At 45.2% G+C, this 71,502-nt stretch overlaps 2 protein-coding genes and 2 pseudogenes across 3 annotated transcripts in view; 2 read left to right on the top strand and 2 right to left on the bottom strand.

Moving 5' to 3' along the window:
- Positions 1-18,052: 18,052 nt before the first annotated feature.
- Positions 18,053-47,771, top strand: MRPS5 (mitochondrial ribosomal protein S5). Of its 2 annotated transcripts, XM_055122015.1 has the most exons (12): positions 18,053-18,203; positions 20,967-21,047; positions 24,824-24,961; positions 29,628-29,753; positions 32,119-32,352; positions 33,593-33,627; positions 35,274-35,364; positions 37,190-37,236; positions 37,689-37,746; positions 38,020-38,082; positions 41,599-41,735; positions 43,763-47,771. In XM_055122015.1, the coding sequence occupies exons 1-12, from the start codon at positions 18,146-18,148 to the stop codon at positions 43,985-43,987; spliced, it is 1,293 nt and encodes a 430-aa protein (XP_054977990.1). In that variant the 5' UTR covers positions 18,053-18,145; the 3' UTR covers positions 43,988-47,771. The 2 variants fall into 2 exon arrangements, with proteins under 2 accessions (XP_054977990.1, XP_054977991.1); XM_055122016.1 differs by lacking the exons at positions 18,053-18,203; positions 20,967-21,047; positions 24,824-24,961; positions 29,628-29,753 and having other exon boundaries at positions 32,135-32,273.
- On the top strand, positions 40,510-40,677 carry LOC129400286 (U2 spliceosomal RNA; annotated as a pseudogene).
- Positions 47,350-49,803, bottom strand: LOC129399992 (ribosomal biogenesis factor-like; annotated as a pseudogene).
- Positions 49,804-68,044: 18,241 nt separating this feature from the next.
- The window catches only part of MAL (mal, T cell differentiation protein), a 19,594-nt gene continuing 16,136 nt past the window's right edge, over positions 68,045-71,502 (bottom strand). Inside the window, exon 4 of the mRNA XM_004609241.2 lies at positions 68,045-69,207. Within this exon, the coding sequence (XP_004609298.1) occupies positions 69,133-69,207 (75 nt within the window). The 3' untranslated portion in view covers positions 68,045-69,132. The remainder of the gene's footprint in view (positions 69,208-71,502) is intronic.

The raw sequence follows: 71,502 nt of genomic DNA, 5'->3' as shown, positions 1-71,502 counted from the left end.
CTTTGGCCAGTCTTTTTTTGGCAATGATCGTTACATCTGCACCAGTGTCAATCAGACCCGAAAGCACCTTCCCGTTGATTTCTAAAGTCATCATGCCCTTGTCCGGGGGCAGGGATTCGGGTTTCGGAGGGGAAGGATTAGAAGCAACAGTAGGAAGGTCCGAGAGGGATTGGGAGCGAGAGGCGGCGCGGGAACAGTCCCTGGAGACCACCTCTAAGCGCTCTTGGGCCGTGTTAATAATCTGGGCCGAACGGGGGTTGTCGTGGACACTAGTGATAATGGATTTGAGGAGCAACCAGTATTGGAGCATAAATCTTTTGTCAGCCTCCGACCCTTTAGAAGCAAAAAAGGAAGTGAGCTCGAGCCTACCCGCTCCCAAGAAACACAATTGATAGTGGGACAAGTAACAACAAACCAGGAACAAATCTTGTGAACAAAAAGGAGGAACTTTAAAATAACCCTATTCCTAACCTCGAGATGTCTATCACGCAATTCTTCTGAATGCCTTTAATAAATCTAGCCTCCTGGCTAACACGGGGCCCCATCTTTAAGAGGGGTGGATGGGACGGCGGTGGAAAGGTACCTTATTAGACTAACCCAGCTCTGCGTCGCCCTAGAGGGAGTACCTGACGTCTTAGGAGTGGCTCCGGACTCGTCGCTCTGCCGTCAGATCGGTGACCTTTCTCACGAATCCACGCTGGGCGCCAGTTGCGCGTTCCCCTGGAGATCTCTCCGGCCCGCGGAGAGACAGCAGTGGAAAGCGCTCCTAATTAGGTGGATTCTGTGAGGGTCCCGATCTGAAATAAGACTAGTGAGGTTAGTAAACAGGGGGCCCAAGACGACACATGCCGATCAAGGGCAACTTTATTAACTGCCACGCTGGTTTTATACTTTTCTTAGCAGGGGGTTGGTACATAAGTTGTCAATCATCAGGGAAGTGTCTTCTCAGACCAAATAAGGAAAGGTTCGGGGTGTATTAGGTGGGCTTACAACATTCTTCAAGAGTAGATTGAGAAATAGTGGGGAGAGGAAGGCAAGGGTTTATCTGGCAGGAGCATCTGGCAGGAGGAATGCACAAGGTAGAGGAAGGTATTCTACTTAATGGGGGGCTTAATGGCGTCTCTTAGTTAACTGCCCTGGGCTACTTTTACCTCTTGAGTTTGGCTATTTCCTTTGTCACAAGGGCACCTGTGCCTCAGGTCAAGCAAAGCTGGTAATGGAATTTTCCGGTTTGTCCAGGGTAAAGGTTTCGGGGTCCTCTTTTGTTCAGGGTCCTGAGCAGTCCCCAACACACTGTGACCTTCCCTCCACTTTTGTCCCCAGTTCCCTGACCATGCCTCAAGCCTGCCTGTTTGTGGGGGCTACTTTTTGGTGGGTTTTCAGCTGTATGGTGCAAAATTTTATACGAGGTGACTCTTGCTATGTGGCAGAGACCTAAAGTGGGTAGCAACAGGAGAGCAATGTCTTAGAAAGAGCTGGCATCTGAGCTGCGTTCAGCAGAATCACGTGCTGTGGGCTTGGTTTGCTATTATTAAACTGTCTTAGGCCTACAGGTTAGGTTTAAAGTCCTCGAAGGCCTTCCATGCTTATATTTTCAGAAATTTACCTATTGTTTTTTTTCTTTTTTTACTTTTTGGGTCACACCCAGTGATGCTCAGGGGTTATTTCTGGCTCTGCACTCAGGAATTACTCCTGGCGGTGCTCGGGGGACCATATGGGATGTTGGGAATTGAACCTGGGTCGGCTGCGTGCAAGGCAAATACCCTACCTGCTGTGCTATTGCTCCAGCCCCAGAAACTTACCTATTGGAAGCCCAGAGAGTAATTATCCAGTGAAGTGGCCTTTTGACCACTTCAGCTCCCTGCATTCTGCTGTGACATGGACGATAGAGGTGTGGGGCAGGGCACGCGTCCTCTGGTGCAAGCAGGCTGGCTGTGACCCCCAGCAGCCTTTGATCCAACACCGACCCTGATTCATGGAGGTGCAACTCAGAGCTGTGGAGGAATCTCCCACTTGGAGAACTGGGGTGGGAAGTGTAACCTCCATAAGGGGTGTCCTTCCTGACCACTCCTTCCACCTTCCTAGTTCTGCCGTGCCTGAGTCCTGCTCTTCCTCCAGAGAGAGACCCAGGAGGGCAGGGAAGCACCTGCTTCTTCCTGAAGGCCAGGCCCCAGGTGAGTTGTGATGTGCTGGGTTTTCTACAAGTGGATGAACTGTGGATATCTTTGCCTCTTCATCTCCGAAGTCTGTCTTATTGTCGGGGGGTTTTGCCCTTCTCTTCCTGTTTGGCAGGAAGTAGAATGCATCACAGTAGAGGCTGGATTGCTGTGCCTTTCCTAGGACATCTGTCTGCTCAGCTTTTGGTTTATTTGTCTACTGGGATGTCCCAAGTCAAGTGAAAAAGCCCTGGCCTTGGAGGAGTGTCACACTCGCAGAGGGGAGGGTCTCTGTGAGCTGGTCACAGCAAAGCTAGGCAAGGTCATAGCCAGTGTGGGAGAATTGTTGGGGTTTGTGGTCTATTCCTCACTCCATGGAGAGAGATGGAGGCAAGGTGAAGAATGTTAGAGGGCAGGCAACAGGCAGAACCTCAAGGTGTTGGGTGAGGGGTCTTAGTGACTTTTCTAGGTTTCTCCAGGAGAGGGGAAGCTTGGCTCCTAGCAGCAGAAAGTAGCCATCGGCTCTGTTGTTGGATACCCTTTGGGGTACAGTGTGCCATGCAGGCTGTCTCCTAGCACAGGAAACCATGGACAGGGTGCAAAGTTGCCTGGGTCCTTGTGGTTGCCCCCTTCTCAGTCCTTGCTTACCCTCCACTTGTCCCTGCTCTCAGATGATGGCAGATGGAGCCACACAGATAACTTTTTGTGTGGAGAGTTGAAAAATGGAGAATCAGCCTCTTCAGGAGAGTTTGATTAAGACTGATGGACAAAGTGAAAGAGATTCAGATGGTATGGACAGGTGATGAAAGCCCTTGTGGCTAGGTATCTTTAAGATGTTCCCTTTCTAGGGGCTGGAGAGATAGTTCAGTGGGTAGGGTGTTTGTCCTGGATGTGGCCAATCCTTGTTCAATTCCTAGCATCCCATATGGTCCCCCAAGTACCTCCAGGAATAATTCCTGAGTGCAGAGTAAGCCCTGAGCACCGCTGGGCATATCCCCAAAACCAAAACCAAACAAAAGACACTAAAAAAAACACCAAACCCCCAAATAAATCAAACAAAACCCCCAGATGTTCCCTTTCTGGACTAGTGATGAGACAGACTTTTCTACTTCCCGTTGTGTGCCTGGGTTTAGTCACTTAAGCAATATAAATAAGCTTTGGTTTTGCCAGTTGTAAAATGTTGTTCATAATCATGTTAGTAATAATAATTGAAATTACTATGATTTATTTGAAATCAAATATGTATCCTGAATTTTCCTACAGGATTTCTATATACAAACTCATATGTCTCTAAAACATTTTTTGTTTTGAAGAAGGACAACAGATGCACAGATACGTAAACACCCGGGAAAGTGAGGCACAGAGAAATAAAGCATGCTCTGCCTTGCTAGTAAGGAAGAGTGTCTGCTGTCAATGAGAGGTGTCCAGCTCGAGAATTTTAACCACTCAGTAATTCAGCAGCCTCCTGTGGGTTTGGGAGTCCTCTGACAAGTGGTCATTGCTTAGTTCCTGTTTGTTTTGGTTGTGGTCAAATGATGGGAATAATGGATATTCAGTAAATTTCAGTTTGGCATGGCAGCCTGGATGTGTAAGGAGAACCACCTCAAGGGCACTGTTAGCCAGCCTGCTTAGTATTCTAGTATCCAAGATGGTGTATTATTGGAATTCTAGCTTGATGATAAACACTTAATTTTCTAGTCAGTGAGGGAACCCTCATCAATAGGAATTCTCTATAGCTTAGTAGAGTAATAGTTAAACTTCTTTGCCCTGATGTACACCACTTAGAGGTATATCAGAGTGCTTAGTTTATTTCTGCTGTGGCAATAACAGTCCCCAGATACCGATTATCACAGGAACAAAGATGTATTACTTCTGCGTGTTATGTTACATGTCAAACCCTATGCTCGAAGATTCAGACTAAAGGATCAATTTTGATCTGTTGGGATATGCTATTATTGTAATAGGTGCAAAGTTCATTGTCAGAACCAGGACATGCTTGCCAAGCTTTTACTCATTATTTGTCAGAAGTGGCCTATGTGGCTGAGTCTAATGTCAGCGAGGTGGGATGTACAAGGCTCATGTAATAAGTGGCTCAAAGGGAGCAGCAGTATTATGAAAAAAATAGTCTACCACTCTCTTCTTACTCAAGATATGATCTTCACTTAATCCTGCAAATAAAATCTCTCCCCAGGAGAGAAGCATACCAAAAGCACAATCCAATCAGAGTATCAGGATCAGCATCCTATGTGGTGTGACAGTCCACTGTTTAGATCTGGATATTGTCCTTTGCATCAGGAGAATGACCTGTTAACTAAAGGGAAGAATTTCATGAACACATATATCCAACATGCAGTGAAACAATAAGGATGCTATGATTGCAGTGAACTCTTCTGCAGAAAAGAGAAGCCTGGGAGAAACCCAGAAACTCTGGGTCCATTGTAGTTTTGGAATTACTCTGGGCAGACTCAGTAAGGACCATTGAGCTTGAGAATGGAGTCAGATTCCTGATTCTGCTCCCTGGATAGAACTCCCCTGAAAGGACAATACAAACTGTCACTCATGGTTTAGAACTATAGTAGTGTGTTTTACTCATTTTATTGTTTGGATTGCCTTGTTTTAACATAATTAGTGCTCTGATTAATTTAATGGAATCATTAGTGCATAAATGGATTTGAATTTTGAACAGTTTTCAAGGGGTGGGGTGGGAAACAAGACTATATTGATGACACTTCTCTGATTCATAGTTCACAGAAAATGGGTTATTTACTGTACAATATAAGTCAAAATGGGAGGTATTCTAACTGTTAGTATGGGGGGGACTAAATAAATCTGGGTGGGATCTGCAGCATAGTATTACCTTGTGGTGACCTATATCCCCTGGATATAGTATCTCATTCTTAGATTTCCTTGAAAACTAATTAGGCTTTAGCTTTTAAAAGACTTGTTGATGCACTATATCAACAACTGATTACAGTTGATTAATACATTATTTACATATAAGCAATTTATTACATTCACTGTCCTGTTTGCTGGCAGGCAGATATGGGAGATATTTTTTTTACCCAGCTTTAGTTAAAATTGAAAGCACATGTCACAAATTAAAAAATATTTTATTAGAATGCTATTTGAGAATGCAAAGCATATTCGTTGGTTACTTCTTATGTGATCTAACTAAATGCAACTAAATTAAGAGTAAAACCTCTTAATAATGGAGAAAATTATTATATTTTAATCCCCTATTTAATAGAATGCCTTTGTGGGTGTGATTCTCATCATACTATATTTCTAAGCATCTTCATGTTGACATAACTAAGCACTGGGTAGGGTAGGATACCAAGTAGTTAGGAGCACCTTTTAAGTTATTTGTTACAACACAGCCCATCGGTGGCATTGTGATAGCCAGGAAAATGAGGAATCCCTTCATTCACACCCCAAGGATCTAGCAAGACATCTTTCTACAAGTCTTCCCAGGGATATGAGTGTTTTCATTCAGATGCAGGAGTCTCTTACGTGTGTTTCAGGATCTGATGACATTCAAGGATGTGGCTTTGGAATTCACATGGTGGGAGTGGGGGCAGCTGGGCCCTCCTCAGAAGGACCTGTATAGGGAAGTCATGCTGGAGAACTTCAAGAACCTGGCCTCTTTCGGTAAGCTCATTTTCAAAGCCCGTAAACTGCCTATCAGACCGCCTATTTCCCCTGCTGTTTAAAATCTGGGGGTGTCTATGCTCCTTGGCTGAGTGTTTTTTTCCCCTGAGGTTTTGAAGTAAGACACTTAATCTCTTTGTGACCCATTGATATTTATTTCCTTGTTCCTAGAAAAACTTCTGTGCCAGATAAAATTATCCTGCTCCTAATATTTCAAATTGACAGCATTATTTGGAAGCTGTCCATGCTTATTTTATTTCTCTAGCCTCAAGTCGAGGGCCAAAGCCTTCACCCTTAGGTACAGAGTTATGATGCTCCTCTTTCTCTGTCATCAGGGCTTTCAGTGTCGAAACCATATGTGATCAGCCACTTGGAGGAAGGGAAAGAGCCTTACATGATGGACAAAGATATCTCAACTGGTACCAACACAGGTGAAGCCACAGTATTAGACATAAGAATTAACTGTGGGTGGGAAGTAGCCCTTGGTCATTGTGACTTCCCTATGACTGTATCAGGCTTGACATTTCTCAGCTCCATTATTGTTATTCATAGGCTTTTATAAATATATTGAATATTTTAGGAAAGAACTGTCCATTTGGGGGGACAGAGAGGTAATATAGGAGGTAAAGCTCTTGCCTTGCATGCAGCCGATTTTAGTTGAATTTCTGACAGTACATATGGCCTTCCAAGCACCTTCAGTGTCTCTCCTATCACAGAGCCTACAATTGTCCCTGAAGACCACAAGGCATGCACCCCCTAAAAACTGTACTTTTTTGGAGATCTAGAATTCCTTTTCCTGGTGCCCATTTATGTTCACTTCTTCTGGGTTCTTTATTCCACTGTATGGTCACCAAAGTCCTGGTTGTTTTGGAATCCTATGTCATCTAGTTAGAGGGTTAGGAAGGGATCAACCACCACAGTTGAGTAGCCAGAAACTAAATGGTTGCATATGAGGACATACATGGTGTTAGAAAGAGGAAGGTGAGACTACTTCAAGGTTGACGAATTAAATATCAAGAGACGTGATTCCAGGAACAAGGATTGTACCTTTCCAGCTGTTGATGATTTGGGGGCATTATTTATTTCTAGATGATTTGAGAATAACTAGTTCAACCTACCTCTTAGATTGGAATTCTGGACCAAGAGCTCTGTGGAAGGGCATGTGTAGCCCAGTCATAGTAGAGGCTAATGAATCTGTCCATCACTGAGGCAGAATCATAACCATAGGCCAGAACTAAAAATTAGAAAGCAGTGTCCAAATGCTGACAGTTGGACCTCATTATAGGAACCTATTATAGAGGACAAAAAGGAAATATGTGATCTCTGTAATAGTTCTTTCTTGATATTTTCCCTCCCAGAAAAAGAGTGATAGTTTGATGTCTGGGTCAGTCTTATAATCAAGTTCTGTCTATAGAAGAATCCAAACATGGCGGTATTTCAGAATCTCTGAGGGTGCTTGTTAAATATTCACATACCCAGGAATCACACAAGACCTATTGACTTAGAATCCACCTTCTGGGAGTAATAGAGATAGCAGTAGTCATCTCCCTCTTGAGAAGTTATATTATTGTATTAGTGCTCTATTGTTGATGAGAAAAATTTTTCATTTTGTTTTGGTTTTGGGGCCTTGCAAGGCTGTAGTCTGGGCTAACTTATGACTCATCATTAGGGATCACTCTTGGTGGGGCCCAGGGTACCATATGGAATGCCAGGATCTAACCTGGGTCGGCCCCATGCTAAGCAAGTGCTCTGCCTATTGTACTTTTGCTCTAACTCCCTTAAGGAGACAGTGGTTGCACACTCACTGGCTTTATGTCTTACAAAATTATTACCTCAGTTCATAGATTAAAAATCATAAATGAGTCCATAGTCAAGATGGCATCAGAATTTAATTCCTTTTAAAAGTTCCTGGAGAACTTTTGCCTGTTCATTTAAGACCCAATTCCTTGCAGTATAACAGCAGGCTCCTTTTGTGTGTCTGATTGTGTGTATGTGTGTCTACTTCTATGGGTCTCCTCAGTGATATGAGGATCATTAGGGCTACTCCTGACAATGCTCAGGGTGACACATGGTACTAGGGATGCAACTCAGGGCCTCAAGCGTGGAAAACATGCACTCTGACACCTTTTGACTCTATCTCTGGCCCAACATTAAGATCATTACATCCTTGTTCCCTGCAAACTAGCACACGCTCCTTGCTTCTTGAGACTGCCACATTCCTGGGATCCAGGTGTCCTCCTTCCTTTTAAAATTGGAATTGGTTAAGTATTTTTCACACCACGTCTCTCAATTTGGCAAAAAAATGTACTATGATTTGAAGGGCTCATGTGATTATATCTGAACAATTTAGGATAATTACACTTTCAGGTCTGTGGTCTTAATTACATATAAAGACAAATATAGGTTCTTGCCATTTTTTTTCTATGATGACTTTTTGGGAGAATTACTTTGCTTGGTTGAGGAAGATAGTTCAGACATGTGGGGCACATGCTTTGCATGCTTAAGGCCTCAAATTCATTCCTTGGCACTGTATGTCCCACTTCCTGAGCACTTGGCATAGTCCTTGTGGTGCCTGGACATTGCTGTGGAGACCTCTATTAGAAAATGTATGGAGTTATTCTTTCAATCATAATCAGATATAGTACTTTAACATATATTGTATGTATATAATAGAGATTAGTATAATAAAGATTTTGTAGAGGTCATCTTTCTCTTCTCTCTCCTTTAAAACTTTGTCTTGGCGACTCTCAAAAAATTAGATATTGAATTCCCATTTGACCCAGCAATACCACTGCTGGGAATATATCCCAGAGAATCAAAAAAGTACAATCGAAACAACATCTGCACATGTATGTTCATCGCAGCACTGTTTACAATAGCCAGAATCTGGAAAAAACCCGAATGCCCCAGAATGGATGACTGGTTGAGGAAACTTTGGTACATCTATACAATGGAATACTATGCAGCTGTTAGAAAAAAGGAGGTCAAGAATTTTGTAGTTAAGTGGATGGGCATGAAAAGTTTCATGCTGAGTGAAATGAGTCAGAAAGAGAGAGACAGACATAGAAAGATTGCACTCATCTATGGTATATAGAATAACAGAGTGGGAGACTAACACCCAAGAACTGTAGAAATAAGTACCAGGAGGTTGACTCCATGGCTTCGAGGCTGGCCTCACGTTCCGGGGAAAGGTCAACTCAGAGAAGCGATCACCAACTACATTGCAGTCGAAGGCCATGTGGGGGAAGGGAGTTGCGGGCTGAATGAGGGCTAGAGACTGAGCACAGCGGCCACTCAACACCTTTGTTGCAAACCACAACAGCTAATTAGAGAGAGAAAGCAGAAGGGAATGCCTTGCCACAGTGGCAGGGTGGGGTGGGGGGGAGATGGGATTGGGGAGGGTGGGAGGGACACTGGGCTTACGGGTGGTGGAGAATGGGCACTGGTGAAGGGATGGGTTCCCAAACTTTGTATGAGGGAAGTGTGAGCACAGAAGTGTATAAATCTGTAACTGTACCCTCACGGTGATTCTCTAATTAAAAATAAAAAAAAAATAAAAAAAAAATAAAACTTTGTCTTGGGTCCTGGAATGCAAATACAGTTCTCTAAGGTTATACCAATTTCCAGTTACCTTCTATTTCTTTTTTTTTTTACTTTTTTTTTGGGGGGGTCACACCTGGGGATGCACAGGGGCCACGCCTGACTCTGCACTAAGGAATTAGCCCTGGCGGTGCTCAGGGGACTATATGGGATGCTGGGAATTGAACCCAGACTGGCTGCGTGCTAGGCAAACGCCCTACCCGCTGTGCTATCTCTCCAGCCCCTTCTTTTTCTTTTTTTTTATCTCCAAAACATCCTAAGACAAATACCTACTTAAAGGAAACCGTACACTTATTTTAGATATCATTTTCTCTTAAATTAGTTATCTAATATTTATAAGATAATTAAATATACTTTCTCTTAGCACCGAAAACAGTTTATACTGGAATATATTTTATTTTTTCCAGACCATGAAACAATGCCTAGAGCCAAGAGCTTACAGATAAGTCAGGGACTTTCTAAGGAAGAATTCTAGATAACATCAGTGGAAAAAAACACATTATAGATGAAACTACTTGTAGTTGTGATGGGCAGGTAGAGATTCAGTTGAAAAAAATTGAAAATACCCCTGAAAGAAATGTCAAATGACCACACAAATCTTGTCACCCTTAGGAGAGGTCACGAGAGAACTAAGTTTAGGACAAGTTTATATTTACTAACCAGCTCTTTATTTCCACAGGAGAAGGATCCTATACAAGTGACATAGAGATCACTCAGACCACAGGGAGAAATACCTCTCAGAGAAACCATCCAGGGAAGAAATCTTATCAGTGTAACAAATGTGGGAAGTTCTTACATTTGCAGTTAGAACTTAGGCACCATCATAGACATCACAGTAGAGAAAAGCCTTATGAATGTAGTAAATGTGGAAGAGCCTTTGGTGATATTTCGTCCCTCATTAAACATTGGAGAACTCATACTGGAGAAAATCCCTATGAATGCAGTGAGTGTGGCAGAGCCTTCAGCCAGAACTCATCTCTTGTTCTCCATTATCGATTTCATATGGGAGAGAAGACTTATAAATGTAATGAGTGCGGGAGAGCCTTTGGTCATACTTCCTCGCTTATCAAACATCAGAGGACTCATACTGGAGAAAAACCCTATGAATGCAAGGAATGTGGAAGAGCCTTTGGCCAGATTTCCTCACTTATTAAACATCAGCGAATTCATACTGGAGAAAAACCCTATGAATGCAGTGAGTGTGGGAGGACTTTCAGCCAGCGCTCATCTCTTGTTCTCCATTATCGGTTTCATACGGGAGAGAAGCCTTACAAATGTAACGGTTGTGGGAGAGCCTTTAGTCACACTTCCTCCCTTATCAAACACCAGAGGACTCATACTGGAGAAAAACCTTGCAAGTGCAAGGAGTGTGGGAGAGCCTTCAGCCAGAGCTCATCTCTCAATGTACATTACAGATTTCACACTGGGGAGAAACCCTACCTGTGTAATAAATGTGGGAGAGCCTTCAGCCAGAGCTCATTACTCACTCAACATTATTGATTTCATACTGGAGAGAAACCCTACGAATGTAATGAATGTGGGAAAGGCTTTGCTTATACTGCATCTTTTTTTAAACATCAAAAAAGTCATGCTGGAAAAAAATCATTATGAATACATAAAATATAAGAGGACTTTTTTGTTTGGAATATCGCTGTCATTGTTATCACTGTCATCCTGTTGCTCATCGATCTGCTTGAGCGGGTAACAGTAATGTCTCCATTGTAATACTTGTTACTGTTTTTGGTATATTGAATACACCACGGGGAGCTTGCTAGGCTCTACCATGTGGGCGAGATACTCTCAGTAGCTTTCCGGGCTCTCGGAGAGGAGTGGAGGAATCGAACCTGGGTCAGCTGCATGTGAGGCAAATACCCTGCCCGCTTGAAATTATTAGAGCATAAATAAGACCTCTAAGGTCATAAGTAATGGTCTGTAAAATGAGGCCACACCTTGTTGAACAGCTGGTGGTGTATAGTAAAGAGAAGTGCTTCAGTGTGAAGGAGGGTGACTTTCACTAACGCTTCCGTTTTCAAATACCATGAATTTATCTTAGTGAGAAACATGGGAATGTAATGAATTTGGAAAGGATTTAATTAGAACCACAAATAATTAATCATCAGACACAGCTTCTAGTCACGTTTGTTCTGAAAAATATCACGTGAATCACAGTGGAGAGAAATTTCAACTATGACATCAGGTTTCAGTAAAATTTCCCTTATTAAATATTAAGAATATATACTAAAGAGAAACACTAAGTGACCTGTGCATATGGGAAGTCCTTTAGTCACAACTGTGCCCTAATTGCTAGTTGGAGAATTCATCCTTGAGGAAAATCCTGTGGGTAAAGAAAAATGAGGGTCCTGCCAAATTTCTTTCCTTTATAAAAATTAGCAAACTAACCCTCCTAGTTAGAAACCTAGTAGAAATGTAATGCATGTTGGAATGTTATTAGTGGAAACTACTCCCTTTTTGCACATCAGAATTTGAGCTGAAATCACATGGGATTTAGTGAAGTTGAGAAAAGTCAGTGGTAAAGTTCAAGCCTCAGCATACAGCAATACAGTAATGACCCATGCAGTAATACAGTAATACCTCATAAGAATAATAAATATAGTTGGAGAGATAGAGTGGGTAAAATGCTTGCCTTACACATGAATGACTAGTATTTGTTCCCTCGAATCCCATATGGTCTCCTGAGCACCAATAGGAGTGATCCCCAGTGCAGAGCCAGGAGTAACCGCTGAGCAAATAGCAAATTGCCAGGTTTGACCCAGAAAAAAATAGGATGTGGGCAAGTTCTTTTCAGACTTGAGGTTTTTAAATCTAGAATTGAGATCTAGATCGAGAACTTAACTTCACACATATATTGATTTTCTGCTTGGTGAGGGCTATCTTTTCTAACAGCACTCTTTCTCTGTCTTTCCAAGGATATGTTGGGTTTGATTGTGTGGATGAAGAGGAGAGAGACTTGAGACTGAGAGCCTCATTTGAATCAGACTATCCCAGTTTTAGAGCTAAAGCAACATATTCAGAATGTGACATGTTTCAAGCATATAAGGTTCCAACACCAATCCCATCAGCAGTGTCAACTTCCCTCCACCCCCGCCTGCTTCCTTCATAGGAGCATTTTTAACTTTGGTTGTTATAGTTTGGAACCAGTGTTTTCAGTTTTTTTGGTTCTGTGGCTCAGATATATAGATACAGCACACCTACTTACTGATGTGTCCATGCCCCCTGCTTACTGCTCATGTTACCTCCTGCCTGCCTCATCTTCTGCCCACTCTCCTTAGTTTCTTTCCTCCCTGTCTTTGGCTTCTGAAGATCAGTTGCCTATACAGATTATCTTAGAGAATCTTCAGTTTGAACTGCCTTTTCATAGTAAACTTCCAATAGTGTCCATTCTTAATTTCTTCTCTAATTGTGAAATGCATGCTGAGGATTAGTTTTCTAGAGTTTCTTTGCTGTATTTGTTATTAACTACTTTATAAATTCCTATAAAATAAGGTTCAAGAATAGTTTGTTTTTCTGATGTTTTTTCTGATTTCAAAACCTCATGGAAAAGATGATAATGAGGGTATAAGAAGATGTAGGGAGGTGGTCTTAAACTGTTGGTGATAGGGTTCATGAGTTCCTTGCAGTATTTTGCCTTAGGAGGGTAATTATCTCTAAGTAAACCATATCATGAGGAATTCTATGTGTACCTTTTCTAGAGTGCTAAAGGGTTTCTCAAGTTTTTATTATTTATTAGTTCTTTCTTGTTGCTACTCTTTTTGGCATATCCAATATGCCATGGGTAGCTTGCCAGGCTCTGTTGTGCGGGCTGGATATCTTGGTAGCTTGCCAGACTCACCGAGAGGGATGGAGGAATCGAACCTGGGTTGACCTCGTGCAAGGCAAACACCCTATCTGCTGTGCTATCTCTTCATACTGTGGTTATAATAAAAACAAAAAATAATGAAATCTGGATAAATCATCAATTTTACACATTTTTTCTCCAGTGTGTGTGGGGGGTGTGGCCTTCAGACAATATACCAGTTCAATGCAAGGGCCACAATGGAGATGTTACTGGTGCCCACTCGAGCGAATTGATGAACAACGAGACGACAGTGATACAGTGCTACAGTTCTTTCACCCTTTCCAGAATATTGTGGCTGGCAGGAGCAACGTGACTTTTGAGTAAGGGCTAATTCCTGTTTTAGTTCTAAGGATTCTTGTAAAGTGCTTGTCTTGGCCATTTCATGTATAAGTTGAGATGTCTCAGTTTGGGAAAACCAAATCAACGATTTTAGTGTGTCAGGTTTTGAGTATGGAAACACTTTCACGCATCCTGAACAAACATGAAAATCAAAACATACATATCTCCCGAAGTGTGGAAGCTAAAAAAATCCATATGCAGGTGTCCCAAGAACCCTGAGAGTTTGGCTATGTCTCACTTTTTTAATTTTTCAAAGACTATGCTTACTTTTGATGCGTGGTCTAAAAAATCACTATTTTAGTATGTCTTTAAAAATACTATTTGCCAATTTTAGGATGATATGTCAATTGCTATCATAGTTGCATGGAAGAGTTAGCTTATATTCCTTTGAATTCATCTGATGCCCCCAAGTGGCTCCCTGGGGGGCAACCTAGATTACCTGAGTGAAGTGTACAACATTTTTATGTTTACAATTTTTTTCCATGTACAGTTTTTTTTTAATGCGTACAACTTTTTTTACATTCAAGGAAAAAATGTTGCTATATTACTATGGCCTCTTTGGATTTCTTCAGAGACTTTTCCCTTGAAGTTTTGCTGGCTGAGATTGCCTGTTTGAGAACAACCGGAAAATCTGCACAATGATCACAGCATAATTTCTTTTCACATTCACGGTCTCTTTTGTACGATTCTCAGCTCTTGTAAAGGAAGGAGGAGTGGATCCATACATTCTAAATTTACTATGTAGTCAAATTTTTGTGGAGATAAAATTAGTACTCTTCTTTAAAAAAATTTCACATTCTTACCCTGGTACCCAGGACATTGTGCTTTCTGACACATCTTTATTTTCTAGGCTTTTTGGACAAACTTAGAGTTGTAAGGGAAGTAAAATGACAATCACTGCATCACTGCATCACTGTCATCCCGTTGTTCATCGATTTACTCGAGCGGACACCAGTAACATCTCCATTCGTCCCAGCCCTGTGATTTTAGCAGCCTCTCCTTACTTATTTTTCCCAATGATTGGAGGCTATTTCAGGGTCAGGAGAATGAGACCTGCTATTGTTACTGCATTTGGCATATTGAATATGCCATGGGGAGCTTGCCAGGCTCTGCTGTGCGGGTGGGATACTCTCAGTAGCTTGCCAGGCTCTCTGAGAGGTGTATATACATACATATATATATATACACACACACACACATATATATGTATATATACATACATATATACGCATGATGATGTGTGTGTGTGATTTATGATGATGTGTCATGAGGCCATAATGCAGCCATGTGGTCAAGGAATATGTTCACTCATGCGTGAGGCTCGGCCCAAGCATGTGGAAAGCGGCCTGGAGCATGGTGTTGGTGGGGTAGTGGAGATCAGCTGACAGAACTGGGTCCCTTGGGGCGGGGAGAGCTCTCACTCACCGCCCCCCCGCTTTGTGGCACTTCTGGTGCGGAGTCCAGTGGCATGGTTATGGGGGCCTCATTTTATGCTCCCTTTTGAGAGAAGCAGCCGTGAGTTCTGGTGGGGTCCGATGAGATTATCTAGCACCAGCAAAAGATGGCTTATGGGTGTGACCCTTGGGTCGCCAGAGATTGGGGGAAGGAGGCAGAGGATCTCTGCTTCTTGGTCCTGTTGAGTCCAAAGTCCAAGATCACAAAGTTCCGCATTACCTGGGTTCTGTGGGACTTTGTTCATGTGTGAGGCTCAGCCTGAAGTGAGGGTGATCTGGCTACAACACCTGTAACCCCATTGATCATTTGATTCGGCTGATCGGGCTGGCTAGGCAGGTGTCCCCTTTCTCCCTCACCACTCATGGGCATTCCTCCCGAATTTGCGCTCTCGGTTGAAGAGGAAGGCCTTCCCCGAATAGAGACAGACCAGTCTTCAGTTGAGGGTGTATGAGTAGCTGCGCTTCCCTGCTAGAACCTCCAAACAAGCTCTCAAAAATGACTAAGGATGGTATATGACCAATGTGATTGACAGTTGTTTACTCATCACAGCTAGGAAAGGGTATTCATACCATACTGGCAACATGGAGTTTGCATTTAAAAACAGTGAACAGCATAGACTGTGGAAGGCAGGCTCTGTCAAGTCAAGAGTGTTATGTGACTCCAGTCCTCCAGAAGGATGTGACTGACTTATTTGAATATTTTGTGAGCAGGTCAGGAACTGAAAATAAAATTCTAAGCTCTCTTTGTCAGTGTTTCTTGACTAGAACAATGTTTCTCCACCATTTCCCCCTGCCTGTGTGGCAGACAATTTCCACAATACTCTCTCTCCACTTTGTTTACATTCAATATTTTGACACCAGTCCCACCATTATTATTTGGAATCTTCCTGCCACCATTCAAACCTGCCAAAAAGGCAGTGCTTTATTTTGTATTGCATATTCATTTTATGAATAGCATAAAATGTCACGCAGCTGTGTACTCCTGGGATTCTAAAATTTTAAATAATTAGGGTCTGGAGAGATCTCTGCAGTGAACTGCTTGGTTCCGAGATTCTTATGTGTGTCTCTGGATCATGGCCATTAAAGAGCTTAAATAGTATCCGGAGGCAGTTCATGGGACTCATCTCAGGGTCCCATCGGGGCGGAGGGATGAGAGGGACCATTCCATCCCCTATCCTGTGAGGACTGGCGCTTGCTGTTACTGCTCCCATCTACCTGGGCCTCTCATTGAGTTATGGAAGATGGCGTTCGCTGAGATTCCTAGGGGGCAAGTGGAGGGACAGCAGCTGCTCCCGTCTGGACTAGCCCAGTGAAATCGACCTATTGCAAAGTCCAGAGGCATCTCTGCAGTGAGCTGCTCCGTTATGAAATTCTTTTGTGTGTCTCTCCATTGTTAATTTCTACCCTTCTGGCATTGTGGTCTGACATAGTACTTGTTATGATTTTTATTAGTGACTTTCTGGACACACATGTGACCTGTCCTGGACTCTGGTCTATGTACATTGGAGACTGTAGTTGGCTTTCTGGAACCAGAGGATCCTGTACATGTCTATTGTTCCAGTTTTTTTTTAAATTCCTTATTTAAAGCTGTTATCACTTTACTAATGATGTTCGGTGTACTTGAGCTGTCCAATAAGGAGAGTGGGGTATTAAAGTGAGAATCTTAATTTTCCTTCAGTCTTCACCCTCACCTCATTCTTTGAGTTATGTAATATTTATTGAATTCTGTTCAAGCTAACTGGTACTCTCTTTTGCTTTTATGAATCTGATAATTTTTCATCACATTCTGTCGATACCACTTTCAGTGATAAGGTCTGCTCACCTTCCATGAAAGAGAAACGATGTGCAGATACAGGTAAAGAAGGAATGTTGGGGGATTGTCCTTGCAGGGAACCTGACAGACATGAATTATTAGTAGGCAGCAATGCTCCCTAACCAACCACTACTTGAGTGCCTCTTAACCAGCTCCCCGGGAGTTCAGGCGATTTGGATTTGTTAGCCAATTTGATATGCAAAAGTTAATTGAGCTACTGGAGATAATATAATTATAGAGCACTTGCCTTACACGTGGTCAACCTGAACAGCCCCCCCTCCCCCCCATCTGTAGGTCCCTGGACAGCAATGCATACAGGGGTTACTCCTGGCTCATGCACTCAGGAATTACTCCTGGCAGTGCTCGGGGGACCATATGGGATGCTGGGAATTGAACCCTGTTCAGCTGCGTGCAAGGCAAACGCCCTACCCGCTGTGCTATTGCTCCAGCCCAGAATATATAATGCATTTTAAAAGTGTAAAATTTTCAAACTGAAATAGGCGTGAATCAACATAGTAAACGGAATAGATAAGGCGACGGTGGTATCAATCTTGATAATCTTTGACTCTAGCCTTTCACTTTCCCCCACTCCGTGTTTGCACATTTTAATACTAAATTTGGATACCAGAGGTCTGTCTGAGCAAGATCCTAGCTTCTCTGAAGCTTGTTTCCTCCTAGTACCTGGATCATTTAGGTAGGCCCAGAAAATGGTAAAATCCATGCCGTGAGGAATTAAAAAAAAAAAAAAGCCAAGTGTGGCTTCCGCAGGCAAAAACCTAAAAGGCAATTGTGAACCGGGACGTGAGTGGGTGGCAGAGCGCTAGAGTCGGAATAAAGACCTGAGTTTCCTATCCCTAGGAAGATCAAAGAAACCGTCGTGCTGAAATAAAATCAACGGGTTGAGAGGGGTTGGATGTGAACATGTTGACTCTCATTCAGTACATCTCACTCAGTTCTCGGTTCTTCGCGGAGCCTCCGGTGACGCTCCTCCGCGCCAGCACTTCTAGCCAGGGGGTGCGGAGGAGCGGCTGTAAATAATAGGTCGGAATCAGCGATCCGAGGGCAGAGGCCGCCAACAGGATTCAAGCCCGGCAAGCCCCGCCCTCGGGTCCTCACGCGAGGACCCCGCGGGGCTGTCCGCCGCTATGCCGGCCTCACTCCGGCCTCTTTCCGGTCCGGCAGTCCCGCCTCCCAGCCTGCACCTCGGCGCGACGGCGGGCGTTGGCCTGTCAGGCGGCGCGGCGGGCTGCCCGGACGGTGGCTTTCTCGCGGCCCCAGCATGGCGGCAGCCGTGCGCGCGGCGAGCTGCTTCTCCGCGCTGTGCGGCGCGCGAGCCGGTGAGAGTCGGGTCCTGGTCTCTGGGGCTCTGAGCGTGGTGGGCGTGGGGAGCTCGTCCCGGGTCTGCAGACGCCCGGTGCAGTCCGGGCTTTTCTGTGTGACCTTGCGCGCCACCGTGCACTCTGGAGCACGGGGCTGGCCCGGCTTGTGACGGTGCAGTGGGCTCTCTCCAAGGTCGTTCTCGGACCTTGGAGACACCTCCAGGTCTTTCGTGGTGTCCGGCCCAGAAGGGGCACGGTTTGGTGGGGGGACCCGGGGTAGAGGGGAGCCGCCCCTGGGGAGGGAGCGGCAGCCTCGCACCGCCGGCGTGCGTGATTGTCGTCAGGGGGGTGCTCAGCGCCTTCGTGAGGGGCGCGCATGTAATCTTGGTGCTCTGGGTGCGTTGTGTCCTCTTTCTACCCCAAAACCGTCTCCCAGGGCAGAGGACTGGTAAAAGCCCACTGAAAGTTTACTTCGAGGCACCGTTTCTTTGCCTCCTCTCCAAACTGTTCTTACAGTCCAAGCATTTGCAGTTCCCGAATCCTAAGATCTCTGGAACCTCAGGAGGTTTTATGCGGGTGTGTGTATGAGGTCTGAACTTTCTTGTTTTAAACTTTTAATTGTGAGTGTGGCCACCGCCTTCTTTCTGAATGCTATGTTCAGATAGCACCTGCTTTTTGAGCCTGTCTTCGGTGCGATCTTATTGATAGGAAGAATGATCTTTCTTTATCTTTATGTTGGAGGTATTCTTTATATAACCCTGATACAAGTCCATTGTCAGCTATTGATTTACAAACATTTTATTCCTTGCAGTGTATTTACAAATTTCTTTTTATTTTAGTAAATCACTGTGAGATACATTTACAGACTTAAAACTTTCATGATTGCGTTTCAATCAAAACAATGTTCAAGCACCCATCCATTCTCCACCACCAATGTTCCCAGTATCCCTCCCCACACCCCCACCCCTTCCCACCCCGTGCCTCTATGACAGGCATGTTCCCTCCTACTCTCTGTCTTTTTGGTTGTTATGGTTTGCAATACAGGTATCAAGTGGCCATCATGTTTGGTTTTTAGTCTGCTTTTAGCACACATCTACTATCCCGAGCGATCCCTCCAATCATCATTTACTTAGTGCTCCTCCATCCCCTCCTCTCTCCATCCCAGCCACCTTCCCCGCCAGCGCATGAGATTGGCTTCCAAGCCCAGTGGCAGGCCTCCTGACCCTTATTTCAACCGTCCTTAGGTGTTAGTCTCCTATTGTTATTTTATATTCCACAAATTAGTGCAGTCCTATGTTTGTCCCTCTCCTTCTGACTTATTTCACTTATACTCTTCATGTTGATCCACTTATATGCAAATTTCTTGATTTCTTTTTTTTCTAACAGCTGCATAGTATTCCATTGTGTAGATATGCCAGAACTTCTTTAACCAGTCATCTGTTCTCGGGCACTTTTATTTTTTCCAGATTCTGGCTATTGTAAATAGTTTCCATGCAGTGTATTATCCTTCCACTCTTGTCCGCTTTCCGGACAAAAGCTTTAAAATTTATTTTTATTTATTTTATTTTTTTTTGCTTTTTGGGTCACACCTGGCGATGCACAGGGGTTACTCTTGGCTCTGCACTCAGGAATTACTCCTGGCGGTGCTCAGGGGACCATATGGGATGCTGGGAATCGAACCTGGGTCGGCCGCGTGCAAGGCAAACACCCTACCTGCTGTGCTATTGCTCCAGCCCCAAAAGTTTTAAAATTTAATGAAGTACAATTTATCTGTTTTTGTTATTGCTGTTATCACTTATATTTTCAGGGTCATATCTAAGAAGCCGAAGCCAGATTCAAGGTCATGATGATTGACCTTGATGTTTTTTTTCTACGAATTTTGCATTTATACCACCACCTGAGTTTTCTCTTTCTGGTGTATAAGTATTTATACAGTGTCTGTGCAGATTTTTATGTTTGCTCTGATTTGCATTCCATTTTTATGTAAGATATGATGTAGGCTCCAGTCCCTTCCTTGGAATGTGGCTCTTCAGTTGACCATTTTATGGAAAAAGTAATTTTTTCCTCATTGGTTGGTCTTGGCCCGTTTTCAAACATCACCTGCTAGTGGATGTTGTCAGCTTGTTCTGAAACTCCAGTTTTCGAGGTGGTGTTTGGTATGGTTACATCTGGGTGCTGCAGGGCCTCCAGAAAGACCAGGCTAGTAGTGCTCACCAAGGGACACATTTCATACCAGCCAGGAGGTGTCAGAGATACAAGGATGTAAGAACAGAACGTGTTCAAGCCTAGCGTGTGACAGACAGCTGCAGAGTGGAGGGGAAGATGGTGGGAGATGAGGCTGTTGCCCAAGGCCTTGTAGGATGTGTTGAGCTTGTTTCGCAGGCATTTGGGAGCCAAGGCATGGTGGTGAGGGCTGGGACCTGACCAGATCTTTAGGTGGTCGATGTGACAGCAGAAAATCTGGAAGCCAGGTGTGCCCCCAAGAGGGTCTGAGGCATGAGAAGACAACCCAGCAGAGAAGCGATAGTGGAAGTGCAGAAGAAGATGCAGCTCTCAGAGGATTGAGGGTTGAGGAGAATTCCCTGGGCTTGGAAATGGTTGAGTGTATGGGTGAAGGAGAAGTTACATGCTGTCGCCTACTTGGGCAGTGAAAATGGACCTTGGAATTGACTCATTTTTCATTTGTTTTGGATCTTTTTTCCTATATGTATTACTATTCCCTTGATGTTAAAAATGTTACTTTCCATGAAGAAATTATGTTGATTCCATTTTATTTTGCAGGCCATCTCCGAGCCCGACATCTTGCCCTAAACACCTCTTCAGCACCTTCCATTTTGACATTGAAGCCTGTTCTCAGCAATGGTGAGATTCTTACTACACTTACCTAACTGCTTTTTTTTTTTTTTTTTTTTTTGGTTTTTGGTTTTTGGGTCACACCCGGCGATGCACAGGGGTTACTCCTGGCTCATGCACTCAGGAATTACTCCTGGCTGTGCTCAGGGGACCATATGGGATGCTGGGAATCGAACCTGGGTCTGCCGCGTGCAAGGCAAACGCCCTACCCGCTGTGCTATTGCTCCAGCCCCCCTAACTACTTCTTCTGATGTGATCGGATGTTCTTCAAAGTGTAAGCTGCCGAAACATGTGCTTTCTCATGGGAGTACAGTGCAGCATATTTGCAATGTTTTTTTTATAGGTAGATAGAAGGGGTAGCTTCTTTTTTCCCCTTTAGTGTTAGGGATCAGAGGCAAAGCCTCATACATGTGAGACATGCGATCTGTACTGAGCTACATCCCTCCTCATTTTCAAGTTTTCAGTGTTGACAGTGATCACAGTTCAAGGTTCTAAAAGGTAATAGACCCAAACTGATTTTGCTAAGATGTGATATATAAAGGCTTACATCTGTATAGTCTTATATACATCATTAGTCATAGGATGAACAGACATGAAATGTACATATATTATAAACTAATGTTACTTTTAAAAGTCCTTTATCCGTTATAAACATAATAGCTGTGATCATTGAGTAATTACTTTGCATCAGGCTTGTCATATGTCATCCAGATTCATCTGCATACCTACTGTTTGGAAGCTGCCACTCCCATTGTCCCATCATGAAGTGTAATGATGAAGGAAGTCTCACTTAAGTGTGTCTCCACAGGCAAAGTGACTCATGAGACCACATAGCCAGTAGGTGCAGGACCGAGTTCTGAGCACTCTGGATAGGTACAGTGATACCTTCCACTAACACAGGATATTTGTAGAAGGGTTTTACTTCATCAGACGTAGTACAAGGCAGGCTCTCTGGAAGGAAGGTAGCAAGGAAGGCTGGCAGGCAGGCTGGCTGACTAGCTCTGCTTGGAGCAGAATGGAAATGCTGGCGGGTCCTTGTTTTTCAGCAGCTCAGTGTGCCGAGTTTTACTCTGTCTCAGTTCCTGCATCTTACTGACTCCCCACCTGCTGTAGCCTTTTTTACCTGGCTTGAGTGGTCCCCCAGAGGAGTCTGGTGGGCTTCTTCCACCTATTTGCTCATTTGTTGGTTGAGTGAGACTCATATGTCCTGAACTTAGACTAAGCGCTCGTCCCACCCCATGGTGAAGTAGAACCCAGAGACAGAGAAGCACCCTTGGCTGAGGGCTTGATCCCACAGAAGGGCTTGGTAGCAGGTAGGAGCCAGCTGGAGAGATGGTGGCACCATGAATAGTTTTTACTAGCTGGGAGATTGCTGTGCTTATTGTGTACATCTGGGTCAAGGAGATGTTCAGGTAGGAGAGTACATGCCTTGCACGGGCAAGACCCTGAGTTTGATCCTTGGCACCATGAGGCCCTCTGAGCAGCACTGGGTTTAGCCTCGGTGACCCCAGAGCAGTGCTGGGTCATACCACTAAAAAACGTATTTCCAAGCAGGGGGCTCAAAGATTTGTATCTTTTTTTTTTTTTTTTTTTTTGCTTTTTGGGTCACACCCAGCGATGCTCAGGGGTTACTCCTGGCTTTGCACTCAGGAATTACTCCTGGCAGTGCTTGGAAGACCATATGGGATGCCGAGGATTGAACCCGGGTCGGCCGTGTGCAAGGCAAACGCCCTACCCGCTGTGCTATCGCTCCGGCCCCTCAAAGATTTGTATCTTAAAACCAATTCTTTCCCCTACCTCTTCCCATTCTCATCAGCACTTTGAATTCTTATAGCCTCTGCATGTATTTCTGAATCAATGCATAGATTTCTATGTTCTATGTTGACTATGTTATGCTAATTAAATATTTATTTTATACCTCATTCTCCTTTTCTCCTCAATTACAGTTGAAAATCAGATTTGGTCAAATCTCTGGGAAGTGTTTATTATAGTTTTTATTGTGTTTTATTATTCACAGCTACGCAAGGATGTATACTGTCATTACATCTGTTGTCTACATTTCCTTTTTTTTGGATTTAATAAATAACATTTTTTTTGGGGGGTGAAGGGCCTCCTAAGCAATGGAGCTCTGGGGCCCTGTGGTCATCCTTCCCAGCACTGTGGGGGGCCCTCGGGGCATCTGACTGTGCTGGGGGTGGGGGTGGGGGGACGGCTGTATGGTGCCAGGAGTCAAACTCAGGTTTGGTGTGTGCCAGGCATGTACCCTTGTACCCTGATCACTATCTCATGTTCCCCCCTCTTTTTTTTTTATAAGTTGCTTAGTTTTCTTGGTATCAGTTGCCATATTTTTTAAAAATCTACGACAGATTAGTTAGAAACATGGCAATACTTTCCCAGAAATCTCCCAAACACTTTCCTAATTATCTGATACAAGAGACCTATTACATAGAAAGTTGGGTGTTTTGGAGATTAGTCATGAAGCAGCAGAGCTGGACTGTTGGCCTGGTGGCAGCTGTGAACCATGAGTGTGGCTGCTTGGCTTTAGCAGGGTGGGGACCATGAAGCATTTTTAAAAAGTGATCTTGCATATGATTAAAATATTTCAAAATGTATAAAGTAAAATCTTTACATAATCAGTATAATCTTTATACTGATGCCTTACCTAAATGCGTCAGTTTTCATTCTTAGATGCAATCACTGTTAGTGTGTGTGTGTGTGTGTGTCGGGGGGATTTGGGGGATACTCTCTGGAGTTAGCCTCTAAGGGTCTCCTGGTCTGGTTTGCAGTCCTGGAGGGTTGGATGCTCTGCCCAGCAGGGGTCGCCATTTTCCCAGAATTGACAGGTAGGAGTGTTTGGGGACACATGTGCTTCTGTCTTTAGACAACTCCATCCAGGAGCTGAGTTGATAGTTCAGCAGGCAGGGTGCTTGCCTTGCACATGGCTGACCAGGATTTAATGTGGTCCCCTAAGCACTCTATGAGGTTCCCTGAGCACCACCAGGAGTGATCGCTGATCACAGAGCTGGGAGTAATCCTGGAGCACCTCTAGTTGAGGCCCAAAGGCAGAAGAAAGGTTTTTTTCCATACACATTCATGCAGTGTGTGGACAAACTAACTCTTCTAACTAGAACTGACATTAGGCATTAGGTTATCAGCCCCGAGTTTTGTTTTTTTCAGGGAAGACTATTCTTGGGAGCATAGAGATGGTCCAGGGATTTAGGCACATACCTGGTCAACCTTGGTTCAGTTCCCCATACATACTATTGCTGGGTACAACCCTGGAAGGCCCCAAACACCACTGGGAGGCCTGGGCAATCCCTGGCACTGCAGGGCCAAGCAGCACTGCACTCTCGGCCTCACATGGAGTTGCTGGCTTCCTTGGCAGAGAAACCCCTTGACCAGAAAGGGGTCCTAGGCCTCCTGAATACCACGCTGGACACCGCTGCTGTCCCATCTCCCACAAATATCTAACCCCCTCCAAAAAAAGTGCCAAAAGATGGTCCTCAAAATGATTCATAAAACTTCAGCATTTCAGGGCCAGAGCTATAGTCCAGCAGGTAGGGCACTTGCTATATGTAAGTCCCATCTGGTCCCCTGAGCCCCACCAGGAGTAATTTCTGAGTGCCAAGCCACGAGTAGCCCCTGAGCACAGCTGGGTGTGCTCTTCCCCCAGTTTTGACATTTCAGTGACTTTTCTGTGTGTAATGATGGGATTATTGTCGCTGTTTTGGTTTTCTCTGAAGCAGCAAAGGGTATAACTCCAGTTTTGTTCTGTCTGCCTGCAGGCCTTTGGACATCGCCAGGAACCAGAGACAGCCGTCTTCTCTCAGGCTTGGCTCACGCTTTGCAGACACAGTGCTGTGTTTCTTCTCCTGGAACCTTGATGAGCCAGCAGCGTCGACCCTATAGCTTCTTCACCAAATGTAGGTGCAGTGACCATAAGCCTCCCATCAGTTACATGGTACCTTAAAAGCTGCTTTTTGAAACTGGTTTTTCTTCCTTAAATGCATTAACACATGAGATAACTAGTACATGATATATTCTGGAAACAAAAATGGTCTTGTTTATGTATGTTGTCAAATTATCTCACATGCTATTAACTGGACCTCTCAGGGAGCACTAGTTTACTTTCATCCCCACAGTTTAGGCATTTAATGCCGAAAGGGCATTGAGTTACCCTCTGAATCTCTACTGATGAGAGTCTCAAGAATCTGTTCAAAACTGTTTTCAGTTGTGGTGTTTTCTGTTTTTCTTTTCTGATTTTGGGGCCATACCTGGTAATGTTCAGGGGTTACTCCTGGCTCTGTGCTCAGGAATAACTCCTGGTGGTGCTGGGGATCAAACCTGGGTTGGCTGTGTGCAAGGCTAGCTCCCTACTCATAGTATTAGCACTTCTGCTCCTCAGTTGTGTTTTCAGTTATGGAATTAGGCCATCTAATCAGAAAACATTAATTTTAAGTAGGTATTTGGCCAGCATCCACTCTTGTTTGTGATGGTATTTGAGAGTTCAATTTCAACAGAAATTAGCTTGTTTGGTAGTAAATTATTTACAGCTCAGCATTAGTCAATTTAAGAGAAATTAAAATTGAATAACTGTCATCCATGGTGATCAATTATATTTTGTTTAGAAGAAAAATTAGAATGATGCAGCCATTGAGTGAGGTTACTGAGTCAGCTGCAGCCTTGCACATGGCCGACCAGGATTTGATGTGGTCCCCTAAGCACTCTATGAGGTTCCCTGAGCACCACCAGGAGTGATCTCTGGTCACAGAGCTGGGAGTAATCCTGGAGCACCTCTAGTTGAGGCCCAAAGGCAGAAAAAAGGCCCTGCAGCCTCGTATGGCACATTCTTGGTCCCGAGTCACTTCTCAGTGCAGTCTCACCTCTAGAGAAGTTTCATTATGTGGGTAAAGATTGCCTTATTGCGGAAGTCTCTCGCGTATCAATACAGATATGACCTATTTCTGTACTGTTACTCCACACCTGCCCTGCACATTAGCCTATTCACTTCCTCAGTAACAGGACTCTGTACCCTTATGTGCTTATTGCTCTCAAGTTATAACAAATTAGCTTCTGGCAGGGTAAACGCGGTTCAGATAGCATGAGCCTACGTTTTGCTGTTTCTGGGGAGAGATAGTTTTCAATTTTCTAGATCTCTAAGAAATATTTAAAAAATTCGAAAAAGGGATGTGTAGGATTTTCTCAGAATATTTAACATTGTACTTATAAATCTAGCTCTCTGCCATACCGTCATCTTAATACCTTCGACCCAAATTAGCAAGCAGTGTTACCTAGCATGAGTCAGAGAGAAATAGTTCATGCATCAAATTGGATGTCACTGTAGATTGTGTGTGTGTGCATGAATCTAAAAACATGAACTTTAATAACTTTAAAAACTTTAATAGATACGTATTAACTCATCTGTACCTTTCCAGAAAAAATGATAGAAAGAATTGATGTTAACAAATCTATTTCAAAGAGCATATCAGGTTAATTAGATCTTAAGCCAGCAAGTTTTCATTTTTACTTGTTTTTTACTCAGAACCAAGTGGTGCTGAGTGCTCAGGAGCTACTCATAATTTAGACCAGCAAGTTGTAAAGTTAAATAGAAAAGTCTCTATGAAAACAACCTAATTCATTCTGCAGCCACTGAAATTGTGTTCATGAGTGATAGTAGAAAGTATGAAACACGACTTAAAATATTAAGAAATGCTGCTGTACTAATACATATGGCATAACTTCAGTTTTGTCAGAAACATACAAGCTTACGTGAGTAAAGAAAAAATATTCATTTGATCTAATACATTCTTGATATTGTCTAGATTTTCTTGATTAAAAAAATCAAACTGTGAGAGGGATAGTACAGCGGGTAAGGTGCATGCGTTATGTGCAGCAGACCTGGGTTTAGTATCTGCACTGTATATGGTCCTCCAAGTTCCACCAGGAGTGATCCCTAAATGCAAAGCCAGGCATACACTGGGTATGACCCACAAGCCGAAAACAAAGCTTTCCTTTATAATCTGAAGAAATATTTTGACGGCTTTTAAATGTAAAAACCATTAATTTTTTTTTAATTGAATCACAATGAGATACATACTTACAAGGTTGTTCATGATTGGGTTTCAGTTATATAATGTTCCAGCACGCATCCCTTCACCAGTACACAGTTTACCACCACCAGTGTTACAATTTCTTGCCCCCCCACCCCTCCACCTGCTTCTATGGCAGGCTTAAAACCGATTTTTTTCTTTTTTTTTCCGCCTGCCCCCCCATTTCCTTCAGTGCCCCGCCCCAACCAAGGCCTTTCCCTACTGTTCTCCACCTACTCCCCCTGGCCCCCTGGGGCCCCGCCCCTCAGGGTCTCTGCAGCCAGCTGTGGGATTGCACCACTCCTCCTGGGGCTCCCCACCCCAGTCTGGCCTCCTCCTTCCCCCCATTTCACCCCCAGGCTCACCTCAGACTGGATCTGCCCCACCCAGGGTCCCTGTGACCCTCCGACCCCAGATTCCTCCCTCCTATGACCCCAAAGCCACTGGGACTCAGGACAGTCTCCCAGTCTGTGGGGGGCAGCAAGCGCCTGGCTCAGAGCCGGCACTGGAAGACAAGGGGAAAAAATATTTTCCAAGATGGAAAATTAATTATCTTTCTTTTCTTTTCCTTCTCGGCGCTTGTGAGCGGGCACCCCGTGGGCCCATGACGGGTCCCCCGTTACCTTCTCCTGGTGCCGGGCTGCGGGAGCAAGACCGCCATGCACCCCTGTGTCCACCCTGGGCCCCAAACAAGGGATATTCATCAGCCTTGGGGGGGGTTCGGGGGAAAAGCTCTGGTCACTAGGGACTGCCCTGCTCTGCTGTTCTCCACTAGCCAGCGGAGTGCTGCCCACCCAGCCCGACAGTCTGGGGCCCTGGCTGAGTGACCAGCATTCTGCAGCCTTGTGGAGCAGTGCGGGCCAAGGGCCACCCAGCAGCATAGCCTCCCGCATGAAGCTGGCAGGTCCACTCTCTGTGATTAGCACCACGACCTCAGGACCAGGTTGCCTGTGACCTTCCGGAATGCCTCTTAAAATAATTTTTAATAGTATTATGATATGAACAATTAACAGTCGACTTTTCAAACCTTTATTTTCTACATGGTTTGTAAAAACATGAATTGAACTTTTCAGTCTTTTGTACCTTTGTGTTAAGCTCTTTGAAAATTAAATCTTAAATTTAGTTTTAATGAGTAATTTTCTTATAATGATTCTAAGTGAAAACTTGTTTAATTGATTTACTTCTTAAAATGCCACTTTAAAAATGCTTTAATTGTAAACTTTTATGTGCTTGATGGCATTTATGGGTACCATCGAATTTTTTTGTTTTTGTGTCACACCCAGCAGTGCTCAGGGTTTGCTTCAGGCTCTGTTCAGGGATTACTCTTGGCAGGGCTCTGAGGAACTTTACGGGGTGCTGGAGTTTAAACCCGGGTTTGCTGCCCATAGGGGAAACACCCTACCGGCTGTACTAAAGGTTCATCAGAGAAGAATGAAGATAGTCAAGTGTTCTCCAGAATATGTTTAGTGTTTCAGGCATGTACTTACATGCAGTTTAGAAAGTTTGTGTGTTTGGGCAGGGAAGCCCGCTCCCACTGTGCTCAGAAGTGACCTCTGATGGTGCTTAGGAGATCATATGTGGTATCAGAGATTGAACAGGAATCATTTGCATACAAGGCAAGTGCCTTTCTTCCCGTACTATCTCTGTCTGGATTAGACTTTTAACTAATATATCATTTGTATGGCTTTGATTATATATTAAGTAGGTGATGGAACAGAATCAGTGATTATAAAGTCAGTTTGTGAAACTATGGAAAGCTCGAAGTCCTTGGGAAGACAGAACTTAAATCTAACAAATGATGTAATTACAGCAGTGTAATTCAGTAGTGGTCAAATATAAAGAATCTTAATATTCTACAGGCATAAAATGCGAATGTAACAAAAATATTTCAAGTAGAAGTAGATCAGCAAAATTGGAATCACTGAGTAAGGTAAAAGAAAAGCAAGATTTAAGACCTATACCCTAAGACACAGGTATAAAGTATTAGATCCCACATACTCATTCTTTCTTGTGGGTCACTTAGACTCTCATTAGACTTACAGGTGAATTTGGGCATTTCATGCTGAAGGATATGCAGATATTTAGAGTGTTTGCAGAAGAAGAGAAGAAACTGCCTAGTTATTGGGGTTTATGGATGTAGATTGAAATACTCTTTTTTGAATGTAGACATCTATATTTAGGAAGGATAGTTATTGATGATCTCAGTGATTGCAATGAGGAAGGAGGGGGATGAGGCCTATACCATACTTGATAAAATGTTTGAGGAATAAAACTGTTGGAAAGTAACTTGGATTTGAATGTTGGCCATTCTTTGTGGAAGAAAATCCAATAGGATCTCTCTGGGCGTTCCAAATGTAACCATTTAATATGTACAAGGAATAGTTCTAAGTTTACTTTCATAGCCCCAAAGATACAGGTCAAACTGACCTTTTGTAGCTTCTTTTGGTTCTATTGGAGACCTTGGATCAAATTGAAAAAAAAAACCCAACTTTTATTACAGTGACAGCAGATGAGCTGTGGAAAGGTGCGTTAGCTGAGACTGGTGCTGGAGCAAGAAAAGGAAGAGGCAAAAGAACTAAGAAAAAGAAGAGAAAGGATTTGAACCGAGGCCAAATCATTGGTGAAGGTAAGTTTACTTAGAAAGACAGCCAATGTACTTTTAAAGGTTTCCCTACATTTTACATTTTACTTACTACAAGCATGAAAACATTTCTCATGAAGGGGACTAGAATCTATTATCTTCAAATAAGTTTTAGCAAGAGCTTATTATTGCCCCATGATTTGGGTAGAGGTTGGGGGAGAATCCCAGAGAAAGGAATTCATCCATTCAGTTGATTGGCAAACCTGAAGCAGATGTAAAGTGTCTACTTGGAAGATGAGGGAGAGAAGATGGAATAAGTGGAGAGTTGGCAAACATTTCTCACGATTGTTCAGCTTGCGCAAAAACAGTTATTGATGACCCATGGGCCACACTTTGTTCTAACTAAACCACCTATAGGTCTTAGCTTGGGAAACTCTGGGATGTGGACTTGTTTATAATCATGTTTTTTAAAGAATAAAAAGAGTGTGGGATATTTTGAACAGACATTTTGTACTGTGATGACTGAAATGTTTCTTTGGTACTAATGATTTTGTGGTCGAGCAGCTTTTTTCAGTTTACTCGAGAGATCACTTGTTTGCATTGGTGTTATTCTGTGACTCACCCTGCATTGTATTTTTAAACAGTCATATATAGGTAAGGTGTCTCAATACAAAATTCAGATGGTAAAGAAATAAAAAATCCCCTTCCACACCCTTTCTTTCTCCCCAAATTCAGGTGCTACTCTCCAAAATAACTGCTGATTTCATTTGAACATGTTTCTTTCTGATGTTTTAGAATGCCTTTACATGCAAGCATTATGAAAATGAAAATGTGTTTTCTTCTTTGAGAGGTTGTTAAATTATACAATTTGGCATGCATTATAGTTCACTTTTTTCACTCAGGAGTAGGTCTGGGAATTGTTCCACATTGGGACCTCCAGATCTGCCACATCCTTTTTTCTTAGTGTGGAGTGTTTCCCAGGTTGGCTATTTCAGGTCACTTTTTTTTTTTTTGCCTTTACAGATCACTGTATCACTGTATCATTGTCATCCTGATGCTCATCGATTTGCTCGAGCGGGCACCAGTAATGTCTCCATTGTGAGACTTGTTACTGTTCTTGGCATATCAAATACGCCACCGGTAGCTTGCCAGGCTCTGCCGTGTGGGTGAGATACTCTCAGTAGCTCTCAGAGAGGGACGGAGGAATTGAACCTGGGTTGGCCGCATACAAGGCAAACGCCCTACCCGCTGTGCTATTGCTCTAGCCTTTACAGATGATGTTTAAAATTGTCTTTGTCCAGGCACATTTATGTCTCGTCCCTGATAGTTTCTGTCTGTAATATCATAAGTGGGATTACCACCTTTTAGGGTAGCTCCATCTAAAATCAACTGATAGTGCCTGGGACTTTTAAAAACATTTTTTATTTTTGTAAAATTGTTTACAATATTTGGTTACATTTAATAAATACATGATAACAAACCCACCACCATTACACCTTCCCACCACCATATTTCTATCCCAAACTCCAAACCTTCCCCCAAAGCAGAACCAAAATAATTTATTTTGTGTTGCTTATTGTGAATAATTCACTAAAAATGAGACAAAAAAGCTTTCTTAGAGGAAAGTATGTGAAGATTGTTATATTTCACCCAGGAGGCATTAGCCCTTTTATAGGATATTAATAACATGTTGTTAAAGGTTGAGCCATGTGTGCTTATATCTATATTTATATAAGTATATTTCCCTGTAAGATTGGTTGCCTTCTACTTTAATCCCAATCAAATGTGGTGTGCTATTCTAAGTATATTAGTGATGTAAAGTATGTGAGCTGTTGCGCGGCCACGCAGTACAGGAATAGATTCACTCATGGATGAGGCTTGTCTAAGCATGTGGAGAGTGGCAGTGAGCATGGTGGCGGTTGAGTTCTGGAGGTTTTCTGCTGCTGGGGATGGCTCCATTGGGGTGGGGAGGGGCCTCACCTGCCCACCTTCGGGTTGCCCTGAATGAAACAGCCTGGCGTGAGGTCCGGCGGCATTGCTATGGTGTATTGTTTTATGCTCTCTTCCGAGAGATTTATATTGAGTCTTTGGATCATGGCCATTAATGAGATTATATGGCACCATTGGCAGCGTGTGGGTGTGACTGCCAAGCTACCAGAATTAGGGGGAGGTGGGGGAGGTCACCCATTCCTGGTTCTGTTGAGTCTGGAGTTTTCAGTAACAAGTTTCGCATACCTGGGTTTTTCTACAGATTCATGTGTGGGTGATGCTTGTTCAAGTGTGTGGAGAGCGGCCATGGGCATCTCGGCGGTTGAGTTCTGGAGATTTCGGATGCTGGGACTTTAACACTCTATAAATGAATGCTTACCCCCGCTGCAGATTCTTAGTTTGTATGTTTTTAAACCTTCAGGGCGTCATGGCTTCTTATGGCCTGGTCTGAATGTCCCTCTGATGAGAAATGGAGCCATGCAGACCATAACCCAGAGAAGCAAGGAAGAGCAGGAGAAGGTGGAGGCCAACATGGTCCAGCAAAGAGAAGAGTGGGACCGGAAGAGGAAAATGAAGGTTAAACGGGAGCGAGGATGGAGTGGAAACCAGTGGGGAGGCGTCAGTCTTGGCCCCCCTGATCCTGGTCCCAATGGAGGTAGTTGAGACCTGGTTTTGCCTTCCTTTCTGAGAGAGATTCTGGTAGTGCTTGGATCCTTTCATAGGATTTTATTTACTTGTTTGTCTCTATTGCTTTTGGGTGTCATTGTGTAAATTCACATTATTATCCAGCTATATTTTAGGGGCACTAGAAGGCTCATTATCAAGGAGTATTTTACAAACAGGATGCAAAGTGTTGGGTTATGAAATCTTGACAACATGGTTTCTCCAAGCCTGAAACATGGTAGAGTGGCTTGTGGATCTATCGATGAGCCACCTACTGTTCATGGCACACTTCTGGAGCAGCCCCTCTGGTTTGGGGGGTGCTATTTGATAGAGAGTAAACCGGATCATTGCCATTAAGCTTCCTATAAGCATGACTAAAATAAAATGAATACTTGCCCAGTCATATTGGAAAACCAAGTCCACCCTCCCCATCCCGCACCCTTCTGAGTAAATATGTCACTGGAAAAATTCTCTTGTGAAGTAGGAGAAGAAGAAATAAAATACCAGGCATCTTCCTTAAGTTTGGCTTAAGAGAGAAGATGTGGAGTTGAGAGGTGGAGAATGAACTAACCCAGTTGCTTCCTTTATGAGGACGAAGATAAGGGAGAGAGAAAAGGCTGAAATCCTTCAAGAGGGCCCAGAGTGTAGGGAAATGCGTTAGATAGAGACATGAGTGGGGAAGAGGGTGCCGGGCCCAGTGCCCCCTGATATTGTTGGCAGTGAGAATGGGCTCCAGGGTAGGTGAGAGTGACCTCTGGGGGCTGTTGAGTCCTGAGGTACAGCTGGGAGCCTTTGCTGAGAGTGAGGGGGGCACTGGATGAACATGGTCACCAGAGTATTTTGCTATAAGAAGGCAGGGTATGTGGTACTGGCTTTAGAATTACCCAAGAGGGGATGGAGCAATAGTACAGCGGGTAGTGTGCTTACTTTGGACGCAGTGACCCGTATATGGTCCCCTGAGCCCTGACAGGAGTAATCCCCAGCATTGCTAGGTGTGGTCCCCAAACCAAGCAAGCCAAAAAAAAAAAAATGCTGGTGATAAAGCCAGGGCTGTAGCTTGGAGTTAGAGTGCTTGTCAAAGTGCCTGAGGTGCTAGGTCTGATCACTGGTACTGCAAATAAATCTGTAAGGAAGTAAGGAAGAGTTGGTGACAGGACCTGTGTTGAAATGCATGTGTACATTATCAGTGCAGACACATTTTATCTGTGTGCTTATTTCTTTTCTCCCTGCAGAAACATACGAGGATTTTGATACCAGAATCCTTGAGGTAGGCATGCTAAATTAAGTGGCTAGTTTAGTTTTTGTTGTTGTTTGTTTGTTTGGGGGGAGGGTCGGGGTACATTGGGTGGTGCTTAAGGGTTACTCCTGGCTCTGCACCCAGGAGTCACTCCATGAATCACACCCAGACTCTCCATATGGGATGCCAGGAGTGCCTGGGATTGAACCTGGGTCTGGCGTGTGCAAAGCAAGCATCCTACTGCTGTACTGTCGCTCTGGACCTAGTTTAGTCTTTGGAAAAGTCAGGGCGGATAGGTCGAGAGAACAGTGAGGAAAAGCTTTTGCATGCAGAACTTTCCCCTTAGACACAGACCTGATGTGGATGCGGAAATAAACTTCAGTTACTAGATACTTGCTTGTGACCAGTGCCATTTGGGTAGGGAATAGAGCAGGGCTGATACTTGAGGTGCCCTGACATCAGTGTGCTCAAAATTTTGGGATCATTTTGAATTTTTTTCTTCCAAAAGCTAAAGTAGCATAACAGTCTATCTTTGAATTTTAAACTAGCTGAACCTGGCACTCAGCTCAGGTCGCAAGTATCAAGAGGAGCCACAAGTAGGGGCAGAAAGCTTGGATCGGGGCAGTGAATGTCCAGCTCGTGGTGGGGGAATGATCATATGGCTGCTTGCACCCCTTAAAACTGATGCCTTTATTAAGTGACTTTCAGTCACTCTTTCTGGAACTTTCTCTGTAATTGTCAGCTTTCCTTTGCACTCAGTAAATACTCAGTGTAAATACTGTTTGGAATAATCATTGACTGAATTTGTGATTGAACATGCATATGTATTGTTTCTTTAATATCAGAGGCTTTACAGAACTTAAAATATTTTTGCAGGTTGTTTATGACTTGGGTCCCAGTTTATCCTATTTTGGAATTTAATTCCCTTGAAGAATCCTTGTATATGTGGGTGATTTCCTGTAAGATAATTCATAGGAGTAGATTCGAGCTTTCTTTTCATTGAACCTTATTTTATGGGTAAGGAACGAGGTGCTATTTAAGTGGTTTTATTTGCAGTTTCATAGTTCTTAACCTTTAAATATGTGAAGATGTAGTTTGTTATAAGGAAATGTTTTCAAATTTTCTATTCTTGGTTGAACCTAATCATTAGCCTAGAGATCCAGTCCAATGCTAATTATTTCTGCATTGTGTACTACATTGCATCATCTCTAAAGAGGAAGTTTTTTAAATGTGTAAAGATATGTGATATTGGGATATATCTTAGAATCAATTATAAATGGTCAAAGTTTAATCAGCGACTTAGTTTTATCTGTCACATTAAGGTAGAGTGTATTGAGTTGTACAGTTTTGGATCCCTTTAAAGTGGGTGTAAAGCTGGAAATTGTTAGACAAAATCTGTCTTCTCCTGCTTCACTCCTGAGGCTTCCTTTTTTTTTTAAATTTTTTTTATTGAGTCACCATGTGGAAAGTTACAAAGTTTTCAGGTTTAAGTCTCAGTTTTATACAATGCTCGAACACCCATCCCTTCACCAGTGCACATATTCCACCACCTGAGGCTTTCTTGAAGGAAGTTTTCTGCTGGTGCTTGTGGACTCAGCCGGGGCTGTGCATGTCTCCAGCTCCAGACCCAGATTTTTCCTCGAGGTGAAATGTTTATGAGACGTTTTGTTTTTTAGGTAAGAAATGTTTTCAATATGACTGCAAAAGAAGGAAGAAAGAAATCTATTCGGGTTCTGGTCGTTGTGGGCAATGGTCGGGGAGCTGCAGGCAAGTGGGGTGTGACGAGGCGGTGCTGTGTGGAGTTGGGGCTGGGGCATTGTGTCTTCCTTGAGAGAAACATGGGACAGTTTACATATAATCTTCAAAGCAAGAAACTTTCTGAGTCTCTTCCTCTCTCAGGGCGGGATGAAACTGGGGAGTGGAGGGTAGTGGGCATTGGTGAAGGGATTTGGTGTTGGGGCATTATATGCCTGAAACTCAATCATAATTATCTTTGCAATTCACAGTGATTCAATAAGAAGTTTTTTTAGTTGAAAAAAATTTTTAATTAAAAAAAGCAAGACAAAATTTCAGAAGCAAAGATTAATAAACTTGGCTTCTAAAGGTTTAAAAACCTTTATGATCCTGGGAGCTGGAATGGTCATACAGCAGATAGGGTATTTGCCTTGCTCGCCACCAACCTGGATTTGATCCCCAGTACCACATACCATCCCCCCATCCCCAATAAAAGCAAAATAAAAACCCAAAACTTTTTTTTTGAGAGGGGTCACACCTGGCAATGCACAGGGGTTACTCCTGGCTCATGTACTCAGGAATTACTCCCGGTGGTACTTGGGGGACTGTATATCAGATTCTGGGAATCGAACTTGGGTCGGGCGTGTGCAAGGCAAACACCCTACCCACTGTGCTATTGCTCCAGCCCCCAAAACCCTATGATATTGAGACTTTATCTTAAATTTAAGAAATCAGAAATCAGAAATTAAGTTAAGTATAGGTCATGGGTTAATAATGCCCTTCCTAAAAGTTTCCTTGGTTTCCCAAAAATAGAAATTGGAATCCACAGCCCTTTTCCCCCAGGTTTTCAGCTGTTTTGTATGGATCTCAAAGATCTTTATTGTCTTATGTTACTTTTCTGTGTGTAATTTAAAAACAAAAGATGTTCTTGGAAGTAAATGATAACAGCAAATGAAAAATTAGATTTATGTTGCCTTGTGGTAAATCTTGTAGCATGGGCTAAGGCTTTGCTTACTTAAGAATCCAGTGTTTGATGTTCAGTGAAATCAGAGTATCACTCTGTAGCAGTGTCTTTATCTCCCAACTTTCAGCTTATTTTGATCTGTTTTTAAAAGTGTTCAAAATCAGGCTGGAGAGATAGGTTAAGGCACTTGCCTGTGGCTGACCCCAGTTCAATCCCCAGCACCACATATGATCCTCAGATCATGTGTCAGGAGTGATCACTGAGCTCAGAGCGAGGAGTAAGCTCTGAACATTGCTGCGTATGACCCCCAAAGAAGCACAAAGTGATCAAAACCGCTTACCTTAACTAGAGCAGGAGTACAGGTTTTTTGTTTTTTGGTCTTTGGCATTTTTGTGCATTAAGTCTTACCTAGAGACTTACCTAGAGATTAAGTCTTACCTAGAGACTTTATAAAGGTAACACTGGGTTTCTAACCTTTATCTTCATAGGTAAGTTCAAATTTAATGCTTCTAAAATGGTCCTAAACATCTCAGCCTGTCACTATAGTCTTGTGCTTATTTATTTATTTATTTATTTATTTATTTATTTATTTATTTATTGCTTTTTGGGTTACACCTGGCAATGCACAGGGGTTACTCCTGGCTCTGCTCAGGAATCACCCCTGGCGGTGCTCAGGGGACCATATGGGATGCTGGGAATCAAACCTGGGTCGGCGGCGTGCAAGGCAAACGCCCTACCCGCTGTGCTATTGCTCCAGCCCCTCATTTATTTTGTATTCTGGACTTGAGAAAAATGAAGTCCTGTGAAACTGTATGGGCTAAAATTTCAAATATGGTAGAAGATAATGTATCAAATTTAGGCCATTTTATAATTTTTTTCTTTTTTCTTTTCCAGGTTTTGCCATTGGGAAAGCCACTGACCGGATGGATGCATTCAGAAAAGTATGGACACTTTTTTTTTTTTTAAAGGGTCCGTAGGTGATAGTAAACTATGTGTTAGGCACCATGGGACCTACAAAACAAAAATATAAAAATAAGTACCATTCTTTGATGTCAAAAATTACTTATTTTATAAAAGATAGTCTCAGAAGTATCTATCTGTACTTTTTTTCTCCTCATGTTATTTTGTCAGAACTGTGATAATCTTCCAAAATTAGGAGAGAACTGAGAAAGTTTGAACCCTAATAATGTTCAAAGCTATTAAAGAATTACTATTGCTCTTCCCCGTACCCCCTTTTAAATGTGTTAGTGATGGTATGGCTGATTAATTTTTTAGATTAAATCTTTGACTTTAAGAAGTATTTACTGAAATTGTTATGTAGAAGAGCTTTTTTTTAAGTCTCAGAAAAATGCAAATTCCAGCAATTGAAGTAAGAACATGTTCCTTCTCTCAGGCAAAGAACAGAGCGGTCCACTATTTGCATTTTATAGAACGATATGAAGAACATACAAGTAAGTGGTAATTTTTTTTTTTATTTTCACGGTATTGATTTATTATGTATGACAGTTTCTCTCTGTAGGTGTCTTTCTTTTCCTCTGCACATTACTACTATTCTTACAAATAAATAACTGTGATAGAGAAACAAACTTGCTTTCTTGAGTAATAATTAAAATCAGAGTGTGTTCTCATCCTTGGTCCCTGTATGCTCATGCTTAAGGTGCTTTTAAATGCTGTGTGATATTTGCAGGAGCATTAAAGCTGAGGATCTTCTCTGTGTTTTTCAGTATACCATGACGTTTCTTTAACATTTAAACGGACACATATCAAGATGAAGAAGAAACCCAAAGGTAATTCAAAAGCCTTTAGATATAGCTGAGGAATTAAAATAATTTTGTTCTGTCCCTTATTTTTACTCACTTTTTACACTTGAAGTCTTTTTTTTTTTCTTCTTGTTTGTTGTATTTCCCTTGAACTTAGGTTGAAAACAACACAATGGAAAAGTCGATGATAGATTTAAGGGGAAGGTAGAAGAGGTCCATCAAGCTGCCCGGGCTTATACAAGCAGACGACATAGGTCCTACTAGTAACTCTAGGAGCGAAGAGCATGTTAGGAATAGAAAACAGTAACTGGCGAGTGGTTGGGCTGCTGGGAACATTAGTTCTGAGAGTCCTTGATAAGCTTATTCAGTCCCCGCCTTTACGTCTCATCCACAAGTGTTGATGGGACAGCTTGTGAGCCAGGTGTTCCTGAGACTCCGAGCTGGGGCTGCTTTCTTCTTTGCTGGGAAAAAGACAGGCAGAGTCCAGAGTCCTGGGGCTGTGCATTCTTGAATACTTTGGTGTATGTTTCACCAGCTGTTCTGCAGTAAAAGTGGCTTCCTAGAACCCTGTGTGTCTCTCATTAAGTTTAGGTGGGAAGACATAAAGCAGTATCTGTCAAAAAGTTTTCATATCAGACCTTCTAGCATGATGCTGTGGAACTCTGGCATGGAATTAAATCAAGAACAGTGAAGAATCAGATGCAGTACCAATTGTGCTGTTGTGCCAGCACTTAGCTTTTGCTTTAACGTCAACGAGTCATGTATGTGACCCATGGAAACCATGTTTTTTAATCACTGGGAGGATTGAGTTGATCACTTACACAGAATTCAGACTTGCACAGCCCTGCGTGGCACCCACTAGCCTCTGTGGCTGCTGGAACTCGAGACAAGGCTGGTGGCTTCTCCATGACAGATACGTAGTGCGTTCCAAAGTCCTGGCCCAGAAAGAGAATGTGAAGGGAAGGACACTATTGTACTGCTTATATGTGCATGTTACTGAAATGAATTTTACCCTTTTTACTTGAGAAAAAAGCCTCTAAGAGAAAATTTCAAATTGTAACTTGCATGATACTTCTATAAGACAGTGTTGGTCTGGACACTTTTGCATCTGAATGCTTTTTGAAGGGCGGCTGTAGTTTGGTGGTGGTTTGGGGTTGGGGCCCACACACAGTGGTGCTCAGGGCTGACTCCTGGCTCAGTGTTCAGGGATCACCCTTGAGGAGGCTCAGGATATCATGTGGTGCCTGGGATCAAACTGGGGTCAGCAATGTGCAAGGCAAGCATCTTAGTCCCTGTGCGTTCATCTCTGATCCTTGAAAGAACTGCTGTCATTTTAATTGCAGAAGGTACCTTTTCGAAAGTCTTAATTGTCTTCTAACCAGAGTTTCATTTTTCGGGTTTTTATATAGTTTAATACACTCATTACTGGTGTATTGGGACTCAGGAATTAGATTTGGGAGCTCAAACAGCGTGCTGTATTCTAGAAGCGTATTGGAGTTGTGTGTATGTACCATGTGAGCAAACACTAGCAGGAACTGCTGTGAAGCGATGCTGACTGGGAAAACTGGAAGTCAGAGGGAGATCTGGGAGGTTCAGAGTCCTTAATGCAGTGCTGTGTGATGGGACTCCAAGAAGCGTAGAGAATGTGGTGTTTCCAAACCTTAGCCAGGACATCTTGGCCTTGATACGATGGTATTTAGCATTCATACAACATGGCAAAGCATTTCCCGTAACACACACACACACACACACACACACACACACACACACACACACACACACACACACACACACACACACACACACACACACACACACACACACACCCTCCTCCTATCTTGGCCTTGATACGATGGTATTTAGCATTCATACAACATGGCAAAGCATTTCCCGTAACACACACACACACACACACACACACACACACACACACACACACACACACACACACACACACACACACACACACACACACACACACACACACACACACACACACACACACACACACACACACACACACACACCTCCTCCCTAAGGTGTCCTGGAGAACTCCAGAACTTTTGAAGTAGAATTTATTCTGCTCTAGGTGAGACTGTTTTATGCATTTGTATCCAGATATAAGATTTTTGCATATCTATATTGAATTAGCATCAAAAAATTTAGAAACTGCACAGTCAGGAGTTCCTCTTAGAGCATTTGTTTTGACTTAAATTAGGGATGTGTGTGGGGCTGGAGCGATAAGTGGGGAGGGTACTTGCCTTCCACATGCTGACCTGGGTTTGATCCCCAGCATCCCATGTGGTCCCCTAAGCCTGCCAGGAGTGATTCTTAAGCACAAAACCAGGAATAACTTCTGAGAACCACTGGGTATGACCCAAAAGTCATAAAGTAAGGATATGTGTCCTGACATTTTTTGGCTGCTGATCAAAAGTGCCATTAAAAAGTATTTTAATCGCTTCTCGGCCTTTTGGCTAAGACCAAGTGTAGTATCTGTTCTTATCAGTTTAATAAAAAGTATTTTAAAAAAATTAATAAAAGTTTTACTGAATCACTGAGACATATACAATGACAAAGTTGTTCATGGTTGGTTTCAGTTATACCAACATCTGTGCCTTCATAAATGCTTTTTGTTTTTGTTTTTTTTATCTCCCTCTTTCCTCCGATCTGACAGGTACTGATCTAGGCTCTAGGGACACAGTGGTTGGCAAACAGAACCCTGGTTCTCTAGTCAGGCCACTGTGTAGGGTGTGGGGTGGGGGTGGAGGGCTGGAGGAGAGAGGGGGCCCTCTTCAGTTGTTCAGGCAGAGGAGGTTGGCATGTAGGAAGGAGGGATTTGAATGAGACTGGGGGTGAGAAAGATCTAAGACAGTATAGCCGGGTTGAGGGCACAGAGTCCTGAAGCGGGGGCAGCCAGCCAGAGGAGGCTGGTGTCTCAGGGTTAGGTCAGCAAGGGTAGAGCTCGGAAGGCTTCTTGGCAGTGGTATTCTTTGTTTCTTTGTTCTGTTGCAGAGAATAGTGGGAAGCGACAGGCTTCAAATGGGCAATGTTCTTGATTTGTGCTTTGAAAGCACTCCCTGGAGAAGGGGTGGCAGGTAGACTAGAGCAGGGCGAATGGCTGTAAGGAAGCAATACGAAGTCTGGAGGCTAGCTAGGAGGTAAGGACAGGCCCTGGGTGGGGCCGGTGATTCCAGAGGAGGGAGGGCTGAAGCCCAGGGCAGGTGGCGCCTCTGCTCCAAACAGCTCGAATGCTCAGGGAAGGCAATTGATCCTTCTGATTGTAGTGGGCCTGGCACGGGCTAGGAGATGTCTGCAGGTCCACAGCATAGCCTTGCTGTGTTTTCTTCCCCCATATGTTCAGGGAGTTTCTGTAGATGGATTTTTTGATCACTTAGGGTACACAGTGTAAATGCATGCCTGGCAGGTCATCAGGGAGCACGAGGGAATTGGTGGAAGCAGAGCATGAGCCAGAGCTCCCCTGTCCAGGGGCACGGGGAAGAGCTGGGCCTGGTCTGCTGCCCTTAACTCCTCCCCCTTTCCTAGGCTATGGACTCCGTTGCCACCGGGCCATCATCACCATGTGCCGGCTCATTGGCATCAAGGACATGTATGCCAAGGTCTCCGGCTCCACCAACATGCTCAACCTCACCCGCGGCTTCTTCCATGGACTCTCCCGCCAGGTAACCCTTCCCTGCCCTTCAAAACATGTCTTGGAGTTGGGGTGTTGCAAGCCCTGGGGCCCTGCGGTCCCCTGAGGATCAGGTGATTTGAGTTGTTGATGTTCCAGGAGGCAAGTTTGTTTCACTCAAGAGTCCATGAAAACTCACCTGTTCCACCTGACATTGTGATGGGTATTTTGAAGTTTCAGAATTCAGTGTACAATCTCTGTTTTGTTTTGAAAGGACCATATGCATATTCTAAAGCCCCAACAATGCAGAAGTGTGAAGTCGAAAGAGAAAGTCAGGGTTCCTGGCAGGTCACTCCCCTCCGGAGACCTGAGAGGTTTTGGGGCAGCAGCATCTGGGTGGTACTTGTACAAGTAGTTCAGTCGGATCCGGTCAGCCCGTCAACGTCAGTCTGGATAGTTATTGCTCTGTGTGGCTGTACACTGCCCTGCCCTCTGCCTGCTGCCCCCTGCCCACTGCCCTCTGAGACCGGGAGAGACTGCTGGCCTCCTGGCTCCTGGGTGGAGAGGAAGGACTGTGACAGCATGCACCCTCTGGCATCCCTTCCCAACCTGCCCTTGAAAGATTTGGAAACCTCAGCAGAGCAGGGGGCGTAGAAAAGGCAGCTGATTCCAGAGATGCCTCCGTGGCTGCCCTCCACGTATCCAGGACGTGGTCAGGCTTTCTTAGGACTAAAGATGATGAAGGCTTAGTTCAGCATGAAAGGATCTATGGAATAGCTTTACATGTCTTGGCTTAAACTAGGAAGATTAATTAAAAAGATAAGAAAACTGGTAAAATGTCTTATGGAGCATCTGTGTGTTTTGGTATTGTCTAAAATATCGTTCAAAATAACGATAGAATTCAAATTTAGAGGCCAGATTGATGTAACTAAGGAACTGGTTTTACACAGGCCAAATGTTCTTTCATTTTATTATTTTAAAAATTATTATTTTATTTTGGTTTCGGGTCCACACCTGGCAGTGCTCTGGGCGGTGCTCTTGGCCCTGCACTCAGGGATCACTCCTGGTGGACCCAGGAGACCAGAGGGATGCGGGGGATTGAATCCAGGTTGCCCAATGTAAGATAAGTGCCCTGCTGTCTGTTGTTCTGGCCCCTCTTTTTCATTTTAGTAATTCAACTCTCCCAATGAAATTAGTATGAATCACCTCTTCTAAAAAGCCGTCAGCATTTTTTTTTAAAGGTAGTAGTATTTATTGTGACATTCAAAAAAAAAATGCTGCCAATTTAAGCAATATGCTATTCGTTATAAGATAGGCAATCTGAATTCTTTTGCTTTTATGAAGCAGCTTGTTTCTTTTCTTTTTGGGAGGTGGTTGGGGAAGCCACACTTGTTGGTGCTCAGGGGTTACTCCTGGCTTTGCGCAGCTGTGTGCAAGGCAAGCACCCTACCCACCCTACCCATTGCACTATTACTCTGGCCCTAGTAATAATTTATAATATACCAGTCTTTTCTACAATCTGATTCCAACAAATCTGGGATTTTTTTTTTTTTTAATCTGACAACTGTATCCATTTCTATGGATACTATTTGATTTGAATTACTGTTAATTTTAGATTTGACAGGTATGGGGAATTTTTCAATCCTTTTGGAGATGACTGAACTAAAATGCCCTGAAATTTAGTTTAAAATATCCGGGATTGTGCAGTGTGTTACTGAGAAAGAAGCCCCAGTTGCTGACTGGTGACTAGGTGAGGGCCAATCAAGGAGCTGCAGAAGTTTATAAGGATGGCCGCCCAGTGTGTGGCTTACAGAGAGCACATTCAAGAACCAGTGATACTCAGAGATTTCATGAGATGAGATTGCACGTTCATTTTATGGCTGCCTGGGCCTAGATGCTACAATTGTGCATATATTTGAGTTTTAGGAGAGAAGTGGGTGAGGGGCCAGAGCGGTAGTGCTGCGGGTGGACTGTCTCCTGAGGCGGCGTCGATGTCCCCCCAGCGTGCAGGGCTTCCTCCTGGCAGTGACTGCTGCACCTCGTGCATCTAACCTGGCGTTCTCAATCCCTCTTTCCCAGGAAACCCATCAACAGCTGGCTGATAAGAAGAGACTCCATGTGGTGGAGTTCCGGGAAGAGTGTGGCCCTCTGCCCATTGTGGTCGCATCCCCCCGCGGGGCTCTGAGCAAGGACCCAGAGCCAGAAGATGACGTTCCGAACATCAAGCTGGACTGGGAGGACGTGAAGGCCGCACAGAGAATGAAGCATTCCGTGTGGTCAGGTTTAAAGAGAGCCGCCACCTGAGCTGCCCGCTGGCCAGCACCCAGAGGGGAACACAGCCTCTCACCCGAAATGCGACCTTGTTCTGTTTGTTTGTTTCTTTTTTTTTTTTCTAAAGGGAAGGCCCACTGAAATTCTTTATTTACTAACAATAAATTATTATAACTTTAATTCCCACATGGCCATATGCTTGTATAAGAACTTTCTTACACATCTTAAGCTCAAAACTACTTTAAGTATTCATTTAGGCTAGCCACAGTGAGGTGAAGTGAAACCAGGCTTAAGGAGCTGGAGAGATATCCAGGGTCAGCAACTGCCTTCTCCATGATTTGCCCTTTTTTTTTTTTTTGCTTTTTGGGTCACACCCGGCGATGCACAGGGGTTACTCCTGGCTTTATATTCAGGAATCACCCTTGACGGTGCTCAGGAGACCATATGGGATGCTGGGAATCGAACCCGGGTCGGCCACGTGCAAGGCAACCGCCCTACCCGCTGTGCTATCACTCCAGCCCCATGATTTGCCCTTTTAATAGCTGGCATCAATCACGTGACCCCTGAGCACCCGTAGGTATGTCGGTAACCATTGACATCAGTTCTCGTTAATATATTAACTCTGACTCATATGATACGAGTGTTATTAACCTCATTTGTAGAGTTATTAAGTATTGATTACAGTCACAGTTAGAAAGTTGAAGAGTGGGAAAGGGCCCTGTTCTTTTGAGACGCTGAAATTCTGGTGGGCATGTTTGTTTGTTTGGGGGGCACAACAGTGATATCCAGGGGTTACTCCTGGCTCTGCACTCAGGAATTACTCCTGGCAGTACTTGGGGGACCATATGGGATGGCGGGGATGGAATCCAGATCAGCTGCATGCAAGGCAAGCACCTTACCTGCTGTACTATCTCTCTAGTCCCTAAAATCTGTTTTTTCTATCTTTGTTACGTAGTTATTTGTATAGATACTATAGGTATTACATTATAATATTTGTGTTTTTTTTTTACCAATATGAGTATAATCTAGCAATCTTAGTCTCTGTAAGTCCCTTTCCCCTCCCCTGTTTATCTAATTGCTGTAATATGCCCTTTACTTACGTCGAAAACAATATTAGACAATACTAGACTTTTTGTAGAGTTAGAGCAGTGAGTTCAACCATCAAATATAGTCTAGAGCAGTGGTTTTTGACACCTGTGGACTGGTGAACTGCAGCCAAGAAAAACTACTGGTCTGGAAAACTAGATAAGGAGCCAAAAGAACCTCTTGTATTTACACAGTTTTTTCTCTTTCACTCGTTCTTTCCTTCTATTCAGAGTCATCTTTATCATTTGGAGTAGGGGAAAAACCCCTCTCCTGGGTTTCTCCCTTACTTTTGCTCTGCTGTGATAGCGGAAATCATTTCTAACTGGGTGGGTGAGCTGCTCGGGCTGGGGCACACATCTCACAGGTCGGACCCATGGGTTCATCCCCAATACTAGATGATCCTAGACTAGGGGTGACCTTTAAGCACACTGGAAGTAAGCCCTGAGCACTACTGGGTGTGGCCTCCGAAAGCAGAGACACTGATATGTGAGAACTTCCCTCTTGAAACCGTTTCCTGTGATATCAGATGGTGTATAATTATATTACCCTATATTTAGTTTATATTAACATTTCAGAGTTTTCATACTCCAGCTCTTTTCTTCTCACCTGCCTCACCCTTAAGTCAGCTTCCACCCTTTGCACTTTTATCAAAAGAGAAAAGACTTTATTATCAGCTATCTGAACTTAAATATGAATGAACTGGTGGTATTTTTATTTACTTCTTCCAACCATGTTGTATGTCAAATCTTCTAGTTGGCAGGGTACTGGACTTTGGTACATATTAGTCTTTACCCACCGTGAACCCATGAAGTAGGGAATATGGATGCAAATACCAAATTAATTAGAACAGTTCAGTAAAATAGTGAGTCAGTGAACTGTGGATGTTCTGAGAAAGAGTGGATCACTTCATCTGTATGAAGTGATCACTTCATCTGTATGGTATCAAGGTTCCTAAAGGAAGCATTAAAGATGAGTATTGAAATAGAGAAAAATGACAATTGGCCAAGAATATGACGAAGAATGCAACAATTTGAACAAAGGGCCAACTATAAGAAAAGGCAGATCCTGTTTTGGGGAATGTATCTCACCTTGCTTTTTCAGATTGTCTTTGATACCTTTTGTCAGAATTTGAAGTTTCTAGCATAAAGACTGCATATGTATTATATGGCAGAGTCTCTTGCCCCTGAGCCCCTTGAATGCGGCACCATTGGGACAGACGAGTAAAGAGAGGCTTCTAAAATCTCAGGGCTAGGACTTATGGAGACGTTAGTGAGACCACTGGAGAAAATTGATGATCAACGGGATAATGATGATTAACATTTCATATTAATAGTTTTATAATTTCATTATGTATTACTTTGTAATTTAACTCAGTGCTAGCACTTGAAGATTTCACTCCACAGGCTAAGGGCTCAGTCCCTCAAGACTGTCCCAGCCCAGCCTACAGGGCCAGTCCAAAGTCTGAGTGTCTCTAACGTGATGACCAACCAGTCAGATTCGAGGGGCCCATGACCTCTTCTTGGGGTCAGGTTAAATTGCTTGTGCACCTCTCATGACTCAGGACAGGAGTTGTATAGGGTTCTTATAGCGGGATCGGTGAAGGAAGAGATGTTTAGGGCAGCTCAGTGAGGCTGGGCCTCCTGTACTGCCAGGCTTCCTCTGGGCCACTCCGCGCCGCAGCGTGTCCGCCAACCTGGGAAAGTGTCCAAGCCCCTACGCAAGAGATTTTTGTGGAGTTTTCATCCTAGAGGTTTAGTCAACTGTATTGCCAGCCCCTCTCAGGAGCAGGAGGTGGGATTGGAAGTTCCAGCCTCTTCCCTGGCTTGGTTGTACTGATGGTGACCAGTCGCATCCAGGAACTCACCAAGAGTGACCTCGTTAGGATGGAACATGCAGCTTTCCTCAAGGAAACTGAGGCTTTAGGACTCTGTCAAGAACTGGGCTGAAAATCCAAATGCTGGTTCAAAAAATGCTCCTGGCAGACTTAATCCTTAGGGTAGGAATGTTTCAGAAGCTCTGTCCAGGAAGTGGGGTGAGATGAATATATACGCTTTCTGTGATCTCACACATTTTCTTCCTCCTCGGGGGCGCTACACTCAGCAGTGCTCAGGGCTTACTCCTGCCTCCGCGTTCAGGGATCATTCCTGGTGATGAACTCCAAGGGTTGAGTATGGTGCCAGGGATAGAACATGTAACGCAAGCATCTTCCTCAGTATACTATGTCTGATCTCTGACCTTCCACAATTTCTTTCTGCTTCAAGAACTTTTTTTTAATTTTAGGATTTATTTTATTTAATATCTTAGTATTCTAATATCTTAGAATTCTAATATTTTAGGATTCATTCCTTCATATGTTTTGCTTTTATTTTATTCCTAAAGAACAGTTGGACCAGATAAAGAATTCACGTTCAAGGGACCCAGGGGTTGTGATGGGGTGGTGGAGTGTCTACCCTGTAGGTAGGTGTGAGACCCCAAGTGTGATCCCAGCATCCTGCATTGCCAACTATGATCCCAGGCACCACAACCAAATGTGCCAGTCCCAACCCCAAACCCCCCCTTATGCTGCTACCAAGCTTGTGTCACTCCAGGGCTTTGAGGACCCCTATGCAGGAGGACAGAAAAAAACAAATTTCAAGGTGGACAGTTCTTTTCCTATAGCACTTGGAAACTTGTTCCTTTGGACTCCATTGTTATTTATAATAAATCTGCTTTCAGCCAGTTATTTTTCACATTGTCTCTTGTGCTTCCAATAATTTTTCTGTCTTCCGTTTTCGTGTGTGTGTGTGTGTGTGTGTGTGTGTGTGTGTGTGTGTGTTGATTTATTGGTCTTTGGGGGAATTTAATGCATCAGCAGTGTTGTGTTACAACTAAGCCATTTACTTTTTTAGCTTCATCCACATTAACTGGTTCATTTTCATGACACTGTTGAGAAATCAGCTATTTCTGCAGAGCTCCAAGGGAAGGGCCTTTTGAGAAATGTGCAAGTTCCTTTTATATATTTACAAAAGCTTGCTTTACTCTGTTTACCTTTTCATCATTCACAATACCTTAAGATTAGTGGTAACTGGTTTTGCTTTGTTTTTAGCCGTAAAGTGTTTTTAGGTGATTATGTGAAACACATTCCTTCTCTTTTGTCCTTTAGTTTGTTTTTGGGTCATTGTCACATCTCTGGACCCTCCTGTAACAGCTCAAGCTCCAAATGACACCATATGTGCACACAGCGTTACTTTGTCTTCAGTTTTCTGAAGTCTGATGAATGGTTTATCATGGTACAAATGTCTCTCAGTTCACTCGGGGTTTGTTCTGCTCCTTGAATCTGTAGGCTTATCTGTCTTTCCAAAACTAGAAAGATTTTCCCATGATTGTTTATTTTTGGGGACTGGAGCAATAGCACAGCATGTAGGGCATTTGCCTTGCACGTGGCCAACCCAAGGTCGATTCCTCCATCCCAGTCAGAGAGCCTGGCAAGCTACCAAGAGTTTCCCGCCCTCACGGCAGAGCCTGGCAAGCTATATACCCGTGGCATATTCGATATGCCAAAAACAATTACAGTAACATGTCTCACAATGGAGACGTTACTGGTGCCCGCTCGAGCAAATTGATGAACAATGGGATGACAGTGCTACATTGCTACAGTTTATTTTTCATTTGAGTTTGCAGAGTTGTGCAGACATTACCACAATCATTCTAAGATCATTAGCATCACTCCAACTAGAAAGCAGTCAAACAATCAGCCCCAGACCCTGCTCCCAATCCTGGTACTCAATGGCTTAGTTTGCTCTTATTTGGCAGGGGAGGGGTTGTTTAATAGGCCATACCCATCAGTGCTCAGGGCTTACTCCTGCTCTGCACTTCGGGATCACTCCTGACAGTGCTCAGGTGACAATATGGGATGCCAGATATCGAACCTGGGTCAGCTGCATGCAAGGCAAGTGCCCTGCCCACTGTATTATCACTCTTGCCCCTCTGCATTTATGGTTCTGGACATTTTAGGATATTATTACACAGTATTATTATATGATAGATGGTCTTTTTCTTCACATGCTCTTTTTCAAGGTTCATGTAGAAGCACACATCAATACTTCACCTTATTTTCTTGTCCAGTAGTAGTCCCTCGTATAGATATATTACATTTCTAAAAGGTTTGGGGTTGGGGTTTGCATTTGGTCACACCTGGCAGAGCTCAGGGGCTACTCCTGACTTCACTCAGGAGTTACTCCTGTAGTGCTTGGGGAACCATATGGGATGCTGGGAATTGAATATAGGTCAGCCATGAGCAAGGAAAGTGCCCTACCTACTGTGCTATTGCTCCAGCCCCTAAATTTCTAAAATTTCTTGAGTCGTTTACTAGATATCAGGTTGTTTGGCTAATATGAACTCATGTATTCTTCCCTACACCTCATTTCAGCATCCTTGGATATGGGCCAGGCCCCAGCACTGCAGGATGTGGCCCCTATGGAAAAACTAGAGAAAAGATTAAATATATAAGGCAGAGGAGATATAAAACACCAAGCTAAACTCCTAGAGATGAAATTGAAAGAATGAGAAAATGAACAAAATTATTACACATTGCAAAAGAGCTGAGTGAACTTGAAGACATACGATAAAAATAAAGCACAACAAATACTCTAATGTTGGAAAAGACTAAAGAAGGGTGGAAGAACAGAGCATTAGAAAATTGTGGGGCAACTTCAGCAGCCAAATATGTGTATAATTGGAGTACCTAATGTGGAGTGTAAAATATATTTTGAAAAATAACTGAGTTTTTAAAAAAATAAAGTCTTTACAACTTGTTTAACAATTGTACACTTTTTGCAGTTCTGAAAATATTTTTATACTTGAATGCAAAAATGATTGACTTTTTAAATTTCAAAATGGTTGCAAGTCTAAACTCACAGACCCAAAAAATTCAGTAAACTCAAGTACAAGAAAAATGAAGAAAATTACATTAATGCATATCATAATAGGATTTATTTAAACCTGTAATACAGATATGATCTTAGATTATCTTTCTGGTCCTGTTTCTAGTGAATTTTTATATGGTTTTAGGTTAGAGATCAATTTTATTCTTTTGCACACAAACATTCTATTTTGCCAGCACAGTTATTGAAAAATACTGCCCTTTTACTTTTGAGTGGTCTTGAGACCCTTGTCCAACATGATTTGACTATATATAAAAGTTTATTTCTGGGCTCTATTTTATTATTGATCTACACATATGTATTAATACCAATGTCACACTGCCTCAATGACTATAGTTTTGTAAGAAAATTAGGGAATATAATTTTTTTAAAATCAGGAAGTGTGAATTCTCCTGTTTTGTTTTTCTTTACCTTAGAGTAGAAATCAGAGCACCAAAGTTCACTGAGGATTATGAGGGCTTGGTCACAGTGAAGAGTTACTCATCAAAACTGCACAGTAATCCCAAACCAGAGTTTTACACTCATGAAACAAAAGCAATATAATTGCAATGAAAAAACAGACACAACTGTCCTTAGAGATTGTAACTGTCCTCTCTTAGTAGCCAACTCCAGTATTTATTGAATAATCAATTGATTATCCAGTTAGCACAAGTAGATGAAAATTGGTAAGTAAATAAAATACATGAATAACACAAACTAGCTTGGCCAAATGAATATTTATAGAACACTCTATTCGGCAACAATAAAATGCATATTATTGCAAGGGCACACAGGAACGTTAGCACCATGTACTGTGTTCTGGGTCATAAAACAAGTAAAAGAATTCAAGTCACATAACATATATTCTCTGATTTTACTATTATAAATTAAAACTACATCTAGAACACATACATACTTGGAAAGCGAATTACATTCCTAAATAATTACAAGAAAATGGGAAAATTAAATGGGACAGAAATTAGAAAGCAGTTGGAACTGAATAGACTACAAAGCTACAAAAACAGACTTTGTGTCACTGGTTTCAAGTGAGACACACAGATCAATGGAAGAGACTAGAGTGAATAAAAATGCAGTCGCCAAATGTGGTCAGTTGTGTTTTAACAAACATGCACAGTAATTCGGTGAGGAAAGGCTATGGCCAGTGTATGAAAAATGTTTAAAAAGTTTTCATTTTTCATCTTACACAAAGTGAAAGCATTTCCCAGACCTATGCATAAAGATAAACTGGGAGCAATTTGTGGCCTTGCATTAGGTAAAAATTTCTTAGGAGACTAGAGAGGTATTACAGAAGGTAAAGGCCTTGCATACAGCCTACCCTGGTTTGATCCTTGCCACCATAAATATTCTCCTAAGTATTCTCCTCTGCCAGGAGCCCAGTCAGGAAAAGGCTTTGAGTATCACCAGATATGGCTATGAAAACAAAACAAATGAACAAATAAATGGCCATTCAACCTGACCATTCTCTTTTTCATAAAAAGTTAGAAATAATAAAATGTGTATCAAAGGTGACTCTACACCAATGGTGCTCTACACAGTTGATGGTTATTACTTGAGAAGGAAAGGAAATAAGCTATCCAACATCCATGAGTCTCAGCGTAATGATGCTGAGTGAAAGTCACTACACAAAACCGAGCACATTCCATCGCTATGTTTCCAGAGACTCCGTCCTAGAAAGTACAACCTATAGATGAACAGTTGCCAGGGGAACAGTGAGAGCAGGGGAGGGGAAGAGGAGGAGCAGGCGAGGGGACTCTGGGAAGTGAAAATTAATGTCCATTGTTTCTGTCCTGGTGTTGGTTTCACAGTCAGTCATATGTCAGAACATACCCAAGTGCACTTTTTGACTCTTAAATTTTCTTTTACTGCAACCATGTGATTTACTGCAGCTTCCATGATGTTGTTTTTGTCCTTGCACTGCCAGAGTTTCAGTTGCCCTCGACCCATCCCAAAGGTCTTCTCCCCGCCTTTGTAATCTTTGGGTCACCAATCTGTTTGCATTATTCTTTGGGTTTATTTGCACTGGTATCAGTCTTTTGCTTTGTTTTCATATGTTCCACACATGGCAACATCGTCCATATTTGTCTTTTTCCTTTTTTCCTCACTTCACTTCACTTCACATAGCAAGACACCATCCAGTTCCATCCAAGTTGTGGCAAGTTGCCTTTTTTTTTCTCGTCACCACATAGTATTCCATTGTGTACACACACGGCAATTTCTCAATCCACTCATCTATTGTTGACCTCCTAGCAATGCAGTTTTAGTTAATGAAACTTCCAGGCTGCAAAAACTCTTTTTTTTTAAAAGTATTTGTATTTATTATTATTTTAATCTTTTGGTTAAAATATTTTGAGTAACATTGGCCACACCAATGACTCTCAGGGGTTTCTCCTGGCTCTGCACTCAGGAATCACTCATGGCTGTGCTAAGGACCATATGGGATTCCAGGGATCAAACCCAGGTCAGCTGCATGCCAGGCAAACGCCCCACCCACTGTGCTATGGCTCTGGCACCACTGCAAAGATTGTCTTCATTGCATTTGCTTCTTTTCTTCTCCTGAGGAGTGTGTGTGATCCCTCAACTGCAGAGATTGACTCTGAGCCCTAAGAAGCACTCGGGATCTGAAGACTAGAAACTAGAAAACTAGAAAGTCTATGGACTGTGACTTCAGCAGTTATTCCACACTCTCCCCAATGCATGCCCACTCAGTTTTCTAAAGGGGAGGATGGGCTTTCCCTGACAGAGTTCTTGCCCATTACACACATCTGTGTCCAGTGCAGAGACGAGAGATGCACCATGTGATGCTTTGTGGAGGGGCGAGGGGAGGCTGGGGACAGTGAGAGGTCTAGCCAAAGCCTTTGGGGTTGGGTATTCCTGGCCTTAGTGGGGCGGGGAGTGAAAGGGAGAGCCAGTTTCCCTCACCAGCCCAGTGCCAGAGTTTTGGAGAAACTCATCTTTTCAGGAAAAGGCAACTGCTTGCCAGTGAATGGGAACTGGTACAGGGCAGAAGACCTCTGAGCTCACCCAAGAACAGCTGGTTGGCTTTAGGCTGTGACTCTTACCAGCTAGTGGCACCACCTCTATGGTACTAGATCCTGGGTTTGCTCAGTTGTGTCATGTTGAAATTCTCAGTTTTACTACGTTTTCATGTCAAATTTAATATTTTTTTAAATGGGGAGCATGGTAATGATTGATATTTATCAAGTACTTAGCAAGTACTATACAGTTATAATCTACTTTCATATCTAAGCTAATCACCCCAGAGTATTTGAGATACATAGACTAAATAGCTTTTTTTTGTTTTGTTTAAGTTTTATAAAGTTGTTCACAATAATTTGTTACATTTAATATTCCAACACCAATCCCACCATCATTACACCTACCCACCACAATATTTCAAATATTTCTACCCCAACCTCCAAACCCTACCCCCAAAGCAGGACCTATATAATTTATTTTGAATTGCTTGTTACGAATAATCCACTAAAATTATCTCAAAAAATTCCTTAGAAGAAAGTGTATGAAGACTGATGTATGTCACCTTGGAGCCATTAACATGTTAAAGGTTGAAGTTGTGTGCTTTTATATATATATAAATATAAATAACTGTGTGTATATACACATATGTATGTATATACATATTTTTATTTCTGAGATGGATTATCTTCTACTTTACATCCCATCAAGTAAGGTGTGCTACTCTTGGTACTGGGGTGGGGGTCTTTGCCTTGCATGTGGCTGACCTGGGTTCTATTCCTCTGCCCCTCTTGGAGAGCCCGGCAAGCTACCGAGAGTATCCAGCCCGTATGGCAGAGCCTGGCAAGCTACCTGTGGCACATTCAATATGCCAAAAACAGAACAACAAGTCTCCCAATGGGGACGTTACTGGTGCCTGCTTGAGCAAATTGATGAACAACGGGACGACAGTGCTACTCTTGGTACAACAGTGATATAGAGTATGAGATATCATGTGGCTGTGAATGCTCTGGGAATTCTATAAATTTTAAATATAGTGTTTTTTTTGATACAGCTGAGGTTAATTTAAACTTTTTTAACTAGATGGTGACTTTGGGGTTCAGAGGCATCATATCGTTCTGTGTTGCTCTATTCTGGGGGATTTATTTGGGAATCTTTGGATCATGGCTGTTAATGAACTTATATGGTACTAGAGGCAGTTCCTGGGCATGACTGCCAGGCTACCAGAAGCACAGGGAGATGGGGGGAGGTAGCCCATCCCTGACTCTATGTGAGCCTGGAGATTTCAGTCACAAGTCCCACATATCTGAGTTTTTCAGCAGATTCACTCATGGAGGAGACTTGTCCGAGCCTATGGAGACTGACTGGGAGCATGGAAGTGATTGAGTTCTGGAGGTTTTTGGCTGCTGGGGTTCTGTTGGGGTGGGGGGACTCACCCAGCCCCCTTCGGGTTGCCCTGGATGAGACAGTCTGGTGCGGGTTCCAGCATATTGTTCTCTGAATAGCTTTCAAGATGAAGTAAGAGGTGAAGTCGGGGTGACACAGGCAAACTGACTTCAGTGCCCAGTCTTTGAGGCCAGGGTACACACCCCTTAAAATTGAGAGCTTCCTTAATCCAGAAATCCTTTGGTATATAGAAGGGCGGCTTTAGCGAGGTGACCTGGTGGGAGAGGGTCCCCTTATGACTGTGGCTATCAAGCACCACAGAGCAGGACAAACACTCTGTCCTGGTGTAGGACCATCGATTCCTGGTCCAGGGCGGCACTGGAAAGCTGCAGAAGTTTCTTTGATGCATGATCCCAGAAGAAGGACAGAAAAGAAAAAAAAATGTTGACGGGAACCATGATGAGAAATGGTTCAATTTCTGCTATCAGTGAATACGTGGGGCTAGAGAGAGCTCAGAGGGCCGAGCTGACTGTGCAGGCAGGAGGGGGCTCCCAGCCCAGACCCGGGGCCAGCAGAGGACTGCAGGGAGTGAGCAGCCTCCAGCACAGAGGAGCTTCTCCCAGGACAGTGCGTAGCCTGTGGCTGCTTCTGCTTCCTGGAGATTGGCCCCCTTCCGTGGACCAGAACCAAGATATCCTCCACAGGGGCAAGGCCCCAAATTCCTGTCTTGGGAGAGGGACACGTCTGTAGGACATCCACCGGGATGTCTGCCTGAGCAACAGCTCTAAGTTCTTAGCTTCATGTCTGCAAGATGATGGCTGTGGAAATTGCCTCCCTGCCTCTCAGGCAGGCTGTTTCCACAGGTCCAGGGGGGTATACTTATTATTTATTTATTTATTTTAATTCTGATTTTTTAATTGAATCACTGTGAGACAGACCCCTATAAAGCTATTATTATTATTACTATTATTATTATTATCGAACTGGAGCAATAGCACAGCAGGTAGGGTGTCTGCCTTGCATGCGGCCAACACGGGTTCAATTTCTCTGCCCCTCTCGAAGAGCCCAGCAAGCTACTGAGAGTATCCCGACCACATGGCAGAGCCTGGCACGCTACTCGTGGCGCATTTGATATGCCAAAACAATAACAAGTCTCACAATGGAGACGTTACTGGTACCTGCTCGAGCAAATTGATGAACAATGGGACGACAGTGCTATTATTATAGTCACTTGTCACTTGTCATCCCGTTGATCTTCGATTTACTCGAGCAGGCACCAGTAACGTCTCCATTCATCCCTGTCACGTGCTAGTGTAGCCCAATGGTACCTGCTAGCTCTAGGAACATGAAGAGCCTCAAACTGCTCGTTCAGCATTTTGACAAAGAAGTTTGACCATCTCGTTGGTGGGCAGCCACATGGTCTTTTGACGTCCCGTGGAATCCAGTCGGTATCAGCTCTAGTCCAGTAGTCATTTCTAAATCGCATTACGTGTTCGGCTGATCTGATTTTCGATGTCTTGGCAAACGAGACAGCATCTCTGATTCTTGATCACCAATGGAGATCGGAACTCCCTATTCCTTCTCTCACTTGAGTGAAATGTGATATCCCAAGCAGAGCTCTTTCGATTCCTCTTTGGGATACCCGAATAGTGTTCTCGTCCTGTTTTCGTAGGACCCAGGTCTCTGAGGCATATGTTAGTGCAGGAAGAACAGTGGAATCGAAAAGATGTGCCCAGAGCTGGAGTTTCTTCATCCTCTTAACCACTTCTTCGATGCTCTTGAAGGCATTCCATGTTTCTCTCTTCCTCCTGTGCAATTCTGGTGCCAAGTTGTTCCTCATGTTGAGTTCTTGACCCAGGTACACATAGCTGCTGCATTCGGAGATGTTCGTTCCATTGAGAGCAAATGGAACAGCAGGGACTAGTTCGTTTTTCATGAACATAGTCTTGGTGAGAATCAGCTGTAGTCCGACCTTTCCACAGTCGCGGTCAAAGTTGGTCAGCATTTGTGCCGCTTGGCTAATATTTGGTGTTATTAGAATGATGTCATCATCGAAGTGGAGGTGGTGTAGTTGCCGACCATCTGTCTTCACTCCCATTCCTTCCCATTCCAGTCGTCGCATGACATTCTTGAGGGTGACACTGAAGAGTTTCAGTGAGATGGTATCACCCTGCCGAACCCCTCTCTTTACGTTGATGATTACTTCCTTCTTAGGATGGTGAGATCCTGGTGGTGAATCCGTAATACAACTCCCAGAGGATCTTGATGTACTGAGTTTGAACACCCTGTTTGGCTAGGGCTTCAATGACTGCTTCAGTCTCAACAGAATCAAAGGCCTTCTTTAAATCAATGAATGTTAGACAGAGTGCATCTTGAACTCTCGTGAAACTTCAATGAGCTTGGTCACCATGTGGATATGGTCAATGGTGCTGAATCTTTTTTGGGACCTGGCTTGCACCCATGGTTGTCCTTCGTCTAGTTCTGCCTATTCTATTCAGAATGATTTGAGTGAACAACCTGTAGACGACGAACAACAGGCAGATTGGGTGATAGTTGCCGATGTCATGGATGTCTCCCTTCTTGTACAACAGAACGGTCCTGCTGGTTTTCCATTGGGATGGAACCTTGCAATCAGAGCTATTATTATTATTATTATTATTATTATTGAATCACTTTGAGATACAGCTACAAGCTTTCATGTTTGAGTTACAATCATACAATATTCAAACACCCATCCCTCCATCAGTGCACATTCCCCACCACAAATCTCCCCAGTATACCCCCCTTTTGCACCCTTCCCCTCCCCCCCAGGATTCATTCCCCACTACCTCTCTGGCAGACAATTTACCCCATACTCTCTCCACTTTTGGGTATTATGGTTTGAAATACAGATACTGAGAGGCCATCATGTTTGGTCCTTTATCTACTCTCAGCACACATCTCCCATCTGAGCAATCCCTTCAACCATCATTTTCTTAGTGATCCCTTTTCTATTCCATTTGCCTTCTCCCCCCACTCATGAGGCAGGCTTCCAACTCTGAAGCAATCTTCCTGGCCCTTGTGTCTACTGTCCTTGGGTGTCAGCCTCTTGTTATGTTATTTTATTTCATGTGCTTTACAAAGCTATTGAAGACTAGGTTTCAGTCGTACAGTGTTCCAAATCCATCCCTCCACTAGGGTACATTTACCAACACCAGTTTCCCCAGTTTCCCTCCCATTACTCCCAATACATACCCCCACACCTGCCTCTTTGGCAGGCACTTTTCATCTCTTCCTCTCTCTCTATCTCTCTCTCTCTCTCTCTCTCTCTCTCTCCTCTCTCTGTGTTCTCTTAGGCATTGTAGTTTGCGATATTGATACTGAAAGGTTATCAGAAATGTCCCTTTACCTACTTTTAACACTCAGTTCTTGTCTAGTGTGATCATTCCCTGCTCTTACTGTCATACTTATCCCTTCCCTATCTTACCTAGACTCAGCCCCCACACACTAATGGTTGATTGAAACCATTGACCAGTCTTCCTAGACCCTGTTTTCCCTGGATGTGGATATTAGTCTTCTACTACATATAGTATATATGTAGGTATATGTATATATTTATATACCACAGATGAATGCAGTCATGTTATATCTGTCCCTCTTCTCTGACTCATTTCACTCAGCATGATACTCTCAATGTTCATCCATTTATAGGCAAATTTCTTGACTTCATATTTTTCTAATAGCTGTGTAGTGTTCCATTGTGTAGGTATACCATAGTTTATTTATCCATTCGTCTGTTGTTGTTATTATTATTATTATTATTATTGTTGTTATCTTGTTGTTTTGGAGCCCATACCCTGTGGTGCTCCAAAAGAGCTTGTTCCTGGCTCTGTGCTCAGACCATATGTGGTGTCAGGGAACAAACCTAGGTTGGCTACATGCAAGGCAAGAGACTCAGGATTGTATTAGCTCTGTCTTCCCTTATCTCTGGAGATCAGTTCCTGTCCAGCAAACACAAACTAGTTTCTCCGAGAACATTGCTGTTATCAGAAATCAGGGTAAGAGTTTCATCTTCCAACGGTAGCTGCAGCAGCAGACCAGGGTACTGATCCAGGTGCACAGCTCACTGAGCCGGAAGGAGCCGCCCCTGAGTGCTATGCTGGGGAAGACTACTGCCAAAGAAACTGCCCTCAAGTGCCAGGCAGAAAGGGGCTCACAGACTTCGGGCATGGAGGGGGATGCGCTCTGAGCTCAAGGGCAATCTGAGAGTAGAAATGAGACCAAGTTCTATGTGTTCCTTGATCTGAATTTCACAAAATAGGATATTGGCTGGCTTGAGCAAAAGCCAAAGTGCCTCTGGCATTTTTTTGAAAAGGGAGGAGAGATTTTTCTCAGAAACTGTCTACTTGGGACCAAGTAGAACTTTCCAGCTAGATTGAATTGGGCATGAGGGAAAGGTTGTAAGAATCAGGGAATTCTGTCTGTCAGTCCCTCACACACACATGCAACTCACATGCAAATGTGTGCTCACACTCCCATTTGCCATGCGTGCTACTGTCCTAGTTGGCATCACTTTTGCAGAACTGGCAGTTCTGGGCCACTGGACACCTGGTTATTTTTTTTACGAGGTTCTTTGTATCTGGTTATGTTATTTGCTTGTGCTTGCTTTCAGAGTCTGTCCATTCATCAAGCGCTCAGATGATCTATGTGGGCAATGGTTTGCCTTGTAAATGAGGACTGCCCGGCTCCTTCTGCCCTCTGATGGACTTGCTGTTCTGGGTTAGCGCAGGATGATGGAGGAACAGACAGGCTCGCACGTCCTCATTCCTCTACGAGCAGAAGGAATGTTTCTGTGGTTTCTCCATGAAGTTCCAGGTTTACCTGTTGGATATCATTGGTTTGTCCTTTCTCCCCTTGCCACTAGGAGCTTAGGTTGATCAGTCGCACCCATCAAAGTGCTCCCAAGTTACTCCCATTCCTTTGTTTATCTGTAACCACTTGTACCAGTTTATCTGCTCTTCCTCTAATCAAACTCTGCTAATTGGTAAGGTCAGAACTTCCTAGGACACTGAATATTATAACATTGTCTTTCTCTCCTCTTTATGCCTTTTGAATAATTTACTTTAAAGCTATGTCTTTTTTGTATAGACACAAGAAGACAATATTATGTTTTTATAACTTAAGACTTAATTGGCCTCAAATATTATTCCCTCCTGGGCATCTGCTTTCTCCACTTAAGCCTCAGTTGCCCTCAGTTCCTAGCACCCCAAAGTAGGGTCCCCGACGTGGGACGGGAAGGATCCAGGGCAAGCGGTGAGTTATGTGCTACCCTGGCATCGAGATGGGCCTGGCCAAAGTGCCTAATTCTTAACTATAAGTTAAGAGCTTGATCATAGACAAATGCTGTCATGATCCAATAGTAATTATGAGACTGGGACCCTGCTAGGGATAGGAAAGACTGTTCTGGCCTGAGCAATTCTATAAGCTTTAATGCATCTCTTATTGTGTCCATACAAAATGATTAATATTATGAATTCTTATATGTTTGCTGGCTGAGGAGAAGAGAAACACATTCATGGGACTCTGCCCTTGGGTGGGTCCTCCTGCTGAAAGAGAGATTCTGTCCTAGTGAAGGCATTCCCCTAAGGGATAGAACTATACCCCCTATGGATTGTAACCACACCTTTGCATAAGCCCCAGGCTGCTGGGAGATTTAAGGTAGTTGTATGAGGGGGCAGGAGGAGAGTTCCAGAGGAGAGTGTTTAGAGGGAAGATTGGAATAAACTGCAAGTGAGACCAACCATCTTGGCTCCGTTCCGTTCCTTCACCTGCCTCGCCGCCTGCGCCCTTTCATTTCTTTTTTATTTTTATGCATTTACCCTTGTCACTTTTCACCTGAAGGTACTTCCCTCCCCTGAGTTCGCCCAGAGATATTATCAAGGTGACTGCAGCTCAAATAGTTTTTTCTAGTCTGTCGAAGAGCTCCCAAAGCTCTCCCCTTTTTAAAGCTCTTACCCTACTAGACTACATGGATAAGGATTGTGTAACTGATCCTGGAGCCATTTTCTGTTATTCTTCTAGACACCCAACCCCAGCCTGCCGTGCTGTCTCTTTCTGGGGAGAGTAGACAAAGAAAACAAACCAGGGCTCTGCTTCCAGGCAGGCTTCATCTGCGCCGAGGAGCACGTTTCCTGGAAAATAGCCTCCAGGAGCAACAACAGGCAGGTTCTGCACATATTTCTCTCTGATCAGTCTTTGGTGGCTGGCCTTCCTTATAGTCTAGTGGGCAGCAACATACCTGAGTTCTGCTGGAGGAAGGAGCCGCCCCAAGCAATGACCCAGACCTCGGATTTCTGCTTGAAGGGATGCAAGCGTTTGGCACACCCACAGCCTCCTCGTCTGTACCAAGAACCTGACCAGGGGTTGCACACTGGCGAGAGCTCTGAGACTAAGAGCCGCCAGTCCTAGGGTTAGTACCTCAGGCTCAGGAGAAACTGCACCTTGGCAGGGCTGTGGCTGGGGGTGAGCAGCCCTTTGGATGGTCGACTCCCAGCACCACCTAGGATCTCCCTGAGCTATACCAGGAGTGATTCCTGAGCACAGAGCTTGGAGTAATCTGAGCATTGCCAGGTGTAACCCCCATGCAAAATAAAACAAAATTTAAAAAAGCCAGAAAACTAGGGGCTGGCGTGTTAGTACAAGCAGGGAGGGCGCTTGCCTTGTATGCCGCTGACCTGAGTTCAATCCCTGGTACCCTATCTGGTCCTCAATCTCAACAGGAGTGATTCCTGAGCACAGAGCTAGGAGTAAGCCCTGAGCACCACTGGACGTGGCCCAAAACAAACTGAAAAAAACCCCAGAGAAGTAGATAGGGTTGTAGGACAGAGATCACTGAGGCCTAGAAAGGAAGCAGGGAAAAGGAAGGGAAACCCCAAAGTATCAAGAACTCAGGGAAGTTCTGCAGAGTAGGAGGAAGAGAAGACGAAAAAGGAGGAGGAGGAAAAGGAGGGAGCTTGCGCCCCTGGCCACGTTGCTCTCCAGGGTTTGCTCTCCTGTCAATTGCTCCCAACAGGCATGCTGGGAGTGGTACTCTGTAATCTGGCAACATGCTCTGGTTGTTGGGGGCCTGTTCCCTAGCCAAAAGGAGGTGCCTTCTCACTGAGAGAAAGGCTTCTGGACTGCGAGTGGGGGCTGGGTGCCCGACACACACCCAGCAGGTTGACTTGCAGGTTTTCTTCATTTGTGAGTGGGAAGGAGTCTGGAGGCACCCAACGGTGCTCAGGGGCTACTCCTGTCTCTGGAATTAGAAGTGACCCCCGCCAGCCCCAGCAGTGTTTGTGGGGGAGGGCATATGGAATATGGGATTGAATCACGTTGGCCACCTGCAAGGCAAGTGCCCGACTAGCCTGTCCTCTCTCTCTGCTCCTTGCTTGCAGATTTCCAGGGTCTCCTGTGCACGGAAGCATCATCCTTCCAGCCTCTTTCAGCAGCAGGGGTGAGTGTGGCTGGGGCTGGTCTGCCCATGCCCAGTGGCTGCAGGGAACCCTTCAGTGCACTTCTCTCAGAGACTTGCTCTCTGTGACATGAGCCAAATCAGGAGCTCCTGTCTTCAGTGGCATGGAAAATGCACCCAGCTTTGGTGGGTCCTCAGGAAGTCAAAATGCTGAGCAGATGGTGAGGGGCAGGCTGACACTGACCACACAGCAACCTCTCTCTCTCCCAGTGCCCCTTCTCTCTGCCATCCTTTCTGCTGAGTCCAGAGCCCCCTGACAGTTCTATTGTGGTGGGAGTTATGCCAGGGTGTGGAGGGCACCCTGATGGGATGACTCCCTAAGGGTCAGACATCCTTTATTTGTCAGCACCAGGGCCCAGAAAGCTGCCTGGCTCTGGGAAGTGGGGTGAAGGCCCGGGCACCCTATCTCTGCATCGGTCTGGCTCCTGGGGCACGCCATGCAGGCAGGCATTCCTGTCAGTGTTTGCCCAAGGCAGGGCACAGACCAAGCCGGGAGCCCTGTCCGTCTATTTCTGCAGGCCGGAGAGCCAGGAAATATGCTGAGTCTCTGCCCGCCTCCACCCCGCTGCCTCTCCCATCTGGCCTGGTGACAGGGTGACAGACAGGAGGGGGCCCAAACACACCCAGGACGCCAGTTCACTTGCATGCAACCTCTTCCCCCCTCCCCCCACCCCCGTGCCACAGGTCATCTGTGGTCTCTGAGGCATTACAGAGCCAGGGTTAGGTCTGCTGACAGGTGCTGGGGCTGGGTGGTAGCGCCTTGAGGGCCTCTTCCGTGCCTCTGGCTCCAGCCACTGGTGAATCTTTTCCACATGTGATGCCCAAAATCAGCCTCAGTCCCGAGTCCAGGCACAGAAGTGACAGGGCTTCCTGATGGGCCACAGATCCCAGGCATTGCATCTGACCCTACATGTGTTCTTTTTTTTTTTTTTTTGCTTTTTTGGGTCACACCCAGCGATGCACAGGGGTCACTCCTGGCTCATGCACTCAGGATTACTCCTGGCGGTGCTCGGGGGACCATATGGGATGCTGGGATTCGAACCCGGGTCGGCCGCGTGCAAGGCAAACGCCCTACCCGCTGTGCTATCACTCCAGCCCCTACATGTGTACTTTTTAAAACATTAATACTAGCGAGTAGAATTATACAGGCGCCAGATGTACCACATCATGTTCGTCCATCAGCAAGAGTCTATTTTGCATCTGTCAGCAGCCTTGGAGAGCAGGGTGGAGGCCATGGGCCCTCCCAGGCTCATCCATGGGTTGAATACTTCCATGCCTGAATACATCAGGCTTTCTTTACTTATTCATCCAAATCGATCCTCGTTTGCTTTTATGTTTGTATGTTTATTGTGGGGACCATACCCAGAGGTGCTTGGATACCACCAGGGCCATACCCTGAGATGGTCTGGGAGCTGCATGGAGCCAGGGCCCCCAGGGCTTAAAGTCCGGGGCTTCACACATTTCACACATGCAATCACTATTTTATTTTTGGACCTCCATGACAATGACATAATGAAAAGTGTGTGTGTATGTGTGTGTGTGTGTGAGTATGTGTGTGTGTTGTGTGTGTGTGTGTGTGTGTGTGTGTGTATACATACCTTTGAAATAGGAATTTTCCTGGGCTGGTGAAATAGGTCAGCCAGAGAAAGGCAAGAATTCTGTCTTCTTTGTAAGTGGAATTTGAAAAATCGACAAATTCGTAGAAGCAAAGATCATATTTTTGAGGGTGGGTCTGGAGAATAGGCTGAAAATGTAAAGTAGGGACTTTCCCTGGGAGACAGCATGTTCTGGGCAAGGACTGTCTGTGATGTCTGTAGCTGATGATCCCTATTTCAATACGGGGAGGGATTTTGGGGTTACACTCAGTGATGCTCAGGGGTTACTCCTGGCTCTGCACTCAGGAGTCACTCCTAGTGGTGCTTGGGGGACCATATGGGATGCTCAAAACCAAACCTAGGTCGGCCACATGCAATGCGAGCTCCCTCTAGCCCTCTTGCTGGGACTCTTAAATGCATTATCTATTCATCCATTTATTCCCTTCCCGATTCCCTGAGAACACACTTGTGCTGATGCCAGGTCCCTGAACAAGGCAGAGCTGGTGGAAGGGCTGGCAGGGGGCCACGCTCCTTTGGCAGTGGGGCTTTCTCCCAGCTCCCGGTCTGCTTCTCATGCTTGCCAGCAGCTCTCTCTCTCTCTCTCTCTCTCTCTCTCTCTCTCTCTCTCTCTCTCTCTCTCTCTCTCTCTCACCCTTGTATTCTGGCCGTGGCATGGCCAGAAACTGCTGTCAGGGATCACGAACAGCAGAACTGCAGGTGCCAAGAGCAGACCTGCCAGGTCCGCACTAGGTGCCCATGTGGCAGCAGGGGCTGGACTCAAGGTCTTATGCTTGCAAGGGTTCACCTCCTGGCCCTTGGGTGGGATTATTTTAAATGGACTGAAGAGATGTCCATTTCCTGGGAGGGGTGGGGAAGCAGAACTGTTGAGCTTATGGAAGTATCAGAAACATGTTTAGGAATAATCAGAATGTCAGCAACCCAGATGAAAAACTTCAGGATTGGTCTAGAACTTTCTGTCTCATTCCTATCAGGGCAACCACAGTTGGTATTTCCTCAACCTTTCTTGGTCCTGGGAGCATCCCTGAAGCAAATCCTCAGCTCCTCCCCACATCAAGGCAGAATTAATGTTGTCATTCTGCCTGGGGAGAGAGCTCAAGGCTTGGGCCAGCCCGGGGACCTCTGCTCTCCACCCTCCTTTCTGCTGGCTCAGTTTACCTCTATCCACTGCATCCACCTCCCTACCCAGCTGTCTGCTCACCTGTGCCACAGCATCTGCCCTCCTGAGACCTCCTGGCTCTGCCCAGGAAAGCCACGCTGTTCTCCTCTCCGAGGGCTGGAGCACTGGCAGGGGGGACCTTCCTAGCCATGCCCCTGGAGTCCAGGGGGACCTTCTCTAGTGTCCACAGTGAGACTTGGCTTGCTTAGCTCCCAGCTCCTGGAGAGGCAGAATCTGCGTCTCCATGGGAGGATGGCCCAGAGGCTCTGCAGACAGACTCTCTGGAGCTGGAATCACCCCTTTAAAAAAATTGGTTTTGGGCCACATCTGGTGGTGTTCAGGACTTGGGGGACCGTATGGGATGCTGGGGATCAAACCTGGGTCAGCTGCGTGCAAGGCAAGTGCCCTCCTGCTGCACTCCAGCACTCTAGCTCCTGCCCTTGGAATCACTCCGTCTTTGGTGTGTGACCTTGGGCAAGTTGTTGAACTGGCTCAGTTTCCTTCTCCATCGTGTATGACGATGCATTGCGAGAGAGTGCCCTGCCCTGGGGTTCACTGTAGCCAGGGCCCCTTAGCACCCCTTAGACATCCGCAGGCTCTCCCCTGGATCACTGGAAGCTGCCCGTGGGCTGTGCCAATGTTTCCTTGGCAGGACCAGGAATGGCGACGGCTTTAGAAGCAGCCTAGCGACACAGTTTGGAGCCCAACCCTGGCTTCCCCATGCCCCAGCTCACAGGAGCCCCACTGCTGGGTGTGGCAAGGGCAGAACAAAGGCCATTTAATCCCACAGAGAGTGGGAAAAAGCCCTCTAAATCGGTTTTCCCCCCAGTCCTAAATGCAACTCTAAATGCCCCGGGAGGATGCCCACGGGCTCGGGGCGCTGGCGGGGCCAGAGGCGCTTTGTGAGGCCCCATTGTGAGCCCACACCAGCCAGGGGCTTCCCAGAACAACAGGCCCTTGTATGGCCGGGCAAGCCCGCGCCCTCGAGTCCCAAGGCTGGCACACAAACAGGTCAGCGAAGGAGGCGCCCAGCACCCTGCCTGGGTCCGAGCATCCGAGTAGGCTGTGTTGGGGTTTGCCGGGAGGTGGCTCTGAGAATTTAATACTTAAAAAAACATTTTTTATAATTATAGAGCCATGATTTACAAAGTTACTTATAGTTTCTTTTATTTTAGGGATTCAATCATTCAAGACCCATCCCTCCACCAGTGTCAGCTTCCCTCCACCAGGGCTCCCCGGTTCCCTCCCTACCCCACCCCTACTCCACCATCCCTGTCAACTCAGGCCCGTTATGGAGTTTCAGTGGCTGACGCTTAGATTTCATGTTTTCAGTTCTGTTGAATCTGTGTTTTGGGTCTATGTCTATACCCCTCACTCAGGTCACTGGCATAACTGAAGCCCTAATGCCTGTATACCCATTACTTCTCTTTTTCTTTTCCCTCCTTTGATTTCTTTCCTTCTCTGTCCATCCCCTCTCCAAACAAAACACTGGGGTCAGAGGTGACCTAGGCACCCCCCTTTTACTACAATACATTCCCTCCTCTAGAAATAAATTTCTATTTTCCATAGATACGTGAGATCAACCTGTGTTTGTCTTTCTTCTTCTGGTTTACTTCACTCAACATGATACCTTCCACTTCCAATCACATTTCAGAAAAAAAAAATTTTCAGTTCTGAAACATGGGGAAAGCTCAGTTTCCCATGGGACTCGGCCATTTGGGGCAAGTCAGACAGACACAGCGCCGTCTACACCCCTGCCCTACACAGGAAAGCCTGCCAGGAGGTGCCCCCCGGGGCCCCCAAGGCACAGGTAACGTGGACACTGCAGCCACAAGATGTCCCAGTGGTCACAGCTGCCTCCAGGGTCTGCTGGCCCTCCTGGGCTTACATGTGGTCAGGGTTTGAGGTGGAAGCTGCAAGAGCAGGCGAGGAGAGAAGGGAGGAGCAGACTCGCTGTCCCGTCCTCCGTCAGACACCCCAAACGCTGTCCAATGCCAGCCTGCTACACTGCCCCAAGCAGAGGTCTCATGGCTGGCTGTCTCGACTGCCCTAGGACCCCGCACCAGGCTCGCGTCACTCGTGCAGCTCATGTTCACTGACCCCGGGGTCTCGGCCCCTCCTGAGCTGGCTGGGCGCAGATGCTGGTAGGTGTCCACTCACAGCAGCAATGGGGGAGGGGGTGCTTTGTACTCATGAGCCCGGAGCTCCCATCTGATGCCTCACAGGAGGGAGGTGGGCAGGCAACTGGGTGGGGAGCAGTGGTTTGGGGTGTGAGACCTTTACTATGTGCTTAGACTCCTGGTCGCATCCTAGCAGCAGCTCCTCCATCCTCTCTCCGCCCATGGAGAGACTGAGCTGAGATAGTGTTTCAGCCTCCTGAGAAGCAGCAGCTGTGCAGGATGGGCCTTTGGCCCTGTGAGGGCTGCTCCGAGGGACCCAGCAGGGACCCAGGGGCTGCCCGAACTGGCATTGCCATGGCTCTGCAGCTCCGGGCTCCCAGCTCTGGGGCAGACCCTGCTGGTGCTCGGGGCTGTCCCCATGCTCCACTGCTGGCCTCTACAAGCTCTCACCATCACTTCCGGAGAGGCTGGCCGGACCTCACCCGAGGGCAGCAAGTGAGTGCCAGAAGTGTCACGTGGATCCAGCTTCCGCGTTTACAAGCCAAGTAAATCTGTTTGTCCCCTACAGAATTATGGCAGTGGTCAGCTCCCATGGCACAAGCTTCAAAAACTGGCAGCAAGATGGTGGCACACAGGCACCAAGTCGTGCCTTTTGGGTAGTCAAGTCTAGGCGTTGATGCTCCCTGACTTTTGGCACAAGTCAGGTAGGCAGCAGCTAAGGGCATGTCCCACCTGCCTTTGGAGTGGCCCTAAGGGATGCCCCAGCAGAAGCTGCCTCCTGTCTGGGAGCCAGAGGCAGGAGCGGTGCGGTCAGCAGCCAGCAGGGCGCAGGAGAAGCCACTCTGGACAGTCTGAGCCCACTCGTTACTGCCCAGCAGGCTTCGGAAGTGCCCCCGTTCTAGGTGTGGTGACTTTTCCTGAGCAGCGTTGCTGCCACAGGAAGATGTGCCCTTCCACCAGCACTTGGACCTGCAAACACTGTCTGGACATAGACACAGGCTGAGCTATGAGATGTACTAGCCCGAAAGCTGACAAGCAGAGGTAGGTAAGGGGCACAGGCGGGAAGGGCGGGAAGGAAAAGCAATACCAGGGAGGGCACTATCTGACGTCTCCCATTAACCCTGGCCGTCAGGGAGTGCTGGTCCTGATGCCCTGTGAGTCGGCCGGCATTCGGAATGTCCCGGGAGAGGGGAAGGACAAGGTCACATCAGAGATCATCTTCAAAGCCTTGAGAGGGGTCTGGGGAGCTACCCCCCAAACAGGACTTTGGTCTGCAATCCAAGCACAGGGGTGGGTGGCCCTAAAATTAAAAGGGGAAAAAAAGCAAGCTTTGAAAAGCTCCCCAAATTGGATTTTATTAGGTCAGTTTGCAACCAAAAAAGAGAAAGTAGAGAAAGATCATATCAAAGTTTCTTTCTTTTTTTTTTTCTTTTTGGGTCACACCTGGTGATGCACAGGGGTTACTCCTGGCTCATGCACTCAGGAATCACTCCTGGCGGTGCTCAGGGGACCATACGGGATGCTGAGAACTGAACCCGGGTTGGCTATGTGCACGCCCTACCCACTGTGCTATGGCTCCAGCCCCTACTAAAGCATTTTCTAATGGTGCCCAGAAACTTTCTTTTCTTACAGGGAAAAAAAGAAAGCCCCAGGCTGGCCCTTGATGAGTCTTCAGAGAGGGTGCGGTTCCCAGGGCAGATGCCCTGAGTGGTTCAATAATGAGAGCTCACACTGGGTGGCGGGATGAGGAATGGGGCAACATGCACAACTGCACATGGATCAGCCCCGACATGGTGGCCCCTAGAGAGCCCGTTCAGGCCAGGCAATTCCTCAGAAAGAAAAAACGGAAATGATGGCATTCTTGAGATTGGGCATGAGTAAACAAGAATAAACACCCCCAAGAATAAACACCCCACAAAACTGTTGAACATAAAGGTGCTTTATAAAGTATTTCAAACGTGGGTCATGTCCCACCACGGATACTTGCAAAGATTTGTTGGGCGAGTTGCTCTGCCTGTGAGATGGAGCATGTCCATGAAGGCTGGGACACACCCACAAGGGGGGATGTGTTTCAGAAGAGCCCTGGGGATATCCCAAAGGAAGGTTCTCAGGGTCTGGGCTGGGAGTAGCAGGGGGTCTCTCTTTGGAGATGTCTTCAGTCACAGTCCTCCTCTCACCCCAGCCACCTTCACACACAGGAAAGGACCCTGAGAAGAGATCTTCGGAGCCGAGGTGAAACCCCCACATCAAGGAAGTGGGTGAGGAGGAGGGGAGAGCCAAGGAACTGCTGTTGCTGTCGGTTTTTGGATTGTTGGTTTTGTGTGTCTTTCTCTTCACCGCCTCGGGGAGCACCCCTGTGTTCTCAAAGGTTGTGCTGGGAGGCAGCCAGCCAACGCCGCGGGCTCTCAGGATGGTTCTGCGGATGCCTTAGGAAGACTTCCATCTGATCAGAGAGAACACCGCGTGCACCACGTAAAGCAGTGTGGCCACATAGGAGAAGACCTGGAACCAGGAGGAAGGACCGTGAACGCGTGTCTCAGTGAGCTCAGCAGGAAGGAGAGCGCACCCACTTCCTTCCTGACTCTGCACACCCACCCCTCTCCTGCCAGCAGTGCTGGGGACCCAGCTGTCTCCTGACCCCGGGTCAGTCAGCGCTGCCACCCCTCAGCTGCATGTTGGCAGCCTGCAGAGAGACAGGGCCCTGAGAAGACCCTCAAATGGTACGTGCAGACCAGTCTCAACTGTTCCCCCGTCACGCGTGCACCCACCAGCCGCGGTCCCGGTGGACTCCGCTTAAAGCAGGCGGCCACTCGTTTACATGCTGGCTGGCTCTGGGGGCCTCGATGCTGCCCGCACAGCCCGCCAGCATCTTATTCTCCCCCTCTTCTGTCACATGCAGGGGTCTGGCGACCTGGGCTCCCAGAAAATGAGGGATGGGGACAGGAAGGGAGGGGTGCTGAGGAACTCTTGCAGAAAAAGCCTCTGGGAAGGGCGTGTCAGCCCTATTGGCCCTGTGGGGGTAGGGAGAAGGCAGCACTGGCCCCTCCGTGGCTGCCCGAGCCCCTGACTGAGGTGGCTGTCGCTGGGCACCGTGCATTCCTGTCGTCCCTCCCTGGGTGTCCCTCCTCCCTCAAGGCTTCTCTGCCCGCTTTCTCCTGCTCAAACATCTGCACCTGCTGTTGTGACCTTGGGTGTGTGGTCAAGCGTTTCCCACCCAGGCATGACTGTGGGGCAGCTATGCTCCTGTGACTTTGGAAAATGCTGGTAAACACCAGCTCCCAGCACTCCGCCACCCACACCTGCGATAACCCACCCCCCCTCACTGGCCAGAGGCGAGGAGAAAGTTACTTAATAACAAATTCATGGGAACTCATCCGGGAACTCATCTGGGAAGTCTTTTGCATCCCAGCCTGCCAGCGGCGGTCATCCATGAGTGGACAGGGCCCCAAACATCTCTGCCCCTCAGCTGGGGAATTCCAGACCCAATCTGACCTCTCTGCAGAAGCACCCCAGATGTTCCCGCTGGACCAGGGACAGAGACGGATTTACCAAGTGAGGCTGAGAAATGGCACATTTGGGACACTGAGACTCAGGAACAAGGAAGGATTTCAAAAACCCCTCTCCTTAGGACACTGCTCACCACAGTCAACTCCCCGTCAACTCCCACCAACCCCAGACCACTCCCTTTGGTGATGAGGCTAGGCTGCCTGCAAGGGACAGTGGAAAGTTCAGTTCTTGAGGCACGACCCACCCGATGAGGACTCAGAGAGGAGGGTGGGAGGCAGACCAAGTGCGCGGGCCAGCAGGCACCAGCAACCCCAGGCCACTTGAAAGACCTGTTGGCACTGTTTACGGGACGGGGTTCTACCCTGAGGAATCAGGGACTCTGCCCCTACTGATCCAATCGACATACGGAACAGAAAGGCGTGACTTTACTTGGCGGCAGCTTCTAGTTCACCTCAGTGGTTTCAGCCCTGTGCTCAGTGCTGCGGAGAATATTCGATTCTGAATCTGGCATCCTTGACTTTGCCTGGGCATGCTCAAGCTGCTCACATTTGGCCAAGAAAAAAAAATGTGGGGCACACTTAATTGTGGACCGGAGAGGCAGATGTGGGCTTGAGCACCAGGGCGCCACTGCAAAGAGGCACCTAGACTCTGCATCGGCACCGACAGTGGGGCTGAGTCTCTCGGACAAAAAGCAGGGAAAAGCCAGACGAGAGGAGGCACGCTTCCCACTCATGCGAACCTCAAAACGGAATGGGACAACCAGAGAGATAGCACCACAGAGGGTCCCCTGGGCACCGCCAGGGGACTTACTCCTGAGTGCAGAGCCAGGAGTAAGTCCTGAGCACCACTGGGTGTGGCCGACACTCTTCCATGCCCAGTCCCTCCAACCCACCCCACCCCACACACATACAAAAACACATTTGAGAGGCTAGAGAGATTCTACGGGGTTTAAGGCACAGGTTGTGCAAGCAGCTGACCTCATTTCAATCCCCGTGAATATAGATCCCGCATGCATGCCGGGATTCAGCCCTGGAGGCCCCCAACCACTGCTGAGGTGGCCCAGGTAATCCCCAGCATCAAAGGGCCTGAGCGACAAAGTGCCTGTAGCGCTTGTGTTAAACTACTGGCTTGGTTATCTGAAAATCCCTGGAGACAGTTGATGTGGTGGGTGAGTATCCTGGTGACCAAAGTCACATGTCCCACTCAAAAAAAAAAAGTTTTAGGAAATGAGACTTTCTTACTTTCTTTCATTTAGATCCATTCCTTTAAAAAGAGCTTCCAGGGGGTGAC

The sequence above is a fragment of the Sorex araneus genome, chromosome X (genome assembly GCF_027595985.1).
Source record: "Sorex araneus isolate mSorAra2 chromosome X, mSorAra2.pri, whole genome shotgun sequence".
Classification (NCBI taxonomy): domain Eukaryota; kingdom Metazoa; phylum Chordata; class Mammalia; order Eulipotyphla; family Soricidae; genus Sorex; species Sorex araneus.
This window is presented reverse-complemented; position numbering and strand designations above follow the sequence as displayed.

Coding starts and splice junctions, on each gene's coding strand:
- MRPS5 (XM_055122015.1), top strand. CDS start 18,146: ATGGCGGCAGCCGTGCGCGCGGCGAGCTGCTTCTCCGCGCTGTGCGGC. Junction 18,204..20,966: donor GCTGTGCGGCGCGCGAGCCG/GTGAGAGTCGGG, acceptor TTTATTTTGCAG/GCCATCTCCGAGCCCGACAT. Junction 35,365..37,189: donor CAATGGTCGGGGAGCTGCAG/GCAAGTGGGGTG, acceptor TTTCTTTTCCAG/GTTTTGCCATTGGGAAAGCC.